General features: G+C 39.0%; 4 protein-coding genes across 19 annotated transcripts in view; 2 read left to right on the forward strand and 2 right to left on the reverse strand.

Moving 5' to 3' along the window:
- Positions 1–15,450: 15,450 nt before the first annotated feature.
- Positions 15,451–17,004, forward strand: LOC131225224 (uncharacterized). The gene is made up of 2 exons (XM_058220704.1): positions 15,451–16,760; positions 16,895–17,004. Exons 1-2 carry the CDS (start codon positions 16,114–16,116, stop codon positions 16,911–16,913), a joined length of 666 nt encoding a protein of 221 aa, XP_058076687.1. The 5' UTR covers positions 15,451–16,113; the 3' UTR covers positions 16,914–17,004.
- An 8,298-nt stretch (positions 17,005–25,302) lies between these two features.
- On the forward strand, positions 25,303–26,293 carry LOC131225997 (3'-5' exonuclease-like). The gene has a single exon (XM_058221628.1). The coding sequence runs from the start codon at positions 25,303–25,305 to the stop codon at positions 25,930–25,932; it is 630 nt and encodes a 209-aa protein (XP_058077611.1). The 3' UTR covers positions 25,933–26,293.
- A 1,302-nt stretch (positions 26,294–27,595) lies between these two features.
- On the reverse strand, positions 27,596–36,893 carry LOC131225405 (WRKY transcription factor 23). Of its 5 annotated transcripts, none has more exons than XM_058220938.1 (4): positions 36,483–36,893; positions 35,999–36,142; positions 35,490–35,877; positions 27,596–28,104 (listed from the first exon to the last, which is right to left on the reverse strand). In XM_058220938.1, exons 1-3 carry the CDS (start codon positions 36,818–36,820, stop codon positions 35,493–35,495), a joined length of 867 nt encoding a protein of 288 aa, XP_058076921.1. In that variant the 5' UTR covers positions 36,821–36,893; the 3' UTR covers positions 27,596–28,104; positions 35,490–35,492. The 5 variants fall into 5 exon arrangements, with proteins under 5 accessions (XP_058076921.1, XP_058076919.1, XP_058076920.1 ...); XM_058220936.1 differs by having other exon boundaries at positions 35,482–35,877; XM_058220937.1 differs by lacking the exon at positions 27,596–28,104 and adding an exon at positions 32,825–33,439.
- Positions 36,894–65,763: 28,870 nt separating this feature from the next.
- The window catches only part of LOC131225271 (uncharacterized), an 18,182-nt gene continuing 11,856 nt past the window's right edge, over positions 65,764–72,089 (reverse strand). For 2 of the 12 annotated variants that reach the window (XR_009161276.1, XR_009161274.1), the window contains 5 exons: positions 70,762–70,848; positions 70,587–70,674; positions 68,442–68,525; positions 67,747–67,864; positions 65,764–66,179 (listed from right to left, as the gene is read on the reverse strand). Coding sequence is in view for 4 of the 12 variants with exons in the window: in XM_058220775.1 (XP_058076758.1) it covers positions 66,411–66,538; positions 67,747–67,864; positions 68,442–68,525; positions 70,165–70,206 (372 nt within the window). In the remaining 8 variants the exon portion in view is untranslated. The other 10 variants (XR_009161279.1, XR_009161277.1, XR_009161275.1 and 7 more) reach the window with 8 other exon arrangements.

Raw genomic sequence — 72,089 nt, forward strand, 5'->3', positions numbered from 1 at the left:
GAAGAGTGACAAGTCGTGTTTGGGTGTGAACGTTTTTTGGGTGAATGTTTGTTGGGTGTGAATGTTTGGGTGTGATGATATTGATATGCATTTCATGGCGAGGCACATCAGGAAATGGGTTTTTCTTCAATCTGTTTGGTTGTTTTTTTTTTTTTGGGCCTATTCCATTCTTCGTTGTAATGAGTATGGAGTATTTGGTTTTGTAGATGTCTTGTGTGGTGTTCAAAGCACAATGATCGTTTCTTTTTCTTTTCATTTCCTACCATTTCCATTTTGGAAATGAAATTCTCTGCATGCATTCATCACTTGTTGGAAATGAAATTCTCTGCATGCATTCATCACTTGTTTTGCAGTATCTGTGATGATGAATTTCTTTGTTTCATCGGTCATCAGTGGATGGACCAGACCTCAGAAAACTGATGCTATTTTCCCGTTTTGTGGGGCCCACCCGCAATGTTCATGTGACATCCACGCCCCACAGCATTAGGTTGCAGGAACTCATTGTAACATGAAACTCACTTCCTCCCAAAAAAACCACCCACATAAGAAAATCCTAACTATTAGTGAGGGTGGAGTCCAACCCATCCATTTTATGTGCCCTCATGTTAAAGCCCAGATCCCAAAATTCAGCTTGATCCATAACTCGGGTGGGGCACACCAAAGGGAAGAATGGGGAGACGTTGGGGAGGGGACTCCCACCAGAGAAACGTTCAGATGAAGTGTTTTGCACCTGCCATTCAATTCTTTCATCAGATGAGTTCCACTAGGACGTGCACACCAAAACTCAGCTGCACCACCCAAATATATTAGGCGTGATTTCACGTTGCCCCCTGTTGTGTTCCACCCAGATTTAGAAGATCCACCTGATTCACGGTCTGGATTCTACATACACAACGGTGGTGGGCTCCACGAGGCTCCAATGTATGGCAATTGCCAGGGAGCTGATTGAGTGGTGACCCCAAATGGTGTTGGGCGCTGTGGATTTATATGTTTTATTGCTTGCCACAAGCAGAAAAATCCTGCCTGTTGCAATTTTTTTTTGGTTAGCTTGTTAGCCTATTGCAATTTAATTGGACCACATCATCACAGCACTGCATTTAACGGGACAGTGTTGAAAACATCAGTGATAACTTCAATGGACCGCGATGCAAGAAAGCAGGAAGCAGAGGATACAAATTTATAGTAGATCAAAAGCTTAAGTGGACCACCCTGTGGGAAACACTAGTGATTGAAGGCCTGCCATTAAAAACTTTGGGGCCACGTGAGTTTTGATTAAGCTGATATTTGTGTTTTCCCTTCATTCATGTTTGTGTGATCTTATCAACGTTACGGTAGGCCTTAAGAATGTTTCAATGGTGGGTGTCATTATCCCCACTATTTCCTGTGGTATAGTCCACTTGAGGTTAATCTGTGTGTCATTTTTAGGTTCATGCCTGAAATGAGATGACAAAATAGATGGACAGCCTGAATATAAACACGTTCATCACAGTTGTCCCCACGCTGCCCAAAACCACCTAGCTGCTCCGTCTTTTTGATGTCTTGAAAACATCTTGGAAGGGCTTATCCATGCTAAGTTAATTTGTGGGTCCTCAGTTGGGTCAAACTGACATGTTGTGTGTAAGTCGGCTTGATTTTGGTTCAAGTGCGCCAGGACATGAGCTCAAAAATGAGGTATGCATGTGCGTTTGGAAACAAGCTCATAAATAAGGCAGATCCAAAATTCTAGTGGACTACAAGACACCCACAGTTGAATATGCCTGATTTTCAAAACAGATTGAAAGAGTGGATTTGTCAAGGGCATCTCTGTGGACCCCACACAGCCTACACTATTTTGTGGGCCCCTGTGCTATTTCAAAACAGATGGACGGAGTGGATTTGTCAAGGACATCTCTCTGGGTCGTAAGCCATGTAGAGCCCATGGAGATGCCCACAACAAAAATTCAAAAATCAAGCAGATCCAGAACTCTGGTATGCCACAAACACAATGTAAGGATTGAACACCCACTGTTAAGAAGTATGGGGCCACGAAAGTTTTGTATCAGGATGATATTTATGCCTAAACTCTACTTAACTGGAAATGATTCTATGAACAGTTTGAATGACATAAAAACATCTTGTTCAGCTCCAGAGTTTTTAATAATGGACGTGACGCAGGGGAGGACGTGAGGTCGAGCACCGTCTTCCTCAAGAGGATAACTATTCCGAATCCACGGAACTTCTCTGGACTCCTCATAGAGACTTCTCGAATCCACGAGGAAAGAAAACAGAAAATAGAAATAAATTCTAATAAATTCGAAATTGATTAATGAATAATTGATAATTCCATAATGTGTGTCCTTACACCATTAATATAGAAAAAAAAAAAAAAAACTAAAATTCGTAATTACCAAAAATAGCAAAATTCTAACTCTAATAAAAATCCTAATTCTAATAAAACTCTTCTAAGGCCTAATTTCTAAAAATAAAAATTGCAAATAAACTTTCTCTAGAAGAGTCTTAGTATAACTAAAATTTATTTCTAAAAGGAAAGAAAATCTAAAACTCTAAAAAATATTAAAAAAATCGGAATTACTAAAAATAGTAAAATTTTCCTAAAAATTCGTTTTTGAGCTGAAAGCGCGCCTTTTCTGACGAAACGGACAGATGCGACCCACAAAGTGGGTCGGTTCACCTCGGATGGCCCATTTCAATAAAGATTGATAGGTTGTGCGCTCCGTAACAATACCCGGATCAAAAGTTATAGACAATTCACGGTCCATCTTCTTTTGGCTCAACCATGCTAGGAACGTGTCTGTGACAGGTTCTACATCAGACCCCTCCACTTGAAAAAAACTCGTCCTCGAGTTACGCAAGAGACTTGGCACATGAGTCTGAGATAACTTCTGACGCCGATGTTCATTAGACTTTTTTTTGTACTTGGCATTAAGCTTTTGAGCCGATACGATACATATACTCATGCTTTCCTTGACTTGACTAATATCGATTAATTCCTTCACATCTGTCTTCAAGATTTCATATTTTTTTTGATAATGTGAGCAATTAGGCGGACTTACCCCTACGATAGGATCAACGTGATTTTGCATATCTCGTATGAGAGGTAATTTATTAGGGAGTTCATCGAGTACAACCCCCTTGAACTCCTGCGATACTGGTTCCAAATCCTCTAGGATATTTACAGGCTCCACATATTTTTTCTCTTCAACTACTGCATATATGTCTCCCGTTTCCTCAGATTGTTTAACAAGGGCCTGTTCAGTCATGAGAGATTGTCCCTCCACTTTAGAAGTCTTGAGTTGGCTCACCGTTCCCATAGAGGTCACATGTTTTCCACTGATGAATCTTGTGGTTTGTTGCAACTCCGTTTTGACCCGGTCACCTCTCGCCGACAAATAATAGGATTTCTCTGCATAACCCTTTAATGATTGGTTATCTTGCCAATAATTTTGATTTTGTTGGAATAATACCTGATCGTAATTGGTAGGGAAGAATCGCATGCACAATAACTTCTTCATCCGCGACCACGTGTGGATTGGCGCCTTCATCCGTCTCGTTCGCTCGAGTTGAAGTTGTTCCCACCAATCTGAAGCTCTGCCCGTCAACTTGTAGGCCACGAGTTTAACTTTCTTTTCTTCCATTATGTTCATGTAGTCAAAGAAACGTTCGACTTTAAACAACCAATCGAGGAAGTCCTTGAAGTAGACTTGACCATTAAAACTAGGAAGATCGACTTTCATCTTGAATTCTTGATCCATCTGATCCATCTGATCAATGGCTCGTCTAGGATGCTGTAAAATCATGTCGCTAGATCCTACTTTATTAGGAGGGATCCTGTGGTTCACTGATAGCGTCGCCCTACGATCAATATGATTACTAATTCTAGCAATTGTTGATGGTGGATCACCACCATGAACACGGAGCTGCCCTAGGGCCTCCGCCAAACGATCCGCCATGCGATCAATGGAAGCCTGCAGCCCTTGCATGGCTTGCCGATTCTCTCGTCGTGCTGCTTCGAAAGCTGCCGCCGTTAAAGGTAAATTCCCTGGAACACCGCCCATGGGATTGTTGCCCGACCCGTCGTTAGAAGCCATCAATCCGAGGAGAAACCTCGCTTTGATACCAAACTGACGCAGAGGAGGACGTGAGGTCGAGCACCGTCTTCCTCAAGAGGATAACTATTCCGAATCCACGGAACTTCTCTGGACTCCTCACAGAGACTTCTCGAATCCACGAGGAAAGAAAGCAGAAAATAGAAATAAATTCTAATAAATTCGAAATTGATTGATGAATAATTGATAATTCCATAATGTGTGTCCTTACACCATTAATATAGAAAAAAATAAACTAAAATTCGTAATTACCAAAAATAGCAAAATTCTAACTCTAATAAAAATCCTAATTCTAATAAAACTCTTCTAAGGCCTAATTTCTAAAAATAAAAATTGCAAATAAACTTTCTCTAGAAGAGTCCTAGTATAACTAAAATTTATTTCTAAAAGGAAAGAAAATCTAAAACTCTAAAAAATATTAAAAAAATCGGAATTACTAAAAATAGTAAAATTTTCCTAAAAATTCGTTTTTGAGCTGAAAGCGCGCCTTTTCTGACGAAACGGACAGATGCGACCCACAAAGTGGGTCGGTTCACCTCGGATGGCCCATTTCAATAAAGATTGATAGGTTGTGCGCTCCATAACGATACCCGGATCAAAAGTTATAGTCAATTCACGGTCCATCTTCTTTTGGCTCAACCATGCTAGGAACGTGTCTGTGACAGGTTCTACATCAGGACGTTTTTGTTCAAACTCTTTGGTGTCATGTGGCCCACTTAAGTTTTGAATCTGCCTAATTTTTGGAATCCTGTCCTATTATGACCTTAAGAAACTGATGGACGGAGTGGATTTTTTTCACAGGAATCTTTATGAGCCCCATATAGCTTCCAACCATCTGATGGGGCACATGCAATTGGCGTCCCGATAGACAGACCTTCGACGGTGGCGGACTGCTTATGCCTGACTGACAGTAGGGAGTCGCTACTGGACGGTGCTATGTGGGCCTCATGATGTACTTGTTTTTATCCACGCCATCCATTCATTTTTTTAAAATTATTTTAATGCCTGATACCAAAAATAAGGTAGATCAAAATCTCATATGGACCACATCACAGGAAACAGTGGTGATTTAACGCCTACCATTAAAAAGCTTATTGGGTTACAAAAGTTTCGGACTAAGCTTATGTTTTCTCATCTGGGTCTTTGTGAGCTCCAAGAAGCATTTAATTGTGGGCGTTCAATCACCATTATTTCTTATGGTGTGGTCCACCTCATATTTCTACCTATTTTTTTGGGCTCATCATTACGGGGCCAAAAGAACACGATTTGGTGAGATGCCCGACTCACCTGAGACGGTGCAGCTCTTAAAGAGGGGCTCACCTTTGATGTATATACTTTGCATCCATGCCGTTTATCCATTTTTTTTCATATCCAAAAAATGAAGCAGATCTAATTGTCAGGTGGACCATCTCATTGGAAACAGTGGTGATTGACCATTAATGAGCCACAAAAGTTCTAGATTAAGTTGATATTTATTTATTTTTCCCTTGTTGTAAGTTCATGTCCCACCATGGTGGTAGACTCTCAGACCCACTACCGTGTGAGTGTGTGGGGATGTGTGTGACTGTTATAAAATAAAAATAAAAATTGTTCATGTCACCTTATCAACAGATTGGATGGAAATTAAGCGCTTCAAAAACATCAAGGCATAAGAAGTTTTTAATTGTGGGGCATTCAATCACCACTATTTCCTATGCTATGGTCCACCTAATAATTGGATCTATTTCATTTTTTAAATAATGCTTTAAGATCATCCAGAAAAACAGCTGGATTGCGTGGATACAGAATACATACATTTAAGGTGGGCCCCACAGTAAGGTCACACCCTCTTGGTGAGGTCTGGTCTCACCTAATTAGAGGTGGGCATCGAGCCGAGCCGAGTCGAGCTGGGCTAAGCTTGGCTTGGCTTGTCCATGGTGTACTCGAGTTCGAGCTCGAGCTCGAGCTCAGCCTCGAGCTCAACATTGAAGCTTGGCTTGTTTGCCGAAGCTATCGAGTCGAGTTCGAGTCGAGCTAGTGGTTCGAGTCGAGTCGAGTTTACCTCGAGTCGAGCTCGAGCTTGTTCATATCATTCATCATAGGTTAAGTTATTAAAATTTTGGCTAAAAAATATATATTAAATGCCATATTACTAAGACATAAATGATAAACCTCTAGATACTATCAATATCATACCACAAAAACATAATTTGTCCTCAACAATCAACATCAACATCAATTCAAAATAGTTAAAATATATTAAAAATTATAAATCCGTTCATGAAAATTTTTAAAGCTTTCATTCCTTCAAGTATTCTGGCCCACGCTTTCAATTTCATTGTCCTCTTCATACTCTTCAGCATCGAAAGTGCTACCGCCCCAAACTGGATGCAACCAATCTTGCGTACATATCAGTGCTTCAATTGTATTCGAGGCGAGTAAGCTTCGATATTTGCTAACTACCCTGCTCCCTAAAAGCTAATTTCGATGCCACGGTCGAAATTGGAATTGATAAAATGTCTCGTGCCATCAAAGAAAGTCTAGGGTATTCACAAGCTCGAGACTTCCACCATTGCAAAACATCGAAATCATTATCTTTTATCCTTATGACCGGTTCTTTTAAATACTTGTCCACTTCGGATTCAGTTTTCTGCGTCTCCGTTTCTTCTTCGTCTAAAAAAGACATAAAGTCATGAAGTCGCTCGCTCGCAGTAGAAGAACTATTCGCAATTTGAGAAGCACCTATTGCACTTGATGGATCGGCCGAATTATCAACATATGATGCGAACAGCTCTTCAATTGCAGCATTAATAATGGCGGTCTCTGCTGAAACTCTTTCAGAACTGAAATAAAGCGATCTGAAAACAAATCTAACCATTGCTATCTTGTATCGTGGATCCAGGACAACTGCAATAGCCATTAACAAGTGGCATTCAGCCCAATACTTATCAAATTTCATCTGCATTCCTAGAGCCATCACTTTTAAAAATTCCGGACCATCAGCAGCACATTTTTTAAGCGCGTTCATAATGAAAATAATTTCAGGAAAAAATAAATTTGCTGTGGGATACTTATTTCCTGAAAAAATCTTCGTGCAGTCGTAAAAAACTTTGAGAAACCGATGAACATCTTCAGCTTTCTTCCAATCTTCATCACTTGGCACATATGCGTACATTTTATCACGCGCCGCAAGTTCAGGGAATGCAACTTTAAATTGTATAGCCGTATCCAACATTTCATAAGTGGAATTCCAGCGAGTGCAGACATCTAACTTCAACTGCTGTTTAGATTTCAAATCCAAACGTTGGATTATGTCATTCCACGTACTCATTCTTGAAGGTGACCCCCTTATATATTTAACGCTATCTCGTATATTTGCAATCGTTGAATCAATTGCTTTAAGCCCTTCTTGCACAATCAAGTTGAGTATGTGAGCACAACATCTAACTTGAAATATTTTACCTTCGAATAATAAATTTCCAGCAGCCTTGAACTGAGTACGTAAGAAAGAAATCAACGTATCGTTAGACGAGGCATTATCTAAAGTAATTGAAGAAATTTTCTTTTCAATGCCCCACTCAACAAGACAGTTGTAAATGCAATCAGACAATACCACACCGGTATGAGGAGGAGGAACATGGCGGAAGTTTAAAATCCTCTTTTGTAATTTCCAATCCACATCCACGAAGTGTGCGGTTAATGACATATATCCTTTTCTCTGATTTGAGGCCGTCCACATATCAGATGTCAAGCTTATTCTGGATACAGATTCAAGGAGAGCTTTCAAGTTAGCTTTCTCAATGGCATACATCTTCATGCACTCTCTTTTCACAGTAGATCGAGAGGCCTTCTCACATCTGGGATTTAGAAATTTACAAAATCCCATGAAAACCTTACTTTCCACCATGCTGAATGGCTTCTCATTGACTATCACTAACCTCGCAAACCACTCATTTAATTTATTCGGGTCATACTTATACGTTGACAGTGCAGCTTTAGAGTTATCATCTTCAGAAATATTAAATGAAAGCAGTTGTTGCAATCCACCCTTCGATATTCTTGGTCTCTTCACACATTTATCTAGATGCCTCTGATAGTGAGTTGTAGAAGAACCAGAATGCTTGCTGTAAAGAGTCTTACAAAACTTGCATCTAATCTTGACAGAACCATCTGGTTGCGTGATCTCATCAAAAGATTCCCATATTGTCGATCTTTTTTTCCCTTTTACAGAACCTGAAGCTGTTTCAACTTTATTATCTAATTTTTCTTCATCCACAGAAAAAGGAGAATTGATTGACGCACCAGGGCCAGGAGTGCTTGAGTTTTCTTCAGTAGTCATCTAAAACTCAAAAGTTAACAAGTATAAATATATAATACAAACAATATCGGCAGCACCTCCCTATATTCTCCGAATATTTGTAAAATTCGATACTAATTAGTTGCCACAGTCACATGTAATTCATCAAGTGGACTTTAAAAGATATTTGTGATCATCATAATTTTATATTGTATTGTATGGAAAAAAATAATTTGTATAATATTTTTTCTATTAATTTAATATTTTAGTAATGTAAAAATATTATTATTATGATTTTACCACTTATATTCAAATATAAAAATGGTTAGTCAAGTTACGTTAAAATAAATAAATAAATCAAAGAGAGATTGTAATTTGTAATTATTATATTTTTATGATATCTTACAGCCAGTAATTCTAATTAAGTCAATTACTACCAACATAGCTACCTTCCTGTGTACTTTTTGTACAATTGTTTAAATATTGATGACTTATTAACCATGTAAGTGGCATGCATGTCTGTTAATCCCGACCATCCAAAATAGCTCACTTAGGATACGGCCTTACCTATAAGGTTTGGACCATAGATGATCATCTTTTTAACCGTCCATTTGGTGGCCATACTTAGATAATCAGGACCATTTGATCAATGTGACTATTGGGGGCCGTGATTTGGGCACTGTATATCAATATAAGTGTGCGTCATGGATGAAAGAGAAATCATCACCTGTACAATTGGTTTTTCCTCGTAGGATCCACCCTCATTGAGTTACCATCCAAAAATCAGATTAGTTGAACAATCCTGGCCTTTAATTCTTAAACACTTGTTAGATTATCTAATAATCTCATATTTGGATCCATGATACATAAAATCCAGTACCCAATATTTGAATGGTTTCATTTGAATTATTTGTATACCAATGTAAACTCGGAGAGAGAGAGAGAGAGATGGGAAATTACTTGATACTCTACTTGCCTACCTATGACGCTTGATATGCAGTCACTTAAAAATGGTATATTTTTAGAATATATTAACTCAAATTAAACAAATTAAATTACAGAATCCACCATATCTTAAAAAATCATAACCTCTGAGTGGTAAACACTTGTTTGTTGAAATCAAACCATATGATAGGATTAATTTCTAACTGTCTAATATTTTTTCATAAATTTGATATTAGATGATCAAGTGGGCATAATTTTTTCCTAAATATAAACTGATACCCATAATTCAGACAATTTAATTTGAACTAATTTTATGCCATGTATGCATGTCTCAAGTGCATGCGTATCGTCTATGATACTTCGCCAGAGTATCAAAGGTGTTTCTCGGTGAGAGATCCAGGCATATTAATATAATGGTAGGTTGTGGAGCCCAAGCACTTTGGGCCCCACCATGATGTATGTGTTTCATCCATACGGTCCACCCATTCTTTCAGATCATTTTATGATATCAGCCCAAAAATGAGTTCGATCCAAATCTCAAGTGGACCGCACAGTGTTGATTGAACGCCCACCATTAAAAACCCTATGGGAGCCACAAAAGTTTTGGATCAAGCTGATAAATATTTTTTCCCTTCTTCCAAGTCTTTATTACCTAATCAACGGATTAAATGTCAAATAACCATTACAGTTGGCTCTAGGAGATTTTTAATGGTGTAGTTCAATCACTACTGTTTTCCCACGGTGTGGTCCACCTGAGATTTATATCTACCTCAATTTTGTGGTCAAGCCCTAAATTTATATTTCAAAATGGATGGACGGCATAGATAAAACACATACATCATGGTGGGCCCCAAGTAGCACCAACCACTGGGCACACAAAATCCTTTCCTCCAGCGTAGATTCCAAGGAGGAGCTTCACAGCCATGCCTGAGATGACGTTTCAACAAATCTCTTTTTGACTTATTTTGAAACGGATGGGCTACTCGTGGTCGGTGCTCTGTGGGCCCCATCATGAGGTATGTGTTTCATCCATTCCGTCCATCTATTTTTCTAGATCAATTTATGGTAATACACAAAAAATGAGTACATTCCGGTCTCAAGTGGACCACATTACGAGAAACCTGTGTTGAATGAACTTTGACCATTAAAAACCTTTTCGGGCCATAAAAGTAGTGGATTAAGTTGATCTTTGTTTTTCCCTTCATCCGGGTCTTTATGACCTAATCAGCAGATGGGATGTCAAATAAACAATGCAGTGGGCCTTAGGAGGATTTAAATGATGGATATCCAATCAATGTTGTTTTCCTGTGGTGTGGTCCACTTGAAATTTATATCCCCTAATTTCTAGGATGAAAACCTAAAATGATATGTAAAAATGGACAAACAGAATGGATGAAACATATACATCATGGTGGGGCCCATAGAGCACCCACCACCACCTCTGGGGCTCGTGTCAGGGGGAGTAGCCAATCCGTATCTCGTTCTCTGAAAAAAAAAAAAAAAAAACCTGCGTCCCTATCCTGCATCCCTATTCTCCGGGAAGTAGCCAATCCATTCCATCCTTTTCACCTCCAACCTCCTACATCCTACCATTGTTCTTATACCCACGCTACGCTAGGCAGATACATGAGAGATCTAATCCATCCACTCATCAGGCGGGCCATCACAGAACCCGATTTGAGATCCAAGCCACTCATCAGGTGGACCCCATTCTCCAACAGAATCAAGAAAGAAGAAAAAAAGAAGAAGAAAAAGAACTTACCTTAATGATGTTGGTCGGGTGGGCGTGCGGCGAGCAGGGGCAGCGGGCTGGGTGGGGACCGTGGGGTAGAGATGAGAAAGAGAAGAAAATTAGAATAGGGAGAAACGGAAAGGGAGGCAGTTGCGGGTGGGGTGGGGACGTGAGGTAGGGTTTTTAAATTTTACGATTTTATATATATATATATATATATATATATATATATATATATATATATAAACCTATTTCTAACGAGCCGAGTCGAGCACGAGTTCGAGTCGAGTTTGAGTTCGAGTCGAGTCGAGTTAAAACGGGTCATGGTCGAACTCGGCTCGTACTCACCTCGAGCTGCAGTATTTCAGCTTGACTCGGCTCAACTCAACCATTCAAGCCGAGTCAATCCGAGCTGACTCGAGCCGAGTCGAGCGAGTTATTCGAGCTAGCTCGACTCGTGAACAGCTCTACACCTAATCCGCCTACACCAAAACCCACATCGCCAGTGGCAGTGGCACATGATCACCTTTAACCTTGCACGTAGAAGTATAGAATGTGAATTAAGGTTTAAGACTAAGGGTGTAATGGGCGTAATAGTTCAAGCTCGACCGTGCCTCGCCCCACTATTCCTAGTTATGCCTATCTGTCCACACCTATGATGATAGGAAGTAAAAAAAAAAAAACCTGATAATGATATAAATTGTTTAAAAGTTTCTATAAGAAATTTCATATATAAAAGAAGAAAATATTACATAAAATATTGAATTGAACAAACTACTAAACTTCTGCTTAATTGATTTCATCTTCGAGAGCACTTTAAATCAATCCTTCGGATACACGCAACACTCTACTGTCTTTGCCAATAATTTATTCTCGTAGTAATCTACCACATGATTACCTACGCTTACACGCAACACTCTACTGTCTTTGCCAATAATTTATTCTCGTAGTAATCTACCACATGATTACCTACGCTAAATAACGATTTAGATGCAACTGTAGAAATTGGAACATTAGATGAAGCATTTTCCAAACTAATAAAAAAATTTATTCTGAATTCCATATTCTCTAAAGCTATTGTATATAATCAAACTTATTATGGGTCATAGGTGAGGGGAGGGGACTCAATTAAAGAAAACATAATTATTTTTTTAAAATAATTTTTAATCCGAATTTATACAATAAGTGGTTACACATATATAACCTAAACTTGAGTCCTTACTCTTGCTCCAGTGGTAGACTCTCAAGAGTTTCAACACCTAGTCAAGGGTTCGAGTACCCATAGGTGGTGAAATCCTACTACAGCGTGAGTGTGTGCATGCGTGTGATATATATATATATATATATATGGAAAAGGTTCTATATGGTCGAGCTCATGGGAACTCTCCATGAGGTCGAGCTGTGTGGGCCCCACCATGATGTGTGTCGAACATCAACACCATGCATTTGATGGGTCCCCTTTAAATTATGGGATATTCTAAGAATCAGTTGTATACCATACTCCAGTGGGCCATATCATCGAAATTCATGTGAGGACATGCCTAAAACATATTAAAGCACTTGGTGGGGCCCACCTGAAATTTGGATGCGTTTGAAACTTGGTCTGACCCCTCATCCAAGTGGGACAAACATAATGGATGAGCTGGATTTGTGAACCATATCTCGGTGGGCCCAAAAAATGATTATGAATGTTTTAATGGAGGGTAACCCCTCTCAACTTTTCTATGTGGTGCGGCCCACACAAGTCACGAATTGACTTGATTTTTAAGCCCTAGGCCCACCATGGAATGGTGCATCTAACTCATGGGGTAGATGTTCGACACGCATCATGGTGGGCCCCACACAGCTCGACCGTGTAGAACCTTTTCCTATATATATATATATATATATATATATATATATATATATATATATATATATATATATATATATATATATATATATATATAAAACCTAAACCCTAATTGAAAGTACATAAATATGAAGTTAGACTTACTTTTTTAGGAATATTTATAAAAGTTTTAATTAAAGTATCAATATTTTTTAAAAAATAGTTTTAAAATATCATTTTTAACTGTATTTTTTGAAAAATTTGAAAACTAAGGATAAACGAATTGTAAACCAATTGTTCGAAATCTTTATTTTTTACAAAAGGAAATGATTGTTCAGTTTTAATTATAAGTTTGATGAGTTCTAACCGGGCAATAACTTGGTTGAAACTGAATGTAAACAAGTTGCTTGCTTCAAAGGTGTGACTAATTTAAGTTTGTTTAGGATAATTTTCCTCATGTTTTGGCAACACATTTATTCACGTGACATTTTAGGTTGCTAGTGTTACCGTAGGAATTACAACTACACTGGCTTTTAAATAAGACACAAATGGTCTTAGACACAATTTGACATTCATTATTTTTAAAATTAGTCACTTTCATATATTTTCAAACTTTTAAAGTTCGTATTTTTTTTGAGTCAATTGATGATTTTACATGTTCTTCTCTCTCTCTCTCTCTCTCTCTCCAATATATTGATTTAAATTAGAATTCAAATGGAGTGAGAAAATTGTGGATCCATAATTAGGGCTTGTTTGGTTAATATACTCTACTTATTTAGTATTAAAGAATCTAATGCTAATATCTAATATATATTAAATAAAATATAAAAAAAAAGTTATTTTAATTATAGAAAAATGGTGATTGAGAATAAGAATTAATTATATAATATTATAATTAAAATATAAAAAGAAATAATTAAATAATAAAAGTTATCAAATTTGATTACTTAAGAACTTGGTCACCTCCGTGTCTAAGGACACGATAACTCAAGTATTTAAGGGTCTGTTTGGTCGGTGGGATTAGAAGGGATTAGGTGGGATGGGATTCAAAAAAACATAATTATTACCCATTGCAGAGATTGTCCCCGGTTGCCATGGGATAAGATTAATGCCCTCCTTTGTTGATAATACGGTGGTACATGGTATGGATATACCCACCATCATTTGAAATTATTGAGAATAACACACATGTGTTATATCTAAACTGTTCATTTGTTTTGTAACCTCATTTTAAGGCATGGGCCTAAAAATGAGGTAGATCCAAAACTTATGTGGCCCAAAGAAGTTTTCAATAGTAAGTATTCAATCCGCGTTGCTTTCTATGGTGGGGTCCACTTGAGCATTAGATTTACCTGATTTTTTGGTCTATGCTCTAAAATAATCTCGATAAATGAGTGGACGGTGTGGATATAGCCCACACATCATGGCGGGACCTACAACAACTTGCTAACATTGAGTGAAATTAGCATGACACCCAATGCAATTCTATTTAATGTAATTCCAAGCTTTTCCCTTCTTCCCAAACATGGAGTGGAATTCGCACGGGGCGGTATGAATCCCATCCCACCTAATCCCTTCTAATTCCATTGGCCAAACAGACCCTATAGAATTTAAAGAGACCTGAGAGCAAAAGGGAGAGAGAGGGAAAGAAGGACTTTTAAAATTTTAAATATTACATGATATTTTTTTTTCTCTTAAACTATCCATTTGGTAGCAATGGGGGGCGGGGCAAAATAGTTAATTTCTTAAAAATAACCGTTCGAGAATCGAGTAATGCCAATCTGACAGTTAGCTGTGGTAAACGGCGGGAACGGATTGGCTACTTCCCCTGACACCAGCCAATGGCTGGTGGTCGGTGCTATGTGGACCACGACATGATGTATGTGTTTCATCCATGCCATCCATCTGTTTTTACAGATCATTTTACGGTATAATTAGAAAAATGAGATATATCCAAATCTCAACCACATTACAGGAAACAGTGTTGAATGAGGGTCGACCATTAAAAACATTTTGGGGCCATAAAAGTTTTGGATCAATCTGATATTTGTTTTTTCTCTTCATCTGGGCCTTTATGACCTAATCAACAGATTGGATGTCAAATAAAAAGTCTAGTGGGCCATAGGAGGATTTTAATGTTTGATATCCAATCACTATTGTTTTCATGTGGTGTGGTCCGCTTAAGACTTATATCCCCCTAATTTTTTGGATCAAGTAATAAAATGATCTTTAAAAATGGATGAACGGAATGGATGAAACACATACATCATGGTGGGGGCCACAGAGCACAGAACACCAGCCACGGAGCTGGTGTAAGGGGGAGTAGCCAATCCGTTCCCGTAAACGGCGGGCCTGACCTGACAGCCGTGCAAGGACATGTCACAGCCGGTTTTAGCATCCCGAACTGCGCGTGCGGGACGGATTTAGACCCCTAATCAAGACCGTCTACATAGTGGATTTTCCTTTTATAGATACCGCAGATTTGATTAGTAAAAATAGAAGATAAACATAGCTATCACTTTTTCTCTTGATTCTTCTTTTCTTTCAATCTAAACCATTAATTCTTATTTCCATCCCTCCGTCTATGCAGAAGATGCAAATGAATGCTTGAGAAATTCCATCGTTCTCATTTTTTAACCATGATTCTTCCATGACAAGATTCACTAGATATACGGTCACGATCCACTATTAACCTATCCACGTGTCGATAGCATCCAGCATATTTCAATAGACACGATTCCATCGTACCATTTCCCTTCAAATTTTCGAGGGATGGCGGAAGGAGTTCGTTTTTCATCTGTCGCGACTGAGCATCCAGCATGTGTCTCCAGCCACTTGGTCCGAACGCTGAGGCGGTCTTATAATTCAAACCGTCCATATTCTCTTCACTACCATTAGTAGCTATTTTCCTATAATCATGTTTCATAGATGATCCTATCCTTCGATTTATGGATTTAAATGCAACCCATTAAACACTTTCCTCATCTCTCGTAGATCCAACAAAATGGATGGTTCTAATTAATGGAACCTCCCACATGTGGGCCCAGCTGGCTGCGACATACTCTATATCCTCAGTCACGATATACAGTAGAACGATCTCGACTGGAAGAGAGCATGATTCCCTCCATCTTCCTTATATGAAGACCAATAGAGAGAGAGAGAGAGAGAGAGAGAGAGAGAGAGAGTCTCATTCTCTCTCATTCTCTAACCCTAATACACCATCATGGCCCCGCGGATCATCAACAGAGGGGGGTCCACCCATCACGAATCCTACACCGTTCGATTATCTCGTCGCTACCTCATCATCACCACCGTCACCAGTACACCCGCCGTCGTCCGCTCCTGGATCTACCACACCTGCCGCATCCATGGCTTCCGCCTCCACAAGCTCGTCGTCGGCCTCGGCGTCCAATGGCGGCCCGTCGGCCGCTACAGGAACTGGTCCCGTGCCGCCACCCTCCAGCTCTGCGTTGGCCATCGATGCCTCATCTTCCAGCTGGTCTACGTACATTCCGTCCCGCAAGCTCTCCGTAAATTCCTAGCCAACACCAACATCACATTCGTCGGCATCTGGAACAATCTCGATGCTAAATATCTCCAACGGGATCATGGATTGTATGTCCATGATCTGCTCGATCTCCGGTCCTGCGTCGGAGAGACGGATGGTAGGTGGGATCTGAAGCAGGCGTCGATGGGCACGCTGGCGTTGGAGTTTCTTGGAATTTCTGGATTGGATAAGGACACGACGGTCGGAAGAAGTGATTGGGAAGCACTGCTGCTCGATGACGATCAGGTTCTCTATGCTTGTACTGATGCTTTCGTTTCGTTCGAGATAGGGAAGCGTCTGCGATTGTGGGAATTCAGGTCGAGGTGAGAATGGATATTCGGGTTTGTGGTGGTTTTGAATTCTTTTCTTGGTTTGGATGGTTAGATGGATTTTCTTGTGCAGTTCATTTCTAGTTGTTTGACTACTGACATTGGTTTTGCTCTGTTTCTTGATGGAGGTTACATATTGGGGAATGATGGGTCATTAGCATTCAGGTTTTTGGGCGTTCTTACTTTGGACAGTCAGATGGTGGTTTTCGTTTCTTTTCACAGTTCAGATGGTTAGACGTAGATTATTATTATTATTTTTTTATTTAAATAATTTGTGCAGCTCGATAGGGTTTCCTCTGTTCTTCATGGAGATTACATTAGTGAATGATTACGCATTGGCATGTTGGAGATGGATGGTCATTTGATTCCATATGGTAATTGACTTTGATGTAGATATTTGACCGTCTTTTGTCGTGTCGGTATTCCGGATTTGAATCCTAAAATTGCTGTGATTGTCTATATGTGGGATAGGAAGGCTTGTTTTTGTAAATTCTCAAAGCTATCTTCAATTGGTTACTAATCTTTCCTTTGTAAGTTTTAGGCCCGGTTTGGTAAATGCCTAAAAATGATGTCATCTAATTTTAATTAATAGTAATTATGTATCAGCGATCTTGATCTCTGATACATCATTACTGTTAACATGAACTCATTATGTATTACAGGTTAAGATCTCTAATACATAATTACTGTTAATTAAAACGAGATGAACTCATTTCAGTCATTTGCCAAATAAGACTTAGGTTTCTCTTGTGGTTATGATTTTTTTTTTTTTTAAAGAGCCTATGATATTTATTTAATTCAAAGCCTCCATTTGTGCCTCTTTTTTTTCATCTTTTTTTTATTTTTATTTTTAATTTTTTAATTTTTTTTAAATTTTTTAATGTGCAATGATTACAAATTATTTATTCTTGACAACATCTACATTTGGTCATTGATTATTGTGTTTAATTTATCGGCAGTAAAATTATAATGATGTCATTTTTATATTACTTTAATATCAAATCATTACCAAAATACACTCATGTCACTATTTGGGTTCGAGATTTACCCAGTAATGCCATGAAAAAGTGCAATTACTAGTCTATTGCTCGTTAAATGAGCTGGTAAATACAACGCATTGTGCGTGAGTGATCAAAAAAATTTACAATGATTACAAATTCCTTTACCTATTATTTGGTTTGACAGTGGTAAAATCATAAAGATGACACTTTTCCTTTATATTACCGAGAAAATTAGCAAAATATATTGGCAGTGGTAAAATCATAAAAATAACACTTTTCCTTTACATTACCGAAGTAATTAGCAAAACAAACAAGCCCTTGGTGGTGTAAATGCTGCGACATAAAGGTTTCTCCAGTTTATTTCACTGTGCTAGATTCATGAACTGTGTATGGGTTTAGCAGGAGAAGAAAAATTAAGGCTATTTGAAGTTGGGCTTGTTTATCAGAATGTAAGGTTAATACGTGCTGATCGTGAAAATGAAAATCCATGGCGTAGGGTGTGTTTGGATGCACCAAATTGAATGATATATCATGAACTTTTGCACCAAATGAGAATGATTAATTATGAAATATCATGAAACTTCATGATACATATGAGAAGACAATTTTGCTAGTTTTTTGTAGCGAGAACATACTGTGTTTTGGTGGAGCTATTTCTCTTCTTTTAGTTGAAATTTCCACGATGGTATGTTTACACAAATTTCAATTCATTGTACAGAACGCACATGTGTAATCGGCAATCGTAATTGATATATTGGCGCGAGGATGCTATTGTTGAATGTACTTTCTATGATGAGCGCATCTTTAAGCTTGATTAGAAGCACACATAGCATTGTTGAACAAAGAATTAACTTACACACATGTCAATACCATGCTGGATTTGTCTTGTCACCGTACGTCTCATCCCTTCATACCATTCATCAATCCTTCTCTATAGGATCCATAGCTTTGAATATTGATTCTAGATGCTACATCTTTTCCATTTTAAGACATCCGAATTCTTCAACTTCCACTACTACTACCCCCAACTAAATCTGTTTTATTTATTTATTTATTTATTTAATGAGTTGACTTGTGGGGTCGACAATGCGCAAGTCCACGGAATCACCCTCACCATCTGTTTATTTCTTGCAGCCTTCTGATCTCAGCTGATTGAGCCACTGAAGAAGTTTAATCTGATAAATTCACAGGTAAAGAAACTAAGGACCTTACATTTCACTAAAAAGAAAAGAAAAGAAAAAAAAAGATGTAGTTACGAATATCTATGAAAATATTGCAATACATTGTTTATATCCAAATCATAATATTTTTGTTAAACAAGATCTATGAAAATCTTGCAACGCATTTTTCATATCAAAATCATAGTATTTTTGTTAAATAAAGATTTAACGAAGTTCTTGAACACTGGTTCAGTCAATGATGGGAGTCCAATTTTGTTATAGAACTGATAGCGCATAGGGGTGGGTTGATGGTATGTTGGCCAAGATTTAGAGTTCAAAGAATAGTTCAAAAGCCTAAAGAATGGATTCCTCTCGACCTCCAGCTGCGTCATGTTGACTCAAAAGACTTGATCGAGTCTTCACTTGACTCAACTTGGTGTTTAAAAATTAGATTAAAATAGAAATGAATAGTTAAAGAATATCATCCTCCTCCTCCTCCTTCTCATCATCATCATCTAAGCCTTATCCCGACTAATTGGGTTTGGTTACATGAATCCTGTTCCGTCATTCCGCTCAAACAATATTTAAAGAATATAAATGATCATAATTAAACAGATATGTGGTTGTTGCTGGTGGGTGGTTACAGGTGTTTGCTTCATTAGCATAGGTTGTGAGTTCAATACTCTCTTCTTATTTATGACTTCTATTATAACCCATTAGACCAAGAGATTTGAGATGAGTCAGCATGCTGCCTCGACAAGTCTTGTTGAGTTGAGACCAAGTTGCATTGACAAGTGAATTTCCTGGTGATTTGGCTTGAAATCTCACAGAGTTGAGTTGGAACTACGGCATCAAATGCTAATTAAGGAAACATGAGAGTTTATAGTTGTCATTCCAAGAGCAATAATTGATTGTAGTTGTTGTGTGCGTATCCATTTGTAAAAACACTTTTATCATAGTTAGTTTCGAGATATGATTTAGGTAGCTTTCTATGAAAGACTCTTACCAGTCAGATATAATCCTGGGTGGGCCAAGATCGTTCTACTTTTCTGTGTGAAGACCACATCTATGCATTTAGTTTTGATTTCTAAAAACAAACAGCTAATATTCTCTACCTATACTGGAAGGCACCAAAAGGATTTCCACCATCACTGGATTTCTTCTTTTCTTTTGCTTTTCTTCCTATCTATGGATGGAGCCTTGGAGGAAAATTGCAAAATTTTGACATTGAAGTGTGTTGGGATATTGCCTTTCATTTTTTCTAGTAAGATCCTATTATGCCTATTCAATTACTCCATATCCGCATTAGAACACAAATAGGGTCATGAGATGAACCATATTCGGGCCATGTTCTTTTCATCCGGTCTGTCGATCTTTATTGGACTCGTGGAAGATGGGAATGTCCTAAAAAATATTCTACATCTAAAGATCCTAGCCATAGAGACACTGGTTTTTTTTTTTTCCGGATCATTGCTTTTATGTTTTACCCATGATTTGCATAGTTTGGCCATGTGCAGTGGAGACGAGAATTGCACCAGTTAGGAGCCAGTTCATGTTGAGCCCTCTTAAAAGGTGAGGGGAAGGTCCTAAAGGGCTAGGATGGAGATAGAAAATATTTGACAACCTATGATGTAATGGAGGATATGGTCCTTGATAGAGTAGAATGGTGGAACATGATTTGTGTAGTTGACCTTGATTAGCTGGAATAAGGCTTAGATTATGATGATGCTTTAAAATTAGCCGTCCATTTGTGCTCACTGATCAGAGTGAGAAGAGCATTTAATCTGGGGATTCTCCCCACACCCAGTGGTGATCCATAAGATAATGGTTTGGATGACAAGTACATGGCCACATTTTTTTTAAATATAAGTATATCAGATACTATTTGCATTCTGATCAAACTTCATAATTCCTTGATTTTGTATGACATTTTTTTAACACACACACTCACCCACCCACCCACACTACATGGGGATACTGGATCCCGTGATCTTAGTGTCGAAACAGAGGCTGTCTACCACTTAGCCATGGAACCGGACTGTTTGATATGACATCTTAATGCACCGTATATACGATACATGTGAGGCTCTCCCACCATCACATGGTCATTACCCCATTTGGGAGCGTGTAATTGGTGTGAAATGGTGGTAATTGGTGCCTTCGTGACGCAGGGAAGGGTGTGATAAGGACGAATACCGTCTTTCTTGAACGATAAACACCTTAAATCCGTAAGGCTGTCTTAAATTCATAAGAGAAGTTTCTCAAATCCATAAGACTCTCTTAAAAAAGTTATAAAAATTAAACGATTTTACATACTTAAATACTCTTAAATAAATCCTAAGACCAATCAGAAAAAAATCTAAATAAATAAGGAAAAACAAAAAACCTGAAAAACCTATAAAATTTCACATTCCGTTGATTGGATTGTCGATTGATCGATCGATCGCGTAAAAATGTCCAGAGACTAAAACTCGTAAAATTTTATTTGTTTCGATCGACCGATGTCAATCGATCGAACTGAGTAAAAATTGTGCAACAACCTTTCACATAAATCCAAATTTTCATTGATCGATCGACTCAATCAATCTGCTCGGTCGACTTTGATCAACTCATAAAAATTTTTTGATTTTCTTTTGGACCTTTTCTGGTCTATTTGTGATAGGAACATGATCTAGAAGCCCAACAATGATGAAATAGGTTGGGATGCATTCTAGAAGGAAAAATGTTCCAATGCTCTGAAAGCACCATGAGTGATAGTGCTCCTAGTTGAGGTTGGTACATTGATTCAGACCGTCCATTATACCCAACGCACATTTCATGGGCTACCATGCAAACATTACAAATATCGACCATTTGATTAGTGGACTTTAATAAGGACGGTTAAGATTGTTGACTTAAACTGGGCCCAATAAAATATTTGATCCATCTATTTGTTAGGACCCATCATCGAGTGCTTATGATTTTAAGGAATCAGTTTTATTCGGTGATCATATACATACCATCCCTGGCTTGGAAAAGAGATGGCTAGAGAAAATAAGGCCATATCAAGGAGGGTTTCAATCGTACGATCAGTGCAATTTTTGAAGAGTAGTCTCTAAAATGTGTTCTGCAGTGAATAGATAGTTCAGATCGATGGATGGGACTGTCCAAATAAACGGATGCAACTGGGAGCACTATTAACTTATTTATGCTCTGAGAGCATGGGAGCATTTCTCTTATAAGAGATAGGGCTGTCAACGGTCCGGGCCTGGGGTTGGTCTTGGCCCAGATTTTGAACTGTTCAGGCTGGGCCGGGCCGGGCGTCTAACTGGCTATTCAGGCGCGAACCCGGCCCATTGACACCACAACTGGCAAATCTCGAGATGAACGGATCGGATTCGGATTCGGATTCCTTAGTGACTCCAGTGCCTGCGTCGGGGCTGGAAAGGCTGTGGGCCAATCATGATACATGGTCCATCCATTTTTTAAAAAGCTCATTTCAAAGCATGAGCCAAAAAATGAGGCAGATCTAACCTCAGGTGAGCCATACTATAGGAAAATATGGTAATTGAACGCCTATAATTAAAAACTTCATGGTGCTTACTGTAATGTTTATTTGCCATCCCGGTGATAAGAAAACACAAATATCAGCTTAAACATAAACTTTAGTGTCTCCATTTTAATGATGGCCGTTCAATCATCACAGTTTCCTATGGATGGTTCACCCGAGATTTGGATCTAGATACGGACGGACGGTCATGTCAGGAGTTCTACAGGGCCCACTGTGGTGTATATGTTTTATTAATTCCGTTCATCCATTTTTACATATCATTTTAAGACATGAGCCCATGATGGATGACTCAATTGGACCATACTTATTACCGTCCATATAGCACATAAGTTTTGGATCAAGCTGATATTTATGTTTTCCCTTTATACAGGTCTATGTGACCTTGTGAATGGTTTGGATTGCAAATAAACATCAAGGTGGGCCCTAGGAACTTTTCAACGGTAAGAATTCAATCCCCATTGCTTCACGTGGTGTGGTCCACTTGAGCCTTTAATCTGGCTCTTTTTTAAGCTCATGTCCTAAAATAACCTTTTGAAATGGATGGACCACGTGGATAAAACATATAAATAACATTGGGCCCTACAGATCCCGTGAAAGGACCGTCCGTCTCTAGCTGGGTGCTACAACCACTTTAATCACGTTGGATGGCAAATGTATGCATTGGGTAAACCCTTTGGACGATTTATTTGATACTCTGGCAGCCCGTGATACTCCATACCATGCATGCGGAACTTGTACGCTTTAAAAACATGTACAATGAAATAAATCATTAGGGTTAAATTCAAACCGAATAACCATGATTCCAAGCGCCAATATAAGTTTTCGGTTGCACGTATGAGGGCTAAAATTGGAGTGATTACACTCAAAAAAAAAATTGTAACCGATTAATAATTAAAAAGATAATTGAAAGATAATATCTAGTTAGTACGATCCTTTAGTATTATTTTTAATTGCTATAACCGTTCAGCACTATAACTTCTGTTCCTCTTTTTACTGTATGTACCGTAACTATTCTTTCATGATCGACGATCTTCACAGCAACGTGGCATCAATCTATACATTTCAGTTATGTTATCAAGTTATCTTCTCCATACATTTCCGTAAATTTTCAAAAACACAACGTGGATCTGTACAAATCACACATATCTTACTTTAATTGGTTCTTATGAGGAATGGCGACCATGGGATCCATTGTTCAGACGGTTTGATTATCGATAGGTGCATGAACGTAAACAATATCTGTGTGAATGTGTACGGATAATCAAACTCTTTCAGAGCACTGACTCTTTTTTTTTTCTCGGACGGTTTTACCAGGACGATCCGTTGTTTTGAAGTTGATTTGAAGAGGTATTGAAATTTCTAGCAGCGGACTAGGTGCGACCCGGCCTCGCGGTGCGGCCCTGAGCGTCGAGCACACATTGATGTATTTATAGTAGATCCATGCCGTTCATCCGTTTTTCAAGATAATTTTACTGTACTAGCACAAAAATGAAGCAGATCAAAATCTAGTCGACCATACCAGAGGAAACAGTGACAATTGAACGCCTACCATTAAAAACTTATTAAAGCCCAACCTAGTTTTTATATTCCATCAAAATGTCTATGAGGCCACACAGATATGGATGAAGGGCCAAAAAAAAAAAATATTATCTTGATCCAAAACTTTTTTGGCCCAAAGTAAAAGTTTGATGGTTAATAACCACTTTTTCTTGTGGTGTGGCCAACTGAGGTTTGGATTTTCTTAGTTCTATAATTAACTTAACAAAATGATCTTTAAAAACGTTTGTACGGCATGGATATACAATAAATACATCAAGGTGGGCCCCATAGTCAGGGTCGCACTGTGTTAGGTGAGGACGAGGCCGCATCTAACCGGCTTTCGAAATTTCAAAGAAATCCGGCGTTAGGAGAAGAAATCTGCGTCCTTTACGCTACCCAGTAACTGCTGTTATTCAGCTTTTCTTAGACCTCGCGCGTGTCAGAACTTAGAACCCTGCGCATACACACGCAGCACACGTACCGAAATGGAACACGAGTATAAGATCCTATCTTTCCATCAGGTAGGACACACATTTCTAACAACCACCCATTCGGGTTTTTTTTTTTAATTTTTTTTTTTTTAATTTTAATTTTTTATGTAACACGGTTTACGTGGGGAGTGCAATGGTCTGATCTTTACGCAAGAAGATATGAAGCATGTGGCCCACTTGATGGAAGGCTGGAATCTCGCAAAATTGTGCTGTATTTGGCATCTGTGATTGCGTGTGGATGGGTCAGCTTCCGATTTCGGTGTTGCATATATATATATATATATATATATATATATATAGTTCCCTCTCTCTCGAATTCAGAAGCTTTTATCTCCCTTTCATTCTTCAATTTTGGAACATAAACTCATCTTTGGATTTTGGAATATAGATTGTTGTCTCTCTCTCTCTCTCTCTCTCTCTCTCTCTCTATAGATAGTTCTCTCTCTAATCTTTGGATTTTGGAATATAGATTGGTATCTCTCTCTCATCTTTGGATTTTGGTATATAGATAGTTATCTCTCTCGAATACAGAAGTTACAATTTTCTTTTTATTCTTTGATCCTTGGAAATATAGAAAGATAATCTCACTCTCTGATCTTTGGATTTTGGAATATAAATAGTTCACTCTCTCGAATACAGAAATTCCAATCTCGCTTTCATTCTTCTATTTTTGGAATATAGAGAGTTGGTTCTCTCTCTCTCTCTCTCTCTCTCTCTCTCTGATCTTGGATTTTGGAATATAGATACTAGAGAGTTCTCTCTCTCTCTCTCTCTCTCTCTCTCACGAGCATCACTATGACCGAATACACGATCGATTTCTTCGGAACCGACATATTAACCACCGTCACCAGTTCTTCTTCAGATGTAACCGAATGGATCGAAATGATACGTTACATCCATCGCTTCCGCCTACACAAACTCGTGGTAGGCCTCGGTGTCCAATGGCGCCCCACCTTCTCGAAGGGTGACCGTCCTCCGCCCGCCACCTTGCAACTTTGCGTGGGATGCCGTTGCCTCATCTTCCAACTCATCCACGCATATTCAATTCCTCAAGAACTCAGGGACTTCTTCCAAGAATTCCAATTCACCTTCGTTGGTGTTGGCATTAGACATGACATGTTCTTGCTCAGCACACATGGATTGCGTGCGTCGAATTTTCGGGAGCTTCGGTACCTTGCCGCAGACAGGTTGGGAATCAGAGACCTCCATCATGCATCCATGGAGAGATTGGCCAGTGAAGTTCTTGATATTGACGGTGTGGAAAAGCCGGTGGAGATTGGTAAGAGTGATTGGGATAATAGCACACTTAGTAAGAAGCAGGTTCGGTATGCTTGCATTGATGCATATGTTTCTTTCAAGATTGGGAGAGAATTGGAGGCTTGGGATGACGACGATGATGATGAAGATGACGATGATTATGAATGAGATTCTTTCTTCTTCTTCTTCTTCTTTTCTTTTCCTTTCTTTTCCTGTTTTTTTTTTTTTTTTCAGTTGGGTTTTGCTAATGATCATGAATACCTCAAATCGGGTGATCCAAACCATCGATTGGATGGGCTCCACATAAAATGGAATATGCACTCAAAGTCTCCATTTAAAGGGACAATCTAAATCATTAATATATTGTAGTAGAGAAAAGAACAGGGGCTGCATTCAGCTGTGCAAAGGCCTATAGATTGGCTGGTTAGGATCCTCCAATCTGGTAGATTTTACAGGGCTATCCACTTTGGGGTTCATCAGTTAGAAGGTAAGGATCACTGAACAGGTTCTTACAAACTGAAAACTAAGTCCTCTTCATTCTAATGACATTACAGATTTGAATCTTCATTATAAAACAATTATCATTTTCATTGCTATTAGGGTTGGAATATGCCGTTTGGATTATTTGAAAAATGCAATTGGTGGCCTTGACTTTCTGATAATGTAATTCTTGGAAGGCGAGGATGCTTCTTGGCGCATTCTTAGATTATGGATGGATGGATGGATGGTTAGATTCATGGGTGGGATTGCTTGACTCCTGTTTTTCTTTTTCTTTTTTTCTTTTTTCTTAAACATGAGATTTTATTACATCAAAACCCTAAACAAATACTCATATAGACGTTTGGAACCCCAAATTAGCAGTTAATGACATTGTGTAATTAGCCCAAATCTTAAAAATGAAAATTGAGTCGAAACTATTGATTAGTTTGCTACTTCATTACATAAAAACCCAAAGCACATACTCATCTTGGCTGCTCATCCGGCCAACTATGAACGGCTGATGTGCTGACTCAATGTAAGGCAGTAAGGGTGTAGCACACCTACTGAGCAGATTGGTGTGAACTCATATCCCTAGAGATCTTTGTGGTGCAACCCACATTTCTCCTGGCTAGAATGATCTACGCAAGTTGCACTTCAGCAGCAAAGAAAGCATTGTATATGAAGATTTGCTTAAAATATTGTATTCGAACATCAGATCTTGGAGGAGGTTGCATATTTAGGATCTTTGAGATCATTTCATATCTAACGTTCTCTTCAATCCTAGGGTCTAAGAGGGTCGAAATTCAAATTTTAATTTAATAGTTAGGTCCCTACATCCATGCATAGGAGGACGAGATAGTATATCGAGCTCAGCTCATTTGAACATTTTGTTACTCCAATTCAATCAATTGATAATTATCTACTAAACTTTCTAACTTGATCATTGAGTTTTATATTTCAAGATTATTGCTGGCAATTGGACATGGGTCTGTTTGGTTATTAGGGAATTCATTCCCTGGTTTTTATTTTTTGTGGGGAATGTTACAGTTGGCCTATTGTTTCATAGGGAATGATTAAAAATTTTGTTTTACATTGACACATGGTTTTCTAAGTCTAAAATTCTGTTTTAATTTCTCGGGTTTTCATTCACCTACTAAAACCTAGGGCAAGTTTTTTAGGAAAAGTTGGCGAATGAAATTCTTAAGAATGTTAAAACCAACCAAAGAGTAATCTTTTTTGAAAAGACCAAAGAACTGTAAGCAAGAAATATAAAAACCAGCAACCTAACACCTTTCAAACACGCACAAAAGGAAAAGTTAAAAAAAAAAAAAAAAGAAAAAACCGAGGGAGGAAGAAGAAGTGTGCAACCTTTAGGCTTAAGCAATTGGAAAAGCATCAACTTGAACACAATCATATCCTACATTTTTTGTATTGTCAACATGGCGCCAATGCGAGCTAGATTTTCAGAGTACTGGTGCATGTGGATCTGCGCGGTGGATGCTTGCTTGCACAGCTTCCTCACCTGTAGGTTGGGGTGCATTGTGCTATGTCAGACTGAGCATAAACTCGGCAATCTTGTGTACAGAAGAGATTATCATCCGTGCACTTCATGGTCCATTTGACCCATCTATGATGGGGCTCACATGGTTTAAGCCGTTTGCTAGATATATGAGATTGGCCAAAGTATTCGATGTTTGCACAGTTTCCATTTCACTTCATGGTCCTTGGATGGACGCTCCATATCATCCATTGATGTGTGCACTTGGGCGCTATGGTTCAGGATCATAGTTCGAAAACCTGAAAGCTCGACTCGATGTCCTTCTGGGTCAGTTCGACTGAAAAACTGAGTCGAGTCTTTATCTGACGATTCAATGTAATAATAAAATTAAACCAGTTAGGTATGTTAATAAATATTTTCGATATCCTAAAAGGCTTAAAACAGCAAAATACAGTTTACTGCATTGGCTTAATGGTTTGGCTGATCTCCTAAGTCCTCCCACCACCTTTAAATTTTATTTAAAATATATTACTTGAATAGGTGAGTGACTCAGCTGAGTCATTGCGAGTTGTGTCGAGTCAACTGCATTTCTTGGTCGACTCAATGAGTCTCTCTATAACTCTGCCAAGCCATATTCACAGTCGAGTTCCGAGTTGAGTCAGCCAGTTTGTAAAGTATGGTCAGGATAAGGCCTTTTAGGGTACCTTAACTGTAATCAAGGTCATGTTTTTCTTGTTATTCTTGCTTCCTCATGTTAATTTTAGTGCGTTTAAATGTAAGAAAGTATAATTGTAACATACGCAGCTGGTAACCTCATACACCAGTATATTTTTACAATTACAGTTATAATTCCTTGCAAATGGCTAATGATTAATTACCCATGCAATTTTTTGTTGATGTTAGTGTAATTTGACTCTAATGATGACTGAATAGAGGGTATTTATCTTCTCCAGGAATCACCGTAAATAAGGTAGTTTTACAATAAAAATTGTAATAATTACAATTTTCTTTTTTTTTTATTGCATTTGAATACCGATTCTTGTGTTGTAATTTCTGCGTTAACAAATACTTTCCAAAGATAATAAGAGCTTATTTACTTGTAATTACATAAGAAATTCGAAAAGAAAATCCTTTTGCATTTTTTTTAGTATTTGGGTTGTAATTTTTTTTTTTAAAAAAATCTCTTTTCCCTCCAATTTTGCTATTTAAAACCTCATATCAGAGCAAAATTTCTTTTCTCACCATTTATTTGTAGGAAAACAATTCACTCCCTTACCGAGTACCGGAAATAAAGTTTTCAATTTTTAAACATAATCCAAACGGAGAAAATGCCAAATTGAAGGAGAATTGTTTCCTTCCTTAGTTCCCCCAATCCAAACATGCCCTAATTAAATTTCATTTATTAGTTTATCAGTGGAAAAAATACTGAATTGTAATTTGCTTAATATTCACATTCAGGATCCAAGCTGCAAATTGCAACCACTTTACGTGTTATGAATATCAAGAAAGATTTAAAAAATTTTGCATTTTCTTATTAGTTTAAATAAAATGTTCAAATTCAATTTGATTGTGCATCCAAACATAGCTAAAGTAATATGGTTTCTAGTATTAGGTTCTGTTATAGGGAAAATAGGCCGACCAATGATGAAAGGTCGGGTCGAAACATTACACACTCCCCCAGGTCGGACACGACAGTGGGTTTGATCCCACACTCAAAACCTGAGTAAGAAGTAAGATCGAGCTCGACATCTCATCACCAAATCAGAATGCCTACCAATCTGCCAAACTCCCGAGAAGGCACTACCTCCATCGATTCCAAGATCCCCAGAGTTCATCAGGAACATCCCGTCCCGCTGCTCAACTAAGGAGACAGGTTAGCATATCCTAGGTTGGTATGACCTAGTTTGGCACGACCCAGGTTGGCACAGCCCAAGTCGGTGTGGCCCAGGTCAGCATAGCTTGAAGCGGCACGCCACTCCTAGGTCAGGTCGGCCAAGGCCACCTCAGCTTCCCATTGTACATCTCCGATGGTCTCAGATAATAAGATCCCGGCCAAGAGAAATCCGTGTGAGGTCTTCTCCAAGGAACTCGGATGATATCTGCGACATACTAAGGATCTCAGAAGATTCTCCTACTAATTCGGGATCCGAATCTACCTCCAATATGCACCTACTAAACAGGGAGATTCCCTCTATGCCACCACCTCTCCATAAGATATAAATAAAGTACCTCTAATGGTGAAAGCTACGCATTATCTTTAGCCCTAAATCCTCGATATTCTATGAGACCTAGATCATGTTCCTGACTTAGGCATCAGAGGGTCCCCTGCTTTAGCTAGGGTCTTCCTTGTCCGTTCCTTGTGCAAATAAACAGGTCCAGAAAGGGGCTAACCAGATTTCTGCATCAACAGGTTCCTCTAAACTACGACCATAATGCTAGATGCACAAGTGAATTTAATTAATGTCGTGAACAATGAAGTAGTTCTAATTTCTTACAAGCTCATTTTTGAAGCAACCTAATTGCAATTGGGAGCTCAGACTTCAGCACAGTTATGAGGAGATCGCAATTTTATTTTCACTTAATATTACTTGGAATTGCAATTCATTTGCATACTGCTTTCAAACTCATCCTAAAGATAGCGATTACATCAGTTAAACCATTACTGAGAAATGTAAAGGGGGAAAAAATGTAGCCCCTCTGTGGACATTAGATCTCGAGTGGGAGGATCGACTCTCTTTCCATGGGCTGCCTCACTCGAGGGCTTTTTTATTTTTTATTTTTAGGTAAGAGTTGTTATGTTTGACTATAGTCGCCACTAACCAATTTCTTCAAATCTACAGTCAGTTAGACTATGTAGAAACACTTATGATTGATAATTCGAATATCTTTAACCTTAAGATGACTTTTGAGTTTGCGTTACAAAGATTTTGAGTAAGGGACCATGGTTACAAAGAGGGAAGATGTTATACACCCACTTTGCTTCTATAGATGTATAGTCTTTGCTTCACAAGATCTAGCTAATTCAATTCGAATTTCTGATAGGCATGATCTAATTATATCAGCAAGTTGTAGAGCATATGTCGAACCAACCGAGTATAGGGTATAAAGTATGTAGAAATGTGATGTGTAAGATGCTTGACACTATGTTAATGCTTATGCCAAAACGACGGCCAACCGGCTAGATTTTTGTTGGGCAAGCTTCGATTATATCAGTAAGTCAAAAAGCATACACCTGTAATTTAGATACGAGAAAATGATAAAATACAGTAATAAAGCATTTGAGGAGTAGTGGGTTGAAAAGAGAATGGGTGTTGCATAATGCTAATGCTCCGACTTAGATGAAGATGATTGAAACTTGAATGGATAGATGGACGGTAATGGCGCTAAGGCTAGATCAAGTGGCTTAAATTAGGGCTTAAGTGGCTCAGAAGACTCAATTTATAACTAGGCTAGGCTAGACTGAGGTTGGACTTTCTTTTTCTTAGTAGATGTAGTGGATGCTTTACCACACAACTTGGTGATTCATGAATGTTTGAAATGGGAAGGAAAGGGGCCTATTTATAGCCTCTAAACTCGGTTTTCTTGTAATTCCTATAAAATATAGTGGCAAAAGGTAGTTGAAAGGCTAGGATTAGAAATTGCCACACAAGATCATCTCATGGGTTGGATGGTGTGGTAAAAATGGTAAATTTGGGTAAAGAGATGAGTATTGGAGCAAATAAACATCAACTGCACACTTAAAGTTTTGAAAAGAGGGGGCTCCACATACTTGAGGGATGCCAAACTGAAGAGGAAGAGTGCCATGTGGTCGACGGCAACTCCCCCCACATTTGGAGGCCACCTCCTTCACTTGTGTGGAGACTCTGTTGTAAAGGGTGTTGCATTGAGGTTGCGCATTATACTTTGAATGGGCTTGATTTTGGGCTTTGATTTGGGTTTAATTTTGGGCTTAACTAGGTGAATTGATTGGAATAGGTAGGTTGACTAGATAAGTTGACTGGGCGGGCCGACTCATCGAATTGACTCAATGCTCTAGGGTTTTGGGGTTCTAGGATTTAAGATTAGGTCAACTAGGTTGACTAGATTGAGTTTAGGGTTTAAGATTATAGTTTTAGTTGACCATCTATTGATTCAAACCCAATCAGCATATCGGCTTGTGGTGGAGTGTCTACACCCTCTCACGGAAAAGAAAAGCTACATTGAATTAATACAAAGAATGAATTCCGAAAGCTTAGAAAAGAATACACAAAAAATAAATAAAAATTGTACCGCTTCCTGAGGCTGCTGATTTGATACATGTGGGGCCCATCGCTGGGTGATCCAAGAACTGTTGATCTGATGGCCCCAGGCCACGGATAGGGCTGCCTGAAAATTATTAGAAGTCCACATCAACGGCTTAAAAGAAGTGCAATATCAAGGAGTTGGAACTCGGAACCTTCCAACCTTAAGAGTTTTTCAGGACAGAAACCACCCCTAATCAATGGTGGGGCCCATCAGATCATCTGGACCACCGAATTACGGGACCAAATGTACGGAGTTGGGGTCCACTCACGACACTGGAGACTGGACCACATAAACAGGTGCTACTGGAACAACACGTTCATCTTTAAATCTTTAACCAACGGTTGACACATATTATCCATAGATTTGGATATGAAGAGATAAAAGATGCAATGCCTCTGGAGACGCTGAATTTCTGTGCTTCCGTACAGTGTACATATGACAGTGAATGATGATCTGAGCCATGCATCTTATATAATTCTCAATTGATTGACCACTGACCAAAAATTCCCTTGATCTGACCATATATCCTGACCATCTAAGGGTTTGTTTGTTTTTCCCATTACAGCAGTAATTGGCTATCAGCAATTACAGCAATAATTCCCTATCATTAATTACAGCAGTAATCATTACAAAATTTTCAATGAATCACTATAATTAATAAAGTTTTATAAAAAAAATTATAATGATTACAATTTCCTTTCCTTTTGACTTCATTTCGATAATTATTTTTTTTTGTTAGCAAACACCTTCCAAAGATAACGATGGCTCATTTACTTGAAACTACTTAAGTTTGGAAAAAAAAAAAAACAACCCCTTGATGTCCATTTGTACATTGACGGTTAAAGGGTTTGTGCAAACAGCGAAACAGTAATTTTAGCCTATGGTCCATTAACTACTGGACCTATTAAATGAATGGTTCAGATCTTGTCCATCTCTGCCATATGCAAGTATCTTCAACATGGATTATAGCTGGTAAAAAAATATATAAAGGAAACCCTTGCATGCATGCACGTGTGCATAACATATATGTATACCCTCTCCCTTGTAACATATATTCTCCATTAATAAGATGCACCTATTCACATAAACCCTCTTTTTTTTTCTTTTTTCTTTTTTTCCTGAAAAAGAGATTAAGTGCACTTCGGGAGTACCCTTTGTAAGTGTGCTCTTTGGGATCTTGCTTGCAAGGGGATTGAAAGCCTTAAAGAGCTGGTGCCCAACATGTAAAGGCCACAGGCTGAAATGGCACCATTGGGTGGTGATAATAACCATTTAATCAATGATGGGGCCTAGCTCTTCAAAGGCTCTATCACCCTGAACATCGCCCAAGGAGTACCAATTAGGGTGTTCCAGAGATGTCAGCCTCCAGTCTCTTCCGCCCAAGTCCCAGCTTGCTTTCTCCCTTCAACCCTTCTGAAAAAAAGATCCAATGCAAACTCTTCCACCTCAGGAACTTACACATCTGATCATCACACACACAAAAACACACACACACACACACACACACACACACACAGAGAGAGAGAGCTCAAAATTTCAGTTTTGGAATAAGAACTTTTACAATCCCAGTAATTGGATGATGATTATGAATTTTGTGATTGCACTAAATTGGACTGTTTGGTGATGGGCCCTGATAAATCTCCTTCAACTACATGAAGAGACTCCTTGGCTAGTTTATTTTAATGTGTTGTTTTTTATTTCTCTAGACATCCACAGGATGCTTCTATTTTCTCATGCACCTAGCAGCAAAGTCTATCTTTCTGTCCTAAGTTCGGACTCTTAGTAGTTCATTTCTGTTACTCTTACCTAACATAACATTAAAAGTTTCTCTTGATATTGTTTTCTTAGAAAATGCAACCAAAAATTGAAGAATGTAGGATAAATAGAATGTAGAAAATCGTGATGGCTTTCAGTTTGGTTGCCGGGCTTAAATTTGTGAAGTTCCCAAATTATATTTATTTATTTATTTATTATTATTATTATTATTTGCTGGAGGCTTAAATATTTGTTGTATAGGCTGCCTCTTGTGTCTTTTGCTAGAGACGATTCATATGATGTATCATGCTTTCTAAGGGGCATGGTCTGTGTCCTCCCCTTGAAAGGTGTAATTTTTGAATGGCCGTGAATAAAATTACAGCTGCTTCCAATCATAATAATAATAAGCAAAAAAAAAAACAGAATGTAGAAAATTGAAAAATAAATAAATCTACCCATGATGTAACCAATAATTTACTACATATCTTGATAATGTTAGTATTATCTATATGTATACTTTCATGTGGATGAATCTACATGTATCTACATTTGGAAAATAAATACTGCTTTTTGTATATATATTTCTATGTATTAAATGTGTAAGTGTATTTTTGCTTTTTGTATATATATTTCTATGTATTAAATGTGTAAGTGTATTTTTTCTTTTTGTATATATATTTCTATGTATTAAATGTGTAAATTTGTTATTTTCCTGGATTCTGTTACAGCTAAGACCTTATCTTATCTTTTTGGGACCCTTTGTCTTTGATCTATAGTTGCATGTCTACACTGATCTTGGATGCAATACATGCCTAGCTATATTTGGAAAGGCACTTAAATATAGCCAACATCCCTAGCTTGGAAAATATCACATGGACAAGGACATACATCCCTAACATGTATAAAATCTTATATCCACACACTTCATCAACAGCACGCAAAGGGGTGCATATCTCCATCAAGATCTCATCCCCCATTCTCTGAACCAAAAAAAATCAGAACAGATCCTCACCATTCAATGAATAAAGCATATGGGTTGATCTCACAAGAAAAGCTATAAATTTCATAAGATAAGAAAAAGGGGTTAGTGGTTTAAAGGCAGCTAGCCCCTTATTCTTTCATGTTGCACTCCACATGCACATTTCAACACAACCCATTTACTCCATACCAAATTCCCATAGTAATTCTAGGGTTTTTATTTTTGACATTCCATGAATAGACATACTCAAATTCCCAAGATCATCCTATGGTTTTCACTTTCCCAAAACTGGGGCTGATCATGCCCGTAGTAGAAAAGGCTGATAAAGATTCCACTCACCTAGCCCTATATTAAGAAACCCTAGCTAGCAATAAATGCCCTCCTCACACACTCCATGAAATCAATGCACATTCCTTCCAGCCACAAAACAAAGATGTGAAACAAGCAAACCAAAACAAGAGGCTGATGAAGACAAAGAAACCCTTCAAAAATACAATACAAAAACCTAGACCTCCAAATTCCAATGGATAACCCTTCCTATTGAAAATACAAAGATAATACAAGCAACCCAATTAAGAAAACAACATCCACATTTTGAATAAGCCAGTCAGCCAAAATCAGTACTAGGTTTTGTATATATATAGATATATATGTATATATGAAGTGGGTTCTTCACTAATGAGACTATCCACAGGTCAGTAAAAAGAGAAGGAACACGTACCTAATTACCTTCTAATCCTCTTTCCTCATATCAGACGGGACGATGTCCTGAAGTAGTCCATGATCCCTGAGTAAAGAAGCTGTCGACGCACAAAATCGCCGGTCTTGAAGAAGAGACGGTGAAGGCAAAGAAGAAGAAATTGAACTAAAATTCAAAGAAGGTGATAAGTTAAGATAGTAGGATTGTTGCTGTTGTAGCTGGTGAGACTGTGTCATTTGCATCGGTGAAGCGGCGAAACCTCCTGGTGGGATCCCAACAGAGCTCCCGCGCGGCATGACCGGACTTGGGTGTGTGTGCTGCCCTTCGTATGTCGTCACTACGATCGACGGATCATCCGACGATCGCTCCACCCGCTTCTTCACACCACACATGCTGCTGGTGCAACGATAATAGCTCCTGAAGGAAATAAAGGCTGATTAATAATAAACAACTCAAAATTCAAATCTTCTAACCACAAAAATCCATAAATACAGCTACAAATAAGCAATCGATCAATGAATTTTTATCAATTTGGTACCTTGGATAAGGGCTATTTTTCACAGCTTTCTGTCCGTATTTTCTCCATCGATAGCCATCTTCAAGATGATCCACCTCGCTCTTAGTCATGAATGCGAATCTCGGCTCTCTCTCCCGCTTCTGATTCTTCTTCTTCGATTTCGATCTAAAATGAAAAAAATTAAAAATTAAAATAATTTGAATTATCTTCTGATATTTTACTTTGATGGGTTTCTTTCTTTTCTTCTTTTTCAATACCAAAACCAAGAGATACACCGAAACGTAAGTGTATAACGAAAAAGAATATCTTCAAACCCATCTTCTTCTTTTTTAAGAAATACACCGAAATTTCCGTGTAACACTACAAACCCACTAAAATATCAAAAACCTTCTTTCACAAGTTCCATTTTCTCGTAATTAAAAAGCAAGATATACACCGAAACCTATGTGTAAATCCCCCCCAAAAAAAACACAAAGGAGTGGAGTGTATTATAAAAAAAACCTACTGCTTCTTGGTCTTCTCCTGCTCTTCCTCTTCTGCCGCTTTCGCTTGCTCTTCGTTGGCGGCCTCCGTCGACGACGACGAAATCGATGAAGAGTTCGGCGTCGCCGGAAAATTGACAGTATCCGAAGATTCCGGCAAGGACGTCGTCATCGGAGGCGGTGGTGGAGGGAAGTCGAAGATCGGTCCGTAATCCTGGAGACCAAGCAGCTCCATGAATCCCATTGAGTTCCTTGTAGGCCCAGCGATATCTCCTTGAAGATCGAAGATGCCGGAGAATGGGAAGGTGGTCGGGATCTGATTGGAAACTGACGAAATTCCGGTAGAATGGTCGGAGTCCATGGCCTCACTTTCTCCAACTTCAAACTCAAGAGGATTTCTTCATTTTCTCTTCACACCCGATTCTCTGTCCGAGGGAGTGGAGTTTTAATCTGGGGGTGGGATTTGGTTGACCGTCTGAGCCGGTCTCGCACCGCAATCCACTGGCAATACCCAGTCGTCCGTACGAGCGGGGCCTTTGGCTGCATTCAATGCATTGGCAACGAGCTGGGGCAGGTCGGTTCGGTCGACGCTTTCAGACGATGGGGGGTTTGGGTGATAACCGGTTGGGTGTGAACGAGGTTTACGTACACGTGGCGGAATCTGACGGAAAGATATAAATCCGTTGGCTCGTGTGAATGCGAAGCTCTCTTTTTTTCTTTTTTTCCTTGCGCGGGTTTGGATTTTTTTAAGCGGAAAGACGGAAATGCCCCTTGGTTCGGGGAAGTTTGTCACGTGTGATTTTTAAATGACGAAAACACCCTTTGAGAGATTGTGAGCGGGCTTGCTGCACCGGACGCGACTTGCGGGTTACAGGAATCGCTGCAACCCCGAGTTCTGTGGGACCACCGTGATGTTTCTGTTATTTACAGCCGTCCATCGGTGTTGGAGATAACCCAAGCAGGTGGAAATTCAGAACTCAAGTGGGCCACACCATAGGAAATAGGGAGGGTTGAAAAGTACACCGTTAAATCTTCGTGGGGCCCATCGTTATGTTTATATACCATCCAATCCTTTGAAAAAGGTCAAATATAAATATCAGAGTTATCTAAAACTTCTGTGGCCCCTAGGAAGATTTTGAATGGTTGGCGTTCAATCCGGACGGTTTTTTGTTGTGTGGCCCACTTGAATTTGGGATCTGCCTCATGTTTGGATCATGACTAAAATGATCTGCGGAACGGATGGATGGATGGAGTGGATATAACACAAACATCGTGGTGGGCCCCACAGAACTTGGGAGCTCAGTAAACGCTGGGGTTGCTCGCCTATCTGTAGTGGCTGATGAAGTGGTGGCCCACCACATGGACAGGGAGTGTCGAGCTATCAACAGAAAAGGAGCAACAGGCTCCATTTAGTGGTGGAGTTCGCAACGATTGGACGGCTGTGAAAGGCCCCTCCTGTCTGTACTTTTGTTATAGCCATTGGACATGGTGGCCCATCTGATCAAAGGGTTCCTATCGCCATTAATGATCGCTACGTGAAAAGCGGAGATGCTGGATATGGAAGGCAACCTTTCCAGCGTCGCTCCATCAGCCGCATGCATGCGTGTACGAAGAGAACGACTCGTCTAGTCGAGTCATGCCGCGTCAGGTTATTATCTGAGTATTTCATGCGTTTCTAGATTTTTTTTTGGAGTTTTTATGGAGCGCGTTCGTCTCAAAATAAATAAATAAATATATATATATAAAAACCCAAAAGCTGGTTGTCCAAGACCTTCCGATCACCGATTTGATGGGGTATGATATGCTCCATCTAAGGTGAGACATAACAGACCAACTGTTTAAATTATTGTACTTCGATTAAATTTATTAGAATTACAACTTGCTATGGGAAAATTGAACTGATTAACTTTATGAGGCCATGGTAAAACACTGAGAGAGCAATTTCCTAAGCCACTGCTATGTCTACCAACGGAGAAGCCGATTTGGGCTCTGATGAAGGACTCAATTGCTGAGCTAAATTATTCAATCTCAAAACTCGGTAATAAGATTCATCAACCGATCTGATTATCTTAACCAAGCTATTTAATTGAGCTCGACCTCAAATACCGATAACGACATCAAATAACAATCTTGGCCTAAAATGCCAACATCGACTTCAAAAACTGACATCGGAATAGAAATATCTTGAAGGAATTTCGTATCATAGTAAGGCAGAATCAATTCAATGAGATCGAAGCTGAAAATCACAATAATCGAAGTAAAATTGAAAATGCTCTTGATAGCAGATTCCTACGCTGATATAAGCTATTTAGCATACTTAATAGATTCACTAAGATACACAGACTACTTAAAAAATATATAAATATACTACCCCATATTGGATAAAAGGTACGCGCAAGAATTCTCAATCTAACTATATCTATTCTAGGTTCGTTAACTTAGGCATAAGAGAGTCCCGGCCACAATTGTTGCCTCTATTATCCATCATTTTTTCTATTAGTACTGGTATTCAGCTGTGTACAGGTGGAACAGCAGGTTCAACCAGATTTAAGTTATAATAGATCTTACCAGATTGTTGAAATTATAATAAAGGAAGAAATGATCCCACGTTGTGGATTGAAGACTCGAACTAACTTGTCCGGACCGGAGTTGATTTGCGGAGACTCGTCCGCGTCAAGCATAACTTCAGAGATGACTCATGGCCAAAATCCAATCGGACTCGACCGGTCCACCCATCATTTACCCGCTGATGTGCCACATGTAGGAAATCTGATTCTTGCAGAAGGTGGGCACGGCCATGATGGTCGCTTAAATCTGAAAATCAGGTCAATCTAATTATTTGGTGGTCCACATATAAACAATAAGTCATTACCATCATCTACCTTCATCTGTCCATTTATTTTTTGACGTGGCCCCATTTTCCCACCAGATGATCAGCATGGTGTGCCCCACCATTTTCACGGCTCTGATGACTCAAAGGGCTGTGTGTGATCATTTCTCTAGAAAATGATGGGTCTAGATTTTGAGAGAGAGAGAGAGAGAGAGAGAGAGAGAGAGAGAGGGTTCACGTGAAAGGAATCAGCAAATGTCATCTTCGAAATTTGAATTGTAGGAGTCACACATACCTACCAGTAAAAGGCACGTGCCTTGAAAATGATTGATACTGTGTTTGCTGTAGATTTGCAATCTAACGGGGGAACATTTTAGAAATAAATTGCGGCAATGCCCTGAAAATTGCAACCAATTGAGTATTTTTAGGTGGGGTTTCTTACGTTACCTTACTATGTAATTTTATATCGGCTTGTTTGGTAAACACGTCACCGGATTGCAATTTGATTTGCACACTTGTTTGGTAGGTCCACTTCAAAATGCAATTAATCTCAAGTATTTTGAGCAATTTGTGTAACTAAAACACTTCAATAATTAGTATTTCTTGTGAAAGTATACCAACTCATGATATATGGTAACCCTAATTCAGATTTTAAACCGTCTATTTCTTAAAATAGCCCCCTCATATTAGGTTGCTAATGAGTGGGCCATTTCACCTACAGGCAATCCATGACATGAGTTGTGGTGCGGTGCCATGTGCCGTCTTTCTCATAGCCGCTCCTATGATGAAAATTGATAGGCCCACTATGAAAATTACCCTTCTCAGCCATTAATTGTACATTGATTCCATTGGTTTGGACCCATCTGATGAGCGGACCCACCCGATTTTTTGGGGCGGTGATATTCATCGTCAGCGCAATGTTTTCATGGTACAAATTTCCTACACAAGTAGCATATTGGTGGAAAAGAAAATATTAATATCACATCTTGGATGTTGCCTATGAGTGGTCAGCTATTTATAGACAATAATAGAGGCAACAGGTCGGTAGCTATCGAGCTTTGGGTTTGGCAATATATAGGTGCAGTTGGGGCTTGTAATAGAGGCACGGGTTAGATAAAGACCCAAATACAACAATGGTGAAGCTATTGAGGTGGTGAACTTATGCATGTGCTCTATGCGGGGAGCGGTTTTGGGTTTTTTTTTAATCGAACTCCCTCTCTAATTTTCTCAACTCAAGCTAAAGATGTTTTTTATGCAAGTGTCTTATAGAGTGTGTTGTCCACATAAGAAGAATATATATTTAAAGAGAGGCAATTTTTGAAAATTCTTTGTACAATGAAAGTAAATGAGAGAGTAGTGAGCATTATATTGTTTATCGTTTTTTTTTTTTAAAAATCCTTTTTCTATTTTAATTAAGAAGAAAACTTCGTGTTGTTATCTTATATATTGTTGAACTATATAGTCTCTGTAAGTATGTAGTCTTTGTATCTATTGTTTCTTATTTTTTCTCTTTAAATTTTAATTTTTTATTTAACTTTTATCTTTTATGATTTCGTTTCATCTTGCATTGATTGTATGTAGGTATTTTTTTCTCAAACACGTGCCATGCCTATGTTTTACAGAATTTTTCATCAAAGTCAAACCTAATTATGACAATAGACTTTTTACAATGTTAATGAGTGGCTTAGGCTTGAAATAGAATGCTTGATGATTACTAAACACGCTTGGTCCAGCTTGATCTTTTACCAGATTTTATTATTTTATTTTATTTTATTTTTGGTATTAGGAGGGTAGACCTTTACTATATTTTTCATGTTAATATTAGCAAGAGAGACTACATGTGTATAGGCTTCGGTTGGACGGACTCGATGTCGACTCAACGAGTTACATCCGAGTTGTTTGAATCTTAGAACCATGGGCTCAACTGGCTCAACCCAACTGGCACGACCCGACTCAAGTCTAATAATTGGATTTGGCGCTCAACGTTTAAGGTATCCCTAACATGACTTATGAGTGAGCTCATGGCATGCATACATATATAATCATGGATATGGATGTATGAGATTATTTTTTGTCCACTATTTTATTTATTAGCCCAGTAATAATATATATGGGTGGGGCAGGTCCGGCAGGTGGTTTTAACCTGAGCTTGTGCCACTTATCAAAATAGACTGCATTTCTGTCCTGAGCCCGATTAGGTGCCCATTTAAGTTGGCCCAACCTGCCTCCAGGTCAGGCCAATTGACCGGAAAGGCAACCTGCTCTATTGACACCCTAATGGTTAGGATGGGTGCATGAAATCATGATTAGTTGAGTAAAATAAAGTAATAAAAAAAAGGTGCTAGCAGTTTGGAAGGAACTGCAATTGAATAAAGACAAGACCTTTCGTATTCAATCAAACTGTGATCGTTGATGCGCTGGAACTCAGATATACACACACACACATCAACACCGTGCATTGATGGGTATCCTTTAGGTCATGGGATATGTAACAAACCAGCCATATACTGAACTCAGGTAGGACATACCATTTAAAACCATGTGAAGACATGCCTAAAACATATAAAAGTATTTGGTGGGCTCACCTGAGTTTTAGATGCTGCTGAAACTTGGTCTAACCCCTCATCCAAGTGGGACACACACAATGGATGGGCTGGATTTGTGAACCCCATCTCAGTGCGCCCAATAAATTATTATGAATGTTTGAATGGGAGGGTAAGTACCCCTCTCAACTGTTGTATGTGGTGTGGCCCATCCAAGTCATGGATTAACTTGATTTTTAAGCCCATGGCCCAGCATGGATTAATGGTGCATCTGACAGATGGGGTAGATGTTTGACACACATCACAGTGGGGCCCACACAACTTGACCTCATGTGAAGTTCTCATGAGACCGACCTCCCAGTATTATTTTCATATATATATATATATATATATATATATAATCGAGTTGTGTGGGCCCGGCATATTTATAAGGAAATTGAGTTGGCCCCACCATAATCATGTCGGACATTCACACCGTGCATTTGGTGGGTTGACTCTAGGTCACGAGATGTCTAAAAAATCAGTCATATTAAGTGTTGGCATTCGGTTTGTATTTTGTCAAGTACGGTATGTGAGCATGCCAGAATTAATATGATGGCTCGATTCAAACTGGTCAACTTTGACCCTAAGCACCGAAATAAACAAATACATCTAACTAGAGCTGTACACAAACCGAGTTAGCTTAGTTAACTTGCAAGACTTGACCTGACTCAGTTCGAAATTGAGTTCGAGTCGAGTTGAGTTGATTTTTGAAGCTTGAAAATTTTTGAAGCCGAGCTTGAATTGACTTGAATCGAACCTCAAATCTAAGTGAACTCAGATTGAACTTGTTCGGTGACTTAGTTATTTTGATATTGATGTTTCTCACCAAGTGTTTGATGAAATGATTTAACGAAGTGTTGTTTCGGGTGGATACATTCTCTATGGGATTAGCTGGTGGTGAGGAAGGTATGGATATGAAACAAATCACTACCAAAAAAATAAAAATTATATGATAAAATTACCCTTGGATCTTAATTTTAATGTTGCCTACTAAGTGTTTGATGAAATACATGTAAACTGTTGCTGTTTCCTTTTCCAAAAAAAAAAACAAAAAAAAAAAAAAAAACTATTGCTGTTGTTTTGTAAATTATGAGAAATTGAATGTGCACTTCATTTGTTTGAGACAATGCAGCACAAGCTCGAACTCGGCTCGAACTGGCCCAAGCTGCTGACCAAACTGAGCTGAGCTGGCCAGTCAGACTTGAGGACCGAGCTGAGCCAAGTTTGAGCTAGGGTCAGCTAGTGGCCGAGCCGAGTCGAGTTGTGCCTAACTGGACTCGGTTCGACTTGTGTACAACTATACATCTAACTTTACAATATATGGCCAGAATATGAGGAGATCAATTGCTTACCCAACCACTCGCAAAATATTTGTATTGATTAGGCGATAATTGGAAGGTGTTGTATGTAGTGTGGTTCTCCCTCATTTAAACTTCTTTATTCGTTCGATTTCAGCCTATTATGCATGAACTGTGATTAATATAGCCATCGTTAGTCCTTATATTATCATATCTCTCATAGACTGGGATGATAAGTAGAGGTGTACACAAGTTGAGCTTTGTCAAGCTCGTGCTCGACTCAGATAGCTTGAGTCTCAGCTCGAGCTCGGCTCGGCTCAAGCTTCGAGCTTGGAATAGCAACTCGTGCTCAAGTCAACCAGCAGCTTAGTCCAGTTCTAGTCAAGTTCGAGCACGAGCCACTTGACTAAACTAGAGGTTCGTCCGACTGTACCAGAGCCACCCGGCCAGTGGTCATTGGTCGGATGGGTTCCGCTACTCAGACGAACGCTACTCGCCCGAAAAAATGGAGAAAGGGGAGGAGAAGACTCATTTTGGGAGAGGAGGACGTCCGGACAAACGCTGGAAGGAGGGTATTCGCCGGGCGGTGGAGAACGGCAAGAGTATGGGGCAAACGGATGACCGATTTGGGCGAAAGGGAGGGAGAAATGGGTCAGGGTTGGGCGATTTGGGTGTTAGACGCTGGGTTAGGGTTGGGCGAAATGGGTTTGGGTCGGATAAATAAGGGTTTTTTTTTTTTTTTTTAAAGCTCTATATATATGAGTACTTAAAACTCAATCCGAGTTGAGTCCGAGCCAAGTCGAGTTAAGTTGAGCTCAATATTGAGTTGAGCCGAGTTAAGCTAGGTCCAGCTTGGACTCGACTCGAAATGTTCCGAGCTCCCAAAAAATGGCTCGACTCCATTCGAACACAATTTCGATCCGAGTTGATTCGAGCGAGCTAATGTGCTAACTCAACTCGTGCACAGCTCTAATGATAAGTCTTCAAAAATTGACCATTTGTAAGTTTTTTGTAATTTCCCCACACATCGCTATGAACATAAGCATCTCCTCAGAGAACTTTTTCGATAATAAATGGTCTGTCCCAAGTGGGCGACCTTTTATGAAAAACAACACCCTTGATTCTGAGAGGCAATATACCTTCCAAAATATATCACCTTCTTTAAAAGCCTTTTTTTTTTTCACATTCTTGTTAGAAGCTCGGGCTACTCTGGCTTTGTTGGACACAATAGAGTCCAAGGCTTTCAGCCGTATTTCATCTAAATTTTCAAGTTCGACCAACATAGCTTCTTTAAACTCGATCAATATGAGATTAGCTTGATAAACAACCCTTAATAATTGGACAGTTAACTCCAAAGGTAATACTATATCGTGTCCATATATTCATCTAAGATAACTTAACATGTCACTCTTTGAAATTTTCATCAATCTTCTTGCGCCGAATATTTTTAATGACTTTATTACTAGCCTTGGCCTAGCAGTTGGCTTAAGCATAGTAAGATAATGAATGCAACAACTTAATTTTATAATGATTGGCCATTGCTTTGACTTCTTTGTATGAGAAAGCTGCACCTCGGTTCATAGTGATCAATTCAAGAATCCCAAGTCGGTAGATTATATGGTTTTCAATGAATTTAATAATTTCTTGATGATTGGTTCCTACCATGGGCTTTGCTTCGACCTCTTTAGTAAAGTATTTGGTAGCCATAATGATAAAACTATGACCTTTTGATGAAGGAGGATAAATTTTACCTATTTAATTAATGACTCATCATCGAAATAGCTAATGTTTAATAATAAGATACAACTCGGTCATTGATACATGTTCTATCGGCCTATGTTTCTGACATGCTTCACATTTTCTGGTTATTGGATATAGTCAGATATTATTATCGGTAAAATTTGTCTACAACACCGAAGTGCAAGTCTCATTTTACTCCTAGCTTGATGTACTCTACAGATTTCCTCATACAGTTCGCACATGACTAACATGGATTCTTTCTTGTCCAAACATAACAATAACACATCATCAGCTCTCCTTCGGTATAATTCATAATCGATCAAAACGTAATTTATGTCAGTTTTCCTAATATCTCGACTAGTTTTGGTCTGGGGAGACTGAAGATAATTTATGATTGGTACCCTCCAATCGTCTTCGTTCATCTCGACCTGACAAACTTCCTCGGTCGATTCCCTTTAAAAAACTGAAGGCAATAACTTTTTCTTAACATTTATTGTTTTGTTACATTGACCCTGAATAATTTAAAGTCATGTTACCAATTATGTCATCTCATTGGCATCAATGTTATTTTCTCAAGTTATATGTTCTAACTCAACTTCATCGAATTTGCTTAGCAAATAAGTTGGATGACTCAGCTTTTCTAAATTTTCCCTCGAGTAGGCTGAGGTTTAACCATCATTTGTCTATGAGTTGACCCATGATAATTAATAGTGTACTTAACCCATTGTTGGTAAAATGAGTTATCATTTTCAATATTTTGAATGATCAATGGTTCTGTTCGGTAGTTCGGTAAATAAAATCACCTATTTTGCCGAATCGGCCTTGCACATTGTATATACAGGTGCGGTCTTTGGCAAGTGGAGTCTGTAACCTTTAGATATGCTTCAATTTTCTCGACCATATGCGTAAATTTTCTAGTTCTTTTATCAACATCTAGTTCCTCATCTTAATCCTTTTGAGATCTAAGGTCAATTTTTTATCGTGGTCAAACCAACCTATGAGAATTAACCATGGTCATGTTGATTTCCATATTGGATGTGAATGGATCAGTATCGCATCATTCTCTTTTTTGGAAAACTTTAACAATCCTTAGTTGATGTTGTCTTGGATAAAATTTCTGAAAATAATACACTTGTTAGTGGAATAAGACCGAGTTCCATACCATTTACAATAATTGATTTTCTTTTAACTTTTCGGTTGTCGGTATTTTATGATTGATAAGAACTTTGATAAAAAAAAATTGTCAGTATGATATCAAAGATTTCGTTAGCTCGAGTAATATCGAAAGTATATATCTTTTAAACTTTCTAAGTGGACGGCACAGTTGCCTTTATTTTAACTAATGCCGAACGGACAAATGGTTGTTTAGCCACTACTTTGGTCACTGTGGGGTCATAATTAAGATCATAATAGTATGTTCCTGTTAAGAATTCTTTTGTTGTGTCATCCTTTTAAGCAAAGCCTCATATCGAGATACCTTTTTAATTATATTATAAAAATATGTGAATTTTGTTCCGATAAACTTCTTTCAAGGTTTAAACTTTAAACCATTATGGGCCAATTGAATGAATTCTGCCTCGATCATGATTACTGTGTATTGACTTTTCGCTCTTTTAAACCGAACAATATAATTTTTGATCGATTCTCCTAAAAATATGTAAGATCGGTTATATAAAATTTTCTATCCTTATAAAAGAACTATACATGAAACTTTTCTTCAATTTCTTGACAAGTTTGGATAGAATTTGGTAACAAAGTAGAATACTAAGTAAAGACTATCTCAATTAATGAATAGCCGAATAATTATAATTTATATTAATCATTATTGGCCAATTCCCTACACTAAATAATAAAACGACCTATATTTTCTATGGTCAATTGATCAGTATCACATATAAATAGTGTAAAATCATGTTGGTAATTTCTCGGCAATGGATATGGTCAATCAACCCAATCAGGATAAGGCTTGTAATACACTAGAATAGTAGTTCGGCTAATAACCTGGTCTGCTACCTCTTGGACCAGCTGTATAATTTTATTACGATCCTAATGTTATTTCCCAACCATTAGAGGTGGCTTCGGACTAGCCGGGTACTGCTCCTCATTATAAGGTTAGTTTTTATACAAAGGTTATCCCCCAGGTATCCCTTGATTCTTGACTTTAAGAACAAAATTCATATTCTCACATTCAAGCTACCTGTAATCTAAGGTGATGGTAAATTTCGCACGTCCTAAACTGGAACATGGGCAAGATGTGTATTTCACTATAGAGGAGGTACTTGTGGTACTAGCTATACTGAAGGTACTAGTGCCAGAATTTCAACTGAGTTAGCGTCAACTTGTTGTGTTGAGGTGCAACAGGTGCTCTTTTGGCAAACATAGCCACCAATCAGTTCATGCTCTCGGTGTGGATAACCATTCACCTATTAAAGGTTTCAATCTGAGCTCGTGACTGTTCAACTTGAATATGTGACAATTCCGCGATGTGTTGAATTCTTCTTTGTATATCGATCATCCCGACTGACATAATATTATGAGGTTCAACTTGAAATGGTGATGCTCTATATAGGTTTGGTAGAAAAAACATCGGATTAGGTGGTGAATTTACTTGCTTAGGTATTTTTTGAACCTATAACTCTTCCTCTTAGTCAGAAGGTTTATTAGCTACAACAGCATTAGTAGCTGCAAAAGCATTTCAACCACTTCTTCAGCTCATGATTACACAACTTTTGCATCGATAAGTATACTTTTAATTATAGTCCTACTGAGCATGTAAAAAATTATTCTTTTTGTACGGCCAGCGCAAAATAAATATTTATAACAGCGAAATAGTTGTTTTTGTCCCACTGGACGTGCCAAAAATTGTTGGCGTGTGTTTTCTGTCATGTGCGGTGTGTGCAAGCATACCAGAATCAATATAGTAACTCGATTTAAATCAGTCAACTTTGACGTCAAGCACCAAAATAGGCAGATACATCTAACTTGATAATATATGACCAAATCTGAGGAGATCGATTACCTAGCCAACAACTCGCATAATATTTGTAATGATTAGGGAATAGTTAGAGGATGTGGTTCTTTCTTCGAAAATGGGTTACGCTTTGCCTTTCACAAGAAATGATTTTTCATATACCAATGTAATCAAACAAAAAGAAATACTTACAATCGGTAATAAAAGAACAACCACATGAATATTTCTTATGAAAGAACTACTTATATTGGATAAGGATCAAGTCCAGTATAAACATAAACTTGGATTACAAGTAAGAAATTATAACTATTGGATTATCATTACTCTTAAGATAGAATGAGTTAAGATAAATTGATAGATTTGATTTATTTGTTAGATTTGATTGTGTTTATTTTGCTACGCTAATATTTCTGTTATTATCTTATTATGTTTCTCATTTTGACCGTTCCTCTTCTCTCGGCTAAGCCCTATTTCTTTCTGTCATGTCTTGCTCTTCGACCGCATTCCGCTTCTGAATGTATCGTCTACACTACTTTGTCGATCATCTAATGATGTACATCATTAAATCGATGCCAGATTTGATTCCACAAAAAGAGCTCCAAGTATCTTATAATTTTTTTTATATACGTCTTATCTCTCATGTAATGCCACATGTTGCTCCTATGTTGGCTTTTCCTACAATGATTAGAAATATGGTTCAACATCAATAACTTAAGTAGACCATATCATCTAAAACTGTGTGAAATCATACTTAAGATATATAAAAGCACTTGATGGGCTCACCTAAGTTTTAAATATGACTAAAACTCAACGTAACCTCTCATCCAAGTGGGACCAAGTGAAAGATACCTAGTTTCAACCCTGAGGTTTCGGTATCAACCCCTTGTGAGGGTGGCAAACATTGAAGTGTCAACTGACAGTGGGGTGTACTAACAGGCTAAAAAGAAGAAAAGAAAAGTAGTACACACACAGTGAATGTACTGAATATGTATGGACCACATTTCAATGGGCCCTATAAACAATCGTTAAGGTTAAAATGAGTGGGTATACATTTCAACTATTTTATGTGATGTGGCCCACTCAAGTCATGGATTGGCCTGATGTTCAGGCCATGCCCACAACGGAAGGGCACATCTACCTGATGGTGCGGATGTCCAACATAAATCACCATGGGCCCGCACAACTGACTTCATTGTAATGTCTACGTCATTGTATCTTTTCTTATATACACAACATGTTATTCAAATTGAACCGCTCATATAATGGGCCCCAGATGGTTCATAAATCAATAATTGCATTGAAATGATATCTTAACTGATTGATTCAGAGGATATTGAATGGACAGTAATCACGAAAAAAATAATCATCAGTTCAACAAATTTTTATATATAAATCATATAAAAGAATTTATCCCATTAATATAATTTGTAAGTTGATAACCTATGAAGAATGGGTTGTATGATTTGGACAGATAAATTTAAATAAGTGCCACGTGTACAAATGCAAGTGCCTGCGTATCATCATCCATCAATTCCAGTGATTTTCCGTGTCTACAGTTCCCTGCAAGCTGTAAAATAAAAGGAAATACGGGAGAGAAGTGGATTGGCTGGTGTACCACACACCACCGATTTGGCTGGTGTGTTGACGTCACCAAGTTCTGTGGTCATATCATGAGGTATGTGTTAATATCCAAACCGTCCATCCATTTGGTGAGCTCCTTGTACGAGTTCAACCTAAAAACAATAAAGATCCAAAGATCAAGTGGACCACACTGTAACATGCAGTGGGGTATTGAGCGTCTACCATTGAAACCCTTTTGGAGGTCACAGAAATTTTGGATCAATATGATATTTGTTTTTCATCTTCATCCAGGTCTATTTGACCTTATGAACAGATTGGATGGAAAATAAACGTTATGGTGGTCCTATGAATGTTTTAACGGTGAGAATCATTGTCCCCACTTGTATTTGTGGTGTGGTCCTCTTGAGATTTTTATATGAATCACTTTTGGGCTCATGCTATAAAATGATCTTGGAAAATGGATGAACGGTGTGGATATAATAAATACATCATTGTTGGGCGATGTTACTTTGATCTCCTTTGGACCGTTTGTACAACTCGGAGCTGGAGGAGCGTCAGCTCTCGTCTCCACACGACACGTACCCACACCAGCCAAGTCGGTGGTGTGTGGTACACCAGCCAATCCACTTCAAGACGGGAGATCCTTACGTGCGAAATCGTTCACCCTCGTACAGGTCGGTGGAAATTAACCGCTCCCCAAGAACGTGTGAAAGCGGTTTTACGCACGTGTGGTCCCCGTCCTGACAAACGCGGATCGCGTGCTGACACGATTTCCGCGTCCTTGGTGGCACGCATCCTCACCGGCAATGCCCGATTTTATTCGATTTCTTCCAGAAGCTTTTATTTTTGTAAAGGACGTTCCAAAGGCTATCGTTTGGAAAGAAACAGATATCCCTGCCTTTCTTTATAATGACATGTAAATCCCTTTTCCCTGTTTTTGTCGATGGAAAGTGCGGTAAAGCGCTTAAAAGCGTTTTGGGCGTGCATTAGGTGAGTGGAAAGGGGTTTCATGTCTCAGCATGTCCTCGTCATTTTGGAAATGGCTATCCATGTCCTTGGAAAAAGGAAAATTTGTACGGAACTGATGGAAGAACGTTTATACCATGGACTCATCTTTTCTGCGTAACTTATGGAAGGACCTGGATTGCCTGCGATGGGGCCCACCGTCATAGAAAACCTATCTATGCATCTGCTTTGGTAGCTCATTTTAATTAGGATATTAGTAAAAATGGAGGCAGATTCAAAACCTAATTAGGCTACATGATGGGAATGACCTGATGAACGGTTTGGATGGCATATAAATATGGTGAACTGGGGTGAATTTCTCACAAATATCTTGGTGGGGCCCATGTAGCTTCTACTGGTAGGAACTTCCTGTGGTTGGGAAACAGGCAACCGAGAACGGATTGGCTACTCCCCTGCCACAAGCCCATGGCTGGTGGTTGGTGCTCTGCGGGCCCCGCCACAATGTATATGTTTCATCCATTTCGTTCATCCATTTTTAAAGATCATTTTAGTTATTGATTTAAAAAAATGAGAGGAATATAAATGTCAGGTGGACCACACTATAGGAAAACAATAGTGATTGGATATCCACCATTAAAATCCTCCTAAGGCCCACTGTACTGTTTATTCGACATCCAATCTGTTGATTATGTCATTCAGACCCAGATGAAGGGAAAAAATAAAAATCATAATGATCTAAAACTTTTATGGTCCCCAATTATTTTTTTAATGGTCAACGTTCATTCAACACTGTTTCCTGTAATGTGGTCCACTTTAGATTGGGATATACCTCATTTTTCGTCTCATTTCATAAAATGATCTACTAACAGCCAATGTATGAGCACCGACTAAAGTACGGAATAACAGCCAATGTATGAGCACCGACTAACAGCCATTGGATGTCGGCAGCTGAGTAGCCAATCCGTTTCCGTCCCAACCATGGCATCGGTATGAATGGCCTAGGTAAGGGTACACTTGTTTGGACAGACCTGAACAAATTTAAGGTCATGACTCCAACTATTGGACCACTGACGTAGATGCGCAGGAAGTTCATGCGATGGGAAGCTATGAGGGGCCCACCACGTGATGTTTGTGTTTACTTTATTTATATATTTTTCCATGTCATTTTAGGACATAGTCAAGAAAATTAATTAAATCTAAAACTCAAGTGGGTCATGTGACAGGGGACAACACGACATTTAATGTATATTGACTAAACATTTATAGGGCCATAGAAATTTTGGAGATTAATATATATTTTTTTTATTTTTAATTTATCATGGTAAAAATAACCTTATGCAAGTATGTATGATATATACATTGCAGTGGACCTGGGAAGTTTCAGCTGTAGGCATTTTCTGGTTCCTTACTCTTGCTATGGTGGTAGACTCTTAGAAGTTTCAACACTTAGGTCAAGGGTTCAAGTGTCCATGGGCGGTGAAATCTCACTAAAGTGTTAGTATGTGAAGGTGTGTAAAAAATAAAACAAACGAAAACATAACACGGTAGGCATTTCCCTAACCACTGTCCATGTGGCTTATTTGTGTTTTTGAACCACCTTAATTTTAGTATTATGTTGTAAAATGATCCGGTAAAATAGATGGACAGAGTGGATTTCTCACAAAAGTAACGATGAGCCCTCTCTAGGACTTCTCATCACAGGAACTTTCAGTTAAAGCTTTTGCAGGCAATGTGTTGGGGGTAAATGGATGGCAAAATAAATGGACAGGCACAATAAATGGTTTTCATGCATAATCATACCTTTGCTTCTTACATCATATCAAGGATTCAATGGTATGATCGGTCCACATTTTGACTATTTAGACAATATCCAATCCATAGAGGCCCACTATTACGCAGGAGATAATCAATATATACAGTGGGAAAGGTGGAAGACCATCTGTTTTGTAGGGATTTTATTTCTTTTCTTGGTCCTAGTTTTCTTTTTATCTGAAAGTAGGGGCTTTTTCTTTTTCTTTTTCTTTTTTTCCCTCTCTGATTGCCCTTAGCTTGAGGAAGGTGTTTTTTCGTTCTTTGGATTTCTACCTATGTTGTATTCCATGTACACTTTCGGCCATAAAAGTTACCTTATCTGTCGTATCTCCAACGTGGCACGAGGTACGCGTGTGCACTCCACCTATACCCTACCACATGTATCAGGGCCCACGGGTACAAGATCCAACCTCCTTGTCAGGTAGGTCTGACACCATCAATGATTTTGACCTAAAACTCATTTGCTCTTCACATCAAGTGGGCCACAATGTCAAAGTAGTTAATTCTCAGCCGTCCATATATTTATTAAACTATATAGTTATCAGTTAAAGCAGACGGGCCTTATTTTCAGGCCAGTGCATCCACAAGTGGGACACTTCCAAAGGACGGGTCGGATCTCGGTCACACGTGCAGGTGATGGCTGATCTGTATTATGCATGCGCATGAACTTTGCAAGGAAAAAGGAAGAGTTATTTGATACTCTGGCCATGTAAGGCGCCTATACACAGGCACTTGAAGATGGTAAACGTAGCAAAAATTAACTGAGCTGTGGAACCCACTGTCCATTCATTACAATCTAAAAATTAGATTAGTTGGACAATCCTAACCTTCTATACCTGAACATTTGTTTTTATTACAAGACCGTTGGATATTTTCTAATTTTAACCGTCCAATAAATGTCAATCTGATTGTTACATGACTAAATAGCAGTAATTTTTGGTTCATGATCTATCTAAAATGGTACCTAAATTTGGACGGTTTAGTCCGAATTACATTTACGGACGTATACAACTCTGCGTATCATCCATCACCTTCTGCCAGAGTATCAGAACTCCTGCAAAAACCGTTCGAATACGACAGGGTTATTATAGTCATTTTCAAGGACAATTTTGTAATTTATGAAAATCTAGGGACCGAATGGTAAATTCACTCAGCAAAAGATTTAGGGGCTTATTTGCGGTTGTCAGCAAAATCCGAAGCTATTATCATATACTTTTCGTGAAACTAACTCGCCATGATACACGGCCCGGGTCGCGATCGCCGCGAAACCCGATACCCGACCGCCCGGCCCGCCCTAGCCACACACGTGTACTAATCCGGTTTCCTCTCTCGAAAAACACCAAACTCCATCCAGCCGTCCCAATGCATCCGATCGGACGGCTGCTGCTCCGCCTCGATTCTCCAAGCACGTGAGAGTTTACGCGGTTTCGGTATATTCCAAGCTTGCTTGCCCCATACGCTCCCGAGATTTTGTGTCTGGAAAAAGGTAATGTTTACTGTGTGCGTTTTCAACATTTTAAAGTAATACCCAAATAGTCGTCCACACGTGTTAGTGACACATCTGTTGGGTTCGAGCTTTTCTACACGTGGGTCCACACGTGTACATATAATTGGACGCTTAAAAGGGAAAATTGACCTGAAGGTTCTGGTCCACGTTCAACACACCTGTGGCAGTCTAGATGGGAGAACGGACATGATTTTAGATAGTGGGTCCCACCTGCTGAGAAACTCGGATCTTGCACACGTATGCCACATGGCTTACGTTACCAGCCAGTACTATAAAAGTGGTTTTTCTCTACTCATCCACCGTACACAGTTCATACGTTTTTCGGTGGTCCAGCTGTCCTAATTATGGAATCACGTTGTAAATGACCACAACCATCCAATTTCGTAAATGAGCTGACAATTAGTTGACGGTCTGGATTGATGCTAATGCATGCCACGTGTCCAGGAGATGAATCACCAACGTTCATTTGCTGTGGTAAAGACACCATAGCCGTGTTCCCGAGTGAAGGAGATTGGAAATATTTTATTATTGAGAATTAATGATACCAGCACCGATCCCATTTGACCATGGAGGAGGCTTTTCTCTTCTCTTTGTGTGGGCTTTTCTTTTTTTCTCCGATGGAATAGATTAGGTGTGGCACTTGTCATAGGGTTTACTTTAATGTATGTATCCAATATCCACACCGTTCATCCGTTTTTCCAATCATTTAAGGACATATGCTTAAAAATAAGGAAAACCTAAATCTCAGGTGGACCACACTGTAGGAAATAGTAATGATCGAACACTCTATCATTAAAACTTTATAAGGCCTGGATAAGGCTTCCTTATGTTATGGTTCACCTAGAAATAGTTCTGCTTCATTTTTGAACTCGTTGCATGAAATGATACGGAAAAATGGATAGACAGCGTTGGTATAGAATACAGGAAACGGATTGGCTACTCCCCATGCCACCAGCCAATGGATGGTGGTCGGTGCCCTGTGAGTCTCACCATGATGTATGTGTTTCATCCATGCAGTTTAGTTATTTTTCTAAATCTTTTTATGGGATGAGACCAAAATTGAGTATATCCCAATCTCAAGAGGGCCACATTATGGGAAACAGTGTTGAATGAACGTCAACAATTAAAAACTTTATAGGGGCTATAAAAGCTTTGAATCAAGCTGATATATCTCTTTTTTAACTTGATATAGGTCTTGTATGACCTGATCAACAGATTGGATGTCAAATAAACAGTATAGTGGGCCTTAGGAGGATTTTAATGGTGGATATCCAATCACTATTGTTTTACTTTGGTGTGGTCCACCTGAGATTTATATCCCTCTCATTTTTGGAAACAAGCCCTAAAATGATCTAAAATAATATGTAAAAATGGATGAACAGCATCGATGAAACGATGAAACACATACATCATGGTGGGGCTCACAGAGCACCGACCACCAGGCGGGCCCCGCAGTAATGTACCCACCGTCTTGGGTGAGGCCAGAGCCGCACCTAATCCGCTCCCTAGACATGACCTTTTCCTAGTTTGTAGGCTGTAGCCTAGGCACGAAGGTTTTTATCATTTTCTCTATTGTTTTCCTCCGTATCTTTTGTATTTTTCTGAGCTTTCGCCCACTGGGTGGTGGAAAAAAAATAAAATCAACTTACCTTTATAAAGAGAAAAAACTTCCCACCAACTCAGTAGTTGCGTAAAACATCCATAACATGCAAACGGTGGGCCCCACTAATCTACTCGTTATCGCGGCGCCCTTCTTTTTTTCAAGTGATGAGTATGAATCGTCTACAACACCTGCTTTTCGTAGCAGTAAAACACTCAAGCTGTTTGGGCCCTCCATGCTGTATGTGTGAAAACCACTCCGTCCATCAGAACTTTGTCTTCACCGTCCATACAAAAGATCAAATAAGCCAAAAAATAAAAAATTACCGCCAAAGTTCACCAACCCTGGCTTGCCACACCGTCTATTTCCTTCATCCAGGTGAGTTACACCTGATGAAAAGGTCTATAGTGGGCCCACACACAAACCTATGATTGGCATCCCTTTCTTACTGTTCCATGTGGTGTGGTCCACCTGAGTTATAGATCTTCCTGATTTTCATAGGTATGCATAGAATCTAGTACTGCACCTGATGGATGGACTGGATTTCACATGTACAGTATGGTTGCTACAAACAGCATTAGTATTTTACATCGTGCATGCGTAGAGCCGGTGTTGCAGAGGATTTCCCACTATACGTGCCACTTTGGCGGGAAAGATGGGGTTAGCGTGTAGCGGGTTCTAGCTAAACGGGTCACATTTTCTAATTATAAGTTAGTGGAGATTTTAATTTTAAATAATAATAATAATATATTATTTTCTGTGACCGTTGACTGAATTGCTTGTGGTAGAAGTTTAGGAACACCAAATGAGACAAAATACAATAACTAATGTTCTTGTTTTCATTTCTTGAAGATTTCAAAATTCCTACTCCCTCTCTCTCAAAGTCAAGCTGTATTGCAAAACCCTAGTTTTGACTGCTGACATGAGTCTTCTCTCTAGAAATCCGCAGTGTATCGTATTTGAGGTTTTTATTTTTATTTTTTAATAATATATATAGTACAGTCACGATATTTTTGTGATATACGGTGGACCCAAATGGATTGGATTGCTAACAACCAAACGCTAGCATGAAATGGGTTGAGGGTTTGGTTGGCTTACATCTCAAGCAGCACGGTTGTACATGTGGCAATCGTCTCAGTGGTCCACTTTGTGAATGATGGATGGTCATAATTCTAAAGATTATGGTGATTGGATTAGCTAGAAGGGTCCAATCAGTGATTCTTTCCATTGAATGTAGACCGTTGTTTTATGTTTAGCATTTTTTAGACTGGAAATGATCATATGGGTTCAGAAGTCCAACCTGTGTGGGCCTACCTATGATGTTTCCGCGGCATCCAAACCATGCATCTGGTGCACCTTCTTATGTTCACTGCATGCATCAAGAATCATCCAGATCCAAACCTCAGGTGGACCACACCCCAAGGAGCTACAATCATGCGTAAAACCCGTATAATCACATGGTGTGGCCCATCTAAGTCTTGTAATGACCTGAAAGTTTCTATGGTGAGTGTCATCCTCCCTGACTTCCTCCATTTTTTCCCCTTGGGGTGTTACACCATATATATATATATATATCAAGCTCGATTTTGGGATCCAGGCTGAAAAGGACGACCCATCTACTAGATAAGTAGGAGAGAGCTACACATCACAGATTCCCCTACTCTTTTTTAAGATGGCCCCACCGCATGCCTTTGATCTGATGACTAGAATGATTTGATATTTACTAATCTATCAGAGTGATGGATGATATGACAATTACTTATAATTACTTAGAAATTACATATATGTGGAATCTAAGAAAATTTTAAATGTATTACAAAACCAAAAGGTGATACTTATTTGATTATCTGGACATTTATTGGGTGGTTAAAAGTGAATAAGAGCCAATGATATTATTTCAACAAACAAGTGTCCACGAGGGAATCAGAGGCTAGAACTATTTCTTGAATGTAACTTGGCGACAAAGACAGTTTCACAATTTCTGTTTATTTTGAGTTCATGTATGCCGTATGTGAGTATGTATCAAGCATCATGTGCAGTTGGAGATTCAAATAACTCTATGAAATAGCTGACCCAATAAATGGTACCAATCAACGAATATCATATAGTGGGATATTTTGATGGGGTCACTATCCAATAGTAAGAAGTGTACGATAGAAAATATTTTCTGGATTGGAACTACTGTTGGCAATGTTTCTTACATGGTTTTGTCTGCCTAAATCGGTGCGTCGGTGGTGGACCTTCTTTCTTCACCGCCGCTTTCGTTACTGTTGCTGGAATGCCTGTAGTGCTAGCTTCTATTGGACTTGGATTTGGTCAAGCTACTGATGTGGGCCAGACCATATCAATAAAATGATTTGAACCATTAACTGACCCAAAAAAAAAAGTATCTTACTCTTTTTTTCGTGGGCCATCTTTTCTAGTGTGGTTGATTATTCTCTCAAACCAACTCCATATAATCGCCTTGACAAGCCATTGATTGGGTTAGTAATTTTCTAATTAAAAAATTAACATATGTACATTTTTTGTTGGTTTTTACATTTTTCAAGATTTTCATCCTAGCATTTTCTTTAAAAAGAAAAATGCTTGAAACCTACATTTCCTTGGAAAATTCAATGCATCTACCAAATAAAATTTAATTATTCTTCAAGAAATACTAGCCCAATTCTAATATTCTTCACGAGTAGTAAGATCCAAGGAACGGCCATATAAATGAAACTACATAGATACATAGTCTATGCAATCATTGATTCAGAATTACTTGGGAGGACTCATCTTGAGCCACCGGTCATCTATCGAGATTGATTGGATTGAATGGTCCTGGCACTTGAATGGACATGTTCCATTTGAACATTGACAGCTAAAAGATTTTCCCACATTCAGTTTGCAGGTGCCTTGCCTAGTCACCTTTGGGCCATGGGCAATCCAAGGGAGAGTTAGCCACTGGACCCCACTAAGATATGTGAATGGAATCCAACCAGTCTAAAAGATCATCTACCCACCATGAAAGTTGGATGCCCTAGCAAGTAGGTTGATTAGGCATCACATGGGCTGCTACTTGAGTGTATGTCTTTAACTTAGGTGGAGAAGAGATCTATTGATACACACCATCTTCTTATCCAGAAGCCAATGGTGGAGAGAACCCTGAGGCTAATTCTAACTTTCATTAGCTATGTACAACTAAAGTAGTTCCATACCCACCAAACCTAACGGAGTAGCCACCATGATGAAATTGGATGACCAGCAGCGAAGTCTATTATCCATAGTTTTTCACACTGCGGTTTACGGCCCACTTAATGATTGTATAAACTTAATTTTTACAGCATCGATCTCATCATCATGTTAGGCTCACTCGATGCGCATGTTGGATGTCATACGCACAATATGGCGGGCCCCACATGGGCAATAGTTTAGAAGAACCTATTTCTAGTGTATAAAAAATGGTCATCAAAACATCACCCCTCTTTCTAAATTGTGGTCCATCTAAATTGTGGTTTTTAGCATACATCCAAACACTCAAAATTTGTGCTGAGATAATAGGGAAATTTCCTATAATAAAGAAAATAGCAAATAATAGATGACAAAATGACTGTGATTTTGACTCCACACTTTCGATCTTCTATATCTCAAAAGGAAAATAATCATAATAAATGCAAGGGACAACTAAACATGCTTTTTTAGGGGGTTACTGTTATAGTCTCGATGAGACGTTGATTTTGGAGGGTGGCCTTGTGTTAGCTTTTCTTCTTTTATTTTTTTAATATTATTTTTGATAGGTGGAAGACGGAATCAAAGGTGGCCCACCCCTTCTCAGCTTTTTAACTAATTTCAAAATCATGTCTAGATTCAATGAGGGCCCATTATGTGAGTGGGAAGATCATGTGTCAAAGATCCAGGCCATTCATTAGGTAGGGACCATAGTGAACATGTCATTGACAAAAAATTAATGTTGGTCTGCTGATTCAGCAAATCAAACTTGTATGAGAACAAAATGGGTGGTTAGGAAAAAGTCCAACAATCTAAATTCAACATAAATAGGTGGGTCACTCGATGAAAGGACCTGACCGTTGACGCGTGTTCACCCATCACATGAGGGGCCCCTCATTGAAATCAATCAATTTTAGAGCTTGGTTTTAGTTAAATTCTATGATATTCAAATTTTAGACAAGTCTTGTAATGGGTGGGAAGTTGCACCATACACATGGTTTTATCTTGTATTGCTAATTCGCATGCAGTCCAAATCCTAGCCATCCGATCCGTGGGATTTGAGTGAGACTATGAAATTTCAAATTCGAATTTTGAATTCTCTCATTTCATGGTTAGATTATAAGGGTAGTTGCATACAGCTGATGTCTTGTCGTACTCTTGAGAATAGGAGGTGGACCATGTTGATGCATGAATTCTGACTTTGGCATCCGAGGGTCTCCTTCTCTAGCCAGGGTCTCTTTTATCTTCTTCTCGTGCAGATATTCAGAGATCAGATGAGAGTAGTCCAGATGCGTGCATCAACAGATCCAACTACCCATTTGCTTGGACCCTATGATGGATGGGCCACAATTGTAAAACCAACGGTCAGATGGTCCTAGCTATTAAATGGAAGTGAAAAAACGGTTGCTGGAATTGGTAGTTTTAAAAATTTGTGCCACTAAAAAAAACACTAGGTAAAACAAGACTTGACTCGGCACAAATCGATATTACTTGTATAATATTTATAATTTTTAAATATTAGAAATGGTCTCATCCAACCAGTTGGACAGGAAGTTGTCGTCCACCCAGCAGATAACTTCCAACCTATGATATATGTATGACATCTAATCCGTCCAATAAATTATCCTTACCATGAGTATCCCCTCATTCAAAAATGAGTCCACATCCACTCATCAGGTGGGACACACCACAGTAAATAAAAATCCAGTCATTGATAAATAACAAAACACAAGTATCATCCCCATAAAGAGCGAACGGGGCTGATTTTTACAGAAGGCGATCCTCGTGCGAGGAACAAACATTTGGACGGATTAGATATTTATGTACATAACCCGACTGGCCAATTTCATTCATTTTCAAACAATGATCCGAACCCAACGTCTCATGCATATAATTGGAAGTTGGTTGTCATACAAAGGGATGTATGGTATCAGTCCCCTGCAGATGGTTAGTGTTTGGAAGGGCTGAAAGGTTTTTTTTTTTTTTTTAAGATTTTTCAAGTTGGTTTGGTTGGCTGGAATCATCAAACAATGGGAAATCTGAATATTTTTATTCTATGAATTTCATTAAATAATGTGAGCGCTTGATCGTTGGAGGTCACCACTTTCCTACGTCAGATATGATTCCCTTCTAGATAGTGTTGTCGTCATGCACCCAAACGAGGGCCCCACCTTTTTTTAATATTATTATTATATAAATAAGGATAAGAAGGTAAATCTCGAAGGAGTTTTTGCACCTTTTCCTCTTTTCTTTATATGCCCACACGCGTGCACAAGTCATCTAATGCACACGCCCCACATATGCCAGCGTGGCACACAGGTTCTCCATCCAAGCCATTCATCAGGTTGGTCCACAATCAAATGAACAAATATACGGCTGTAAATACATCTAACCCATCTGCTTGTCATGGCACATCTACCGAGTTGAACCACATTCTATCTTTTCCAACTAACATTACATGGTGAGGCCCACATGATGGATGGCTTGGATATTTCACCCGTGTGCCATGCTGGCATATATGGATGCATGCGTGTTAGCTAATTTCAGACGCGTGTGGAATTAGCAAAGCTCGTATTCAGATATTAAGTACATGATTAAGACATTAAGAGAGACTTTGTTTGGAAGTAATGGATCTTTATCCACAAAACACACGTACACACGCTCTCTCTCGCTCTCTCCACGTGCATCATGACCCCACATGATGTGTATGTTTCATGATGAAGGGTAGATACATGACATGTGCATCTCAAGCATTGCATGTTTCACACATAGTCAGCGTCTGTACGTGCATGCAATCACGTGTATGCACGTGTGATGAACCGGGATCTCCGGTGCATGTGTAATCACATTCTCTCAATCACGTGTACGGACGTGTAATCCATGTGCATTGTAGGCAACATGTGTATCAGGGCATGTTATCTGTATTCGAATGTTTCATGGACCGTTGAATTTAAATTTTGAATTATAATTTAGATTTGGGTCTCTCCTATGGCCCACCTGAATATACGGTGGGTCTGATTTCTGTAGAAGTATAATCACGTAGGTGCACTTAAGATTGATGATTTTTTTTAATATCCTGGCACGTGTGACATGTTCTCACGTATAGTGCATATATGATATGTAGTCCTCTTTGTTGGCCCACCTAAATATCCAATTGGTCTGATTTTCGGTAGAGGCATAATCATGTGATAGCACTTTAGCTTTGACTATTTGGATCGAGACAATATGCGGCGATGGTTTGAAGACTCGGACGGCTTGGATGAGTCCAACATGACTTGCCTGAGTCCACTTGGATCTGGGGTGTTTTTTGTTTTTTGTTTTTTGTTTTTTAAATTTTTTAAGTAACAATAGCTTTTATTCAAATAGAAAAAAGAATCGCTGAAATGGTCAAGCAACACCATGAAACAGAAAAAATAAAAATAAAAATAAAAAATACATCTTTTCAAAGCAACCAAGACCTGCGGCCTATTCAATTACAAGAAAATTACTGCTTGTGGCCCACTCCTCTGGATGCTATCACTCTGGAAGCACCTTTCATTTCTTTCTCCCCAAATCACCTACAAGCTGCCCAATATTATACGGTCTCTATATGAAACCTTTACTTATGAAAAGCATATTTCAGGCTGAATAAAAGATCTTTGATGGGGAGGGAAATAGACCAGGCAGGCTAAATTGAGTCTTCTTAGAAATATATTCCACCATTGGCTCAAGAACGATTAATGGGTGAAGAGATGGTCCATTGATTTGGCATTAGACATACACATAAGGTAAATATTAGAGATCAACATTAGCCAATAGTTTTCATTTTTCTTTAACTTTAGAATTATTGGACACTACACATTAGGATCCATTCGGATTAGAGTAAATGGTAGTAAATAGAAGGGGACATTTGGGAGTAAATGTCATTTTAGGTATGTTTGGATGGGAGTAAATGTATGAAAACAGAATAAAATGAGAGTAAATGGACCCGTGAATGAAGTACCCTTTGTGAGAGAGAATTTGGAAATAAATAGGGTAAAATGCCTTTTTGAACTTCCTTAGAGAGTCGCATGAGCTAACAAAGGTGTTGCGCACGTGTCCACCATACATGTGGCACATTAATGATACTCTAAAACAATTCAACCACCGACTACATCCATAAAATCACACCAATATGTCCACCACACATGTGGCACATTAAATGGCCCCACGAATGAAATCCCCTTTATGAGAGAATTTAGAAATAAATTGGCTAAAATGCCTTTTTGAACTCCCTTGAATAGTTGCGTGAGTAAACAAAGGTGTTACCGTACACATGTCCACCATACACGTGGCACTTTAATGATACTCCAAAACAATTCAACCACTGACTACATCCATGAAATCACATCAATAGATGATCCAGACCATCTAAAGGTTGGCCATCTAAATAGACAGTTAAAAAAATTGACCACATTTGTTTGTGATCCTTACATTTGTGGCCCACCTAAGGCTCAAAATTTTCACTCTTTTATTTTATTTTATTTTATTTATTTATTTATTTTGTTAAAGTATATATTTCAATAGGCTTATTACCATCATTCTCTTAAATATCAAATAAATATCACATGTACTCTTTGGAATATATTGAAAATTTTCAAGGCATTTCAATTCCTCTCATTTACTCCCATCCAAACATAAGCAAATAAGCCATTTACTTTCAATTCATTTACCTCCAATTCCATTTCTAATTTACCTCCATTTATAAGCCAAGCTGAGCAAATTAGTCATATAAAATATGTGATTGTGTACACATGGGGCCATTTTGGTGATCCAAACTGTTGAAACGATGGTCCCACCATGAAATGGGATTGCACCAATAATTCACCCCAATCCAAAGATACCAACCATTCCATCTTTAGCCTATTTCCCACTTTTTGTGAACCATCGTTATTTGGGTTATCCTCCATTTGGTGGGTCTGTCATCTTAACCGTTCGGATTAACAAACCATGGACCCACTTGTACGGGATCATGTGTCTCAGTGACTCTTTATAGAGATCAAAACCAACGGCCATAAAACCTACTTTAATGGTCATAGGAAGACCCCAAAGAGGGAATTTTGGGGCATTTGCAATCATACCAGACAGCTTCTTGAGTCTGTCAGGATTGAATTTGTGCAGCCAAACACGAGAAAACTGAAAGTCAACAGACCAGCTCAGCGTTCAAGGCCTGGGAGTCAATATGTACGTCCGTTCATCAAGTGGGCCTACCATATGGTGTTCTTCCCTTGCCCTTTTGCTAAACTGTGGCAACTCATTCACCTTAGATTGGGAAGTCATAGCCCTCTGTGGAAGAAGATGTAATCATAAAACCACACTGATCTGATGATGATCCTAACCATCCAGGAAGGAGATCAAATGGACGGCTGTGGCATCCAAAACCCAGAATCAGATAACATACATCCGTTGATCAGTTCCCTATGGCAACCGGGCCCACAACTTGGGGAGTTTGTACTGACGAATATATGAAATGGACGGCAAATGAGCTGCTGTTATTTAAATAAACGAAGATGAGAGCACATTCTTCTGTAGACGTCAAAATAATATTCGTTGAAATAACAAAATCAGCTCCGCGAATCGTGCTTTATTTGTTTTTTCATTGCTGACGAAAAACGTATTCTCCAATGGTAGTTGTGATTTGATACTCTAGTAGTGTACGACGCTTGATAATCAATCAGGCAGTCAGAAATTTCACCGTGTCATGCTTTAATTCAAATTAAACTGACTAGATTATGGAACCCAGGGTCGCTGGTTCAGCATTACAAAATCAGATTAGTTGAATAATCTCAACCTATGTTTCGTGTACACTTAGTTTGTTGAAATAGGACCTTTGGATATTTTCATTTTTTTAACCGTACAATAAATGTCCACCGATCTGATAGCTAGATAATTAAATAATCTTAATTTTTTGGTTCATGATACATCTAGTGGGACCCATAATTTGGTATAATTTTTATTTCAGTTCCTTGTTTGCCACGTTTGCAATTTCTAGGTGCATGCATACCATTCATCACACTCCACCAAATAATAATTTCCATTTCCTTTTCCAGCCCGCACGCGTGCACAAGGCAACACCACCACACATGTACGATATCCAACCCATCCATCAGAGAGGCCCATTACGTTGATTTCCCCGAATCCAATACTCAGGTGGGGACCAATGCGGCACATTATGTGGGGCCCAATATTTTGTACCATATATAATCAAAACCAGTCATCAGACACGCCCAACTTGGGTGAAGAAGGCACCCAAAAATCAGTCCATTCCATAACTCAGATGGCTCACAACAACATGAATTCAAAGGTTTTAGGTGTGATTTCACATTGTTCCCTGTGGGGTAGCCAACCAGCGTTTTGGGTCAGTCTGATTTTCAGGCTGTGCGGCAAAACTGAGACAACACAACTGATGAACGGTTTGGATTCCATGCACGCATCACGGTAGGCCCCACAGAACCTGACTCGTATGGGAACTCGCATACGCAGGAACGTACGTGATCATTACCTCATTCTTTGGTGTGTTTAAATCTGTATTTTTCGGTAGGTAAGCTGTAATATCAGACCAGTGACCATACAAAAAGAGATAACTGATAAGAAAGAGAGGTATAAATTGAGAAATTCTCCAATGCAAACTCAGAGTATCAGGTAAGCTGGACAGTTCAATAGACTGATCTTAGCTGTCCATTAAATCTAGAATAGCTTCAATGGCTACGATGCAAAAATAAGACCGATCGGATAAGAAAGTCCATCTTTAATTTGGCCTTATCTTTTGCAGCCATTCTTTTTCCAACCCATGGAAGGTATGGTTAGGATTGTCTAACATAAGTAATTCTTCATAATCACACGTAATATATGATGGGAACCATAAAATAGTTGGATCGATTGTTGATCTTTACCATTCATATTAGAGGCTATTGATCAAATGGTTACGATTTTCAGATTGGTGTGACATTTGCATGGGAGGCCATGAAATGTGATTTGGGCCTAATGGACAGTCTAGATCAATGGATTGAATTGTTTAAGTGTCCCATAGCAACTAAGAGCACTGGAGCATCTCTAAAATAAGAAGAGAAACTTGATTACAGTTTTCAAATAGAACTACTTGAATGTTGATTATAACTGGTCAAAGAAAACGATCAAGCTGGCCACCGACTTTAAAGACGATAGCTTTGGGTGGTTAGTCAAAAAGATCGACAGACTAAACAGAGTCCACCAAATTAATAAATAGCAATTTAAGATCTTGATAAGTATCTGTTTGGCTGCTAATGAGAACTGCTACTGGGTGAGACAGCTACTTACATTATACTATTAGTTATAGAAAAGGCTGGACACTAATCGCGTTGCTTTCATCAGCTAATCTGGCCCCAGTTTGGCGATTAGACGACAACGGGTCAGCATCAAGAAAACTCCAAGAAAGCATTGATAGTGGCCACCGAATAATGTCCATGCGCGAGCCCAAGAAGTGGTTTATTTGAGATAGGGTAACGATGACGCCACTGGCAGTGTCTCAAAGGCAAGGACCCGAATGAAAGCCACCGCGTTCTACGCACATGGCCGACAAGATGTCGACGCAATGATTACTCTCATTTGAATTCCAAGATGACCCACCTGTGAATTCCAAGAGATGGGATGGATTTAACTTGAATTAGATTAAACTCAAGGCAGGCGGTAACACAACCAAAGGGATGAAATTCTCAAAAATGAAGTTAAGAGTCCTATGTTGCCTTGGAAGCCTGTTCGGCACCATTCGGCCTATAGAAAGGGCATTCTCCATGCTTGTAAGTACCCCGTTGCACCCGCCCTTGAACCCTAAAGAAGCTCTTTCACACAATCCGCTGCCTATATGAATCGATTTCTCAGATCTAAATGACCCGAACATGAGGCTAGACCAAGGTTACCTGGATCGTGGGTAACTTCGGTACATGGTACAGGAATTGATACACAGTACACTAGGATCATGTGGGTTGCTGTAATACATACACTAGGTGAATGCAATATACTTTCATATATGAATATTATTATTATTATATACACCAAATTCATAGTATTATATTATATGCATGCTACTAAAAAAATCAAAGTATAAAATCTCTACATTGTAAATTTAACTTGCAGTACGACTTAATCAACGGTGAGAATATAGCTAAAAATAACAGACCAGAATGCTAAGGAACCATAATCCAGATCGTCGAGTCTGAATGGAAAACATAGGGAGTTTGGTGATTTAGGTAACACTGAGCTAGACTAATGAGGTAGCTGCAAGCCTAAGCTTTGATGCCTGAATTTAGGAGATGGCATTCATAAACAAGTCCTTTTTTATGTGTGAAGGGTTGGGGCATTTGATGGAGGAGATTTACCATTGACAAGGCTTCTGCACGGGAAATAGCAACAGGAAAGGATGAATAACTTATTGTCGGAAGAAGGGGCAACATGAGTGCAATACAAAAGGCAATGTCATGATTTGTGCACATGTATGATGATGGCCACACACATAATGAGCATGTGATATGGTCATTATACCACCAGAAGGGAACAAGGTCTAGCGTCCATTTGGATGCACCCTCCAAAGGGCCATTTGAGGTGTCGACCCCTTTTTGAGCCGAACTGGTGCATTGATGTGTGTTTGGATGCACTTCGCAAACCCCATTTCACCATCCTACTCGACAAAATAGGTGCTAAAATGTTTATGTTAAGTTAACCAAAAAAGCAGGCTTCAGACCCCATTTTGAGGAAACCTCCTTTCACTAAGTGTGTCCAAAACAGACCCTTACGATGAACATCAAAGGTGCATTCGGATGCACTATCGAATTGAATTGCAATTGCTAGTCTCAAAATTGCATATTTGAGGGTCTAGGCTCAAAATTGCATTTACACTACTTTCTAGTTAGACTTCAAGAAACGTAACTGGAATTTGAGGGCTACTTTCTCATTAAGCCATTTCCACTTTATTACACTGCATGTTTGCAATTCAATGCGCTTGTGCATCCAAACACAGCCTAAGATATTCCTGCTCAAACTGGAGAACACCAATTAGTAATTTCTGGGGTGAAAAGAATCTCAAACCAACATAGTTTTGGAGCAGCAAATCCAACAATACAGAAACCTTAATTATAATAATTTTCATGATGGAAAAAGAAGGCCAGCAAAGAACAGAGAAGGTGACTAAACAACATACTCATCATAAGCCAGCTCCCAACTCTTAAATTGTGAGTGTGGCCGCGAAAGAGAGTCGACTTTCTTTTGTAGCTGGCCCACTCTGTGCTGATGAACGTGCCAATCGGATGCTCGAGCAACTGGAACCTGAACAATGACAATTCTTAAGTAATTAAATGCATGAGGAAATTATGGGGTCACTCATCAAAAGAACATACAGCTTTCTGACATGCAGGACTTTGTGCATGTGATCCAGACCATTGATCACTGTGGACAGAGGATGCCCCAAAACCCTCTTAGATGGAAGATCCTAACACTTGGTCTTTGAAGTTCTTCTAGTTGAATGTGGACTTTTGCCTTTTCTTTTCCTAATAATATCTTCTTGTAGGCCACTAATCAAAGGAGTAGACCTTGGGGAGATTATTTTGGGTATTCCCTCATCCACAGTGGGCCCATCTGATCAATGGGCTGGATCACCACCCATGGGTCACACAAGGAATCCTGTACGTCAGAAAACTGTATGTTCTCCAACATGTAGGACCCTATAATTCCCTGGGTTGGCAATGAGGACTTCTAAACTGGCTTTAGCGTTCTCTATGACCATTCGCCTCAACCAATCAGTTTGGACAGAGCTGACATTACGAGCTTGCCCCAGATTTTTTATACCAGTATGTTCAATGTTCACATCAACTGAATCATGAGGATCGAGGAACCAACCTTTCCACAGACACACTCGGCCGGTGTCCTCAATCCAGGATGTGAATATATTCCCTCGAAAATTTCAAAGCCCACGACCAACTCCTGCATTTGACACCATAGAGTAGATCGGAAGACACCATATGATTCAAAATATAACATAAGATATCCAAGGGACTGCCTGGACACAGATTGAAAAGAGAGAAACTTCAAACAAGAACAATCATTGAATGCTTGGACTGTAATGTGACATGTTCATCCCGTGACATGATGACAATCCATTGTTGAATCTTCGGAGAGAAATCCGGGGAGTTGGATCCGATAACATGTGATTTTGGGAACTAGAGATTTAAAAGAAGAAGCTAGTGTTTCTTTTGGTGGACTGAGGTCTGACACAATATATAGCTACCCAATAAAATTACGATAAATCTTAGAAATTGTATTGGAAAATTAACATAATATTTACATCTAATAACCCATAACCAAACCAGTTTTAGAAATCGTAAGTCACATCTGTATTAATGATAAAATCCACAATGTTATTTATACAAAGGCCCATGAACACTCGATTTCAGGTCCCTTTTCCATTTATTATTAAACGAAACTTGGAAGGCTTCTAGTGGTACGGTTGGGAATCTATGAGGTACAGTGGACCATTTTCCAAAGGACAACAATAGCCAAAAGAGGAAAGATAATGCCCCAGAAAACAGAATTATCATGTGGAGCACAAAACTATACATAGACAAGATATGAAACAGAGAAAGCACAGTTGAAAGAGACAAAATGCTACAATGATGGCCAGATATGATAATAGGCCTGATATTTCCAGAAGAGGTGCACTCCAGCTTACAATATGTGTGGCCTACATGATTTATACAGGACATCCAACCCATCCACCAGATGCATGAGCTCATATTAACCCCAGATATAAAAAATGAACCAATCCAACACTCAGATGGGCCACACCACATGGAGAAATATCAGAGGGAACACCCACCTTTTATTTGCACCAGGCGTACCTGAGTGGCAAAACAGCCTGATTTTGGGCCTTCATCCATACCAGATGAAGGGTCTGAGACTCTGAATGGAATGGATTGCAGATACACCACACGGTGGGGCCCCAATTCAAATCAATGCCATGTTGTGGCCCTCTTGAGTTTTGGATTGGGCTAATGTTTGGACTTTGGATCACTGGGGTAACTTGACGCCATGCATCTGATGGACATGTCAGATGTCATTAATACATCACATGGGCTCCAATTCTGTCCGGTACCACCTGGGTGCGCCCCTTTCCAGAATGTAACAACACATAAAAATAAAAATAAAACAGATATGCATATTAGTTTGTGGAGGAGAGAGATGTCTGAAGTCAAAAAAAAAAAAACATATATGCACTCTGTGCATGCAAGAGTTCAATTGCTGATGATCAAATAGCCACTCAATCAAATATCAGCGAGCATGGCTCATGCTATTTCTAATTTGAGGAAATGAAACCAACAAAAACAATGGAATAAAGAAAAGGTGGGTCCTGATTCATGCCTCAGTGGTAGATTCACAAGAGTTTCAACACGAGGTTATGGGTTCGAGTACCCATTGAGGTGTAGTGCGTGTGTTTAAAAAAAAAGAAAAAAAAGAAGGTATTTTGTAACAATCACAGTACCCTTTTAGTTTGCCACATGGCAACTAAGCTAAACAATTCTCGATGTAGGGGATTTCGCCCAAATAGTAACGTAATGTAACTCACCTTTGTAAACATGAAGCCAGTGCCCAAAGGCCAATAAAGCATTGATGAAGATTTCGGAATATAAGTGAGAACATACTAAAAGGTGTTAAAATTTAAGGTTCCGTTTGGGTGGGGAATCCAGCATAATCAGGATAAAGTCTAATCTGGATTTTGACAGGCCCCATTGCCCTCCACATTGGATTCACTATGCTTAAGAGACGCTTTCGCAGCACTTCAAGTTTTTTCTAAAACTTCGTTAATTGTATTTGTGCAAAGGAAAGTGACAGTTTAGAGCGACGAATCAGATGTGGAGGGCATGGGGCCTACCAAAATCAAGATTAGGCTTTAGTACTGATTTGGTAGGATCCCCTACCCAAAACAAACCCTAAAACACCATCAAGTAAAACTGAAATCCTGTATTCACACGTGGGAAATTAACTAACCATGGGATGCAAAGATAACTAAAAATGCACCGGAAGATCCCTCCACTGAGCAAGAAGCTTCACTTCCACCAGCATGTATAGCTGAAGTCTGTAGATGATTAGTACTGATATTTTCAGGGCGTACTTAAGCAATGATGTTTGTACTTGTAGGGCCCACATAAATGTATAGCCTTACCCATCTACATGCCAGCAGACATGCCAATATGGCCCACGTATGAAAGAATGGAGCGGTCCATTGGGTTGGAGGCGCTGTGTGGGTGCCCTGGCAAAAATATAGGCAGGTGCACTTAATCATTGGGCAATAGTACATGCAACAAATAGATGGCAACCCAGTGTGGCCCACCTATGTTCTTGCAAACATGTGCTATATTGGCAAATGTATTGGCGTCTAGATGGGTAGGGGTGATACGTGCATGTGGGCTCATCAAACCTTGATAAGTAACACCAAAGTTTGAATTGAATCTCAAATACCATGTATAGATGTATGTACTATATATAGATGCATGTGTGTGTGTGTGTATGTAAGCATGTGTGTGGTAATATCCTTCATTCATCAGAAATTCAGAATTGATTGTAACATTTTAGATGGGGAGTATACCAGGCAATGAGTAAATAAGTTCTAAATCTTCTTCATTTATTTTATTTTATTTTATCTTTATTCTTAGATTTGTTATTTACAATCTTCTTGCTTGTTTTCACCTCAATGATAATGCGCATGCTCTGCTCCAACTTTCAAGCTAGCATAGTAAAGCACTGTCTCAAGTTCAGAAACTCAGTGTAAGACTTGTTAAGTGCACAAGTATGCAGTGAAAATCCCAAAGGAGAAAGGTCAACTAGAGGGTTGGAAATTGGAATCTGAAATGTCGTCAGAATCAGGAGGAGAACGTTGTGATTCATAACCAGCGACAGAGGATGGTGACGACCAGCGGCACGGGAGAATGGGGAACGGGGCTGACATGGCTAGTGGGTTCCAGACGGTTGTGGATCATGTTGAGGATGGCTACCACGTGGACAATACTATCCAACTCCAATCTCTGACGCGGGATTCATCTCACGAGATAAGGATTTTATCATTACAATGTCATTAACATGAACCACAGACAATGTCAATGAAGGAATATGAGCACCAAACAGGACGCCATGATGAGGAATACCAAAACCCACAATAAGCATCATCTAGTATAATACAGTGTCTCAAATGAATAACTATCAAAAGGTATAACTTGGGAATACTCATCCCTCCACTAGACTCCCATGGCCTTGTCAAGCCTGTAGTTGCATGATCAAGTGGGCTCCAATGATTAACGGTCTAAAATGGCTTGATCAAGTGGGCCGCGTGTGGTGGACCCACATGAACATAAAGTGTGCTGAACGTTGGGCATGATTACAGCCCCGAGATGGTGCAGATGGGCCACGCGCCACGCATGTGAACTTCCAAGCATGATGATAGATTTGTGTTGGGGATGGCTGCCACATGGAGAAACAAACGGATGAAATGTTATT

Source organism: Magnolia sinica, chromosome 14 (assembly GCF_029962835.1).
Source record: "Magnolia sinica isolate HGM2019 chromosome 14, MsV1, whole genome shotgun sequence".
In the NCBI taxonomy this organism is placed as follows: domain Eukaryota; kingdom Viridiplantae; phylum Streptophyta; class Magnoliopsida; order Magnoliales; family Magnoliaceae; genus Magnolia; species Magnolia sinica.

What these genes read in the sequence shown, in the direction of transcription:
- LOC131225224 (XM_058220704.1), top strand. Translation starts at nt 16,114, where the DNA reads ATGGCCCCGCGGATCATCAACAGAGGGGGGTCCACCCATCACGAATCC.
- LOC131225997 (XM_058221628.1), top strand. Translation starts at nt 25,303, where the DNA reads ATGACCGAATACACGATCGATTTCTTCGGAACCGACATATTAACCACC.
- LOC131225405 (XM_058220938.1), bottom strand. Translation starts at nt 36,820, where the DNA reads ATGGACTCCGACCATTCTACCGGAATTTCGTCAGTTTCCAATCAGATC. An exon ending in CAGGAGAAGACCAAGAAGCA is followed by an intron (nt 36,143 to 36,482) that starts GTAGGTTTTTTT and finishes TTTTCATTTTAG; the next exon opens with ATCGAAATCGAAGAAGAAGA. An exon ending in AAAAATAGCCCTTATCCAAG is followed by an intron (nt 35,878 to 35,998) that starts GTACCAAATTGA and finishes TATTTCCTTCAG; the next exon opens with GAGCTATTATCGTTGCACCA.